This window comes from Mobula birostris, chromosome 13, assembly GCF_030028105.1.
Source record: "Mobula birostris isolate sMobBir1 chromosome 13, sMobBir1.hap1, whole genome shotgun sequence".
NCBI classification, from domain to species: domain Eukaryota; kingdom Metazoa; phylum Chordata; class Chondrichthyes; order Myliobatiformes; family Myliobatidae; genus Mobula; species Mobula birostris.
Window position 1 is genome coordinate 71,995,251 of NC_092382.1, and position 72,089 is coordinate 72,067,339.

The window sequence follows — 72,089 nt, forward strand, 5'->3', positions numbered from 1 at the left end:
ATAGGTATAGTCCAGGTAGCTGTGATAATCAATGGGTTTATATAAGGTATCAGTGGATATACAGCCTCCTGAGATGCAGGCAGATAGATCGAGAAAGGGGTTCAACGTGTCAGTAAATGGACTAAGTAAATTTGACCCCAGGTGCAGAAAACAGCACCAATGCAGCCATCAGTGCAGTGTCAGAGGAGTTGGGGAGCGATACCGGTGTAGGCTTGGAACATGGACTGTTCCACATTCCCGAAAGTGGGAAATGGGTAGGTCCAAGGTTCATTGTGCTTATTGCAAATGTTATTGTGTATCGGAGTGACATGACTTCAACACTTGTTTGGGCTTTGTTGAGATGTACCTGGAATATGGTGTAAAATCCCGCTCCCCACACTAACACGGGTTATACAGACCAAAGAACAAACTGCCGGAGGAGATCAGTGGGTCGGGCAGCATCTGTGGAGGGAAATGGACCGTCAACATTTCGGGCCGAGACCCTCCCTCTGGACTGAGAGTGGACGGGAAATAGTCAGAGAAAAGAGGTGAGGGGTGGGGATGGGGCAAGAGCTGGGGAGTGAGAGGTGGATCCAGGTGAGGGGGAGTTGGGAAGGTGGAAATAGTGACAGGGGTGGGAGGTGAGTGGTTGGGGCAACACGGGGCTGCAAATGATGGTGTCGACCCATTGTCTACTCTTGTGCCAAAATGAGGCCACCCTCGCAGTGGAGGTGCAGTTCCTTAACTTCTGGCTGGATGCCCTCAACTCATGGTATGAATATCGTTTTCTCCTTCCGGTGATCAAAACTTCCAGTCCCCACACTTGCCCAATTCACCAGTCTGACCATTTACTTCGTCCCACCTGCCTATTACTTCCCCCTGGATACTCTCCAACTTTTCTTCAGTCCTGAAGAAGGGTCACAACCAGAAATATCGGCTGCTTACTCTTTTCGGAAGATGCTCCTTGAACTGTTGAGTGCCTTCACTATTATGAGAGAATTATTTTCATAGAGGATTAACAAAGAGGTTAGAGGGTATATGTTATCTAGAGTACAATGAAGATTTACCAAACTAATCCCTAAAGTGTTGGGATCATCATATAAAAGAAAATCAAATGCGAAAACCCGTTCAAATGGAGAATCGAGGACTGACAGGCGAACGCACTGAAATACATAACATTATTAACCGGTGAATTGAGGGTGGACTGTCTGAGACTGAGATGAGGGGAACTGCCTCCACTCCGAGGGTGGTGAATATATGTAAATACCCACTACAGAGGGCGGTGAAGGCACAGTGAGGGACCTCACATAAAACAGAGGCCGGCATATATGTGGATACTGAAGGATCGAGGAAATGAGGATCGGACAGAAACACGTGGCTGAGATGGGAGAGCAGCCGTCATCTTGTTGATGGTTAGAGGGGCTGAACGGCCACCTCCTGCTGTTTCTCACTTGACGTTTCAGTGTTGCTGTCCAGTGAGGCCGGAGGAATGTGAATAGAAATTAGTGTTTGTTAACATAGAGTGATTTGAATAAAACCTGCACACCTCCGTTCTGGGTATAAATTCCATGTCAGGCAGGCATGGGGACTGAGCTCTTGACTCTATGTCCAGGGAGAATAGAAGGGGGAAGTATACAGAGCAAAGAGCTGAAATGTAGCTACTGTCAATATGAAATACTGTGGAAAATGCAGCATGTGGGTGGGACAGTACGTGAGGGGCGAGCAGCGGAGTCACCGGTTCAGGTGGAAGAACATGTACTCGTCACCTGATCCCGTTTCCCACTGTATTTTACTACAGATCTGCAGAATCTGCGGGGTTTTTTTCAATGTATGTGTAGTTTCATTTTCCGTCCATTCAGACAAGAAAGTGAGATCCAGATCTGTCACGTCCACTCATTGAAGCGCAACCAATGTTTCCCGATGTATGATCTTTTTTTTTAATGAGAGAATTAAGCTTTTTCCAATTATCTGGGCTTCTCAAAATTTTGTAAACTTCTGTTAAGCCTCCCCCTAGAAGTTCCAAAGCAGCAACCCAGGTTGTCTAACATTTTTACACAATTAAAATGGGCTATCGGTTTATCAGTTTTGTATTCTTTTTTTTATTTTTGCACTACGTACTTAATTTAAATATGCAATATATACATTTACTGCAATTCTTTTTTTTTCGATATTGTTATGTATTGCATTGTGGTGCTGCCAAAGAGTCATTTATATGCATTTATCAGAAAATGAAGTTTCTCTCCAGAATTTCCAAAGGAAGACCCTAACTGTCTAATATTTCCGCACAATTAAAATGGAGACTGTTTATTTTTGTCATGCTCCGAGGTTCACTGAAAGTCTTGCATTCGGTAAAATCCAGGCAGATCAATACATTACTACAGTATATTGAGGTGAAATCGGGATAATCAATAAAGTGTAACAAATCATTGTGGTTGCAGAGAAAGTGCAGTGCCGGTAAACATGTGGTGCAAGGTCACATCAAGGTACATTGTGAGGTCAGTAGTCCATCTCTTCACACTGGGAACATTCACTTCGCTTATAACAGCAGAATGGAAGCTGTCTGTGAACCTGGTGGTACGTTTCTGTATTTTTTTTTATGTTCGACCCGATGGGAGGGTGAGAAGTGAGAATGTCCAGATCTGTGGGGATCTTTCACTATGATGCCTGCTTTACTGAGGCAGCTGGCAGTACAGACAGAGGCCATGAAGGGGCGACTTGTATCTCTGATGTGTTCAGCTGAGTTCATGGCCAAAAATATCCATTTTAAATTCATCAGTCCACAGGACTTGTTTCCAAAATGCATCAGGCTGTTTAGATGTTCCCTTGCAAACTTCTGACGCCGAATTTTGGCCGCAATAATCAAAGATATGTTTGGAGAAAAAAGGGTGCAGAATTTCATGAAAAGTACACCTTTCCAACTGTTAATCACAGGGGTGGATCGACCATGCTTTGGGCTTGTGTTGCAGCCAGTGGCACGGAGAACATTTCATTGGTAGAGGGAAGAATGGAATCAATTAAATACTAGCAAATTCTGGAAGCAAATATTACACCGTCTGCAAAAAAAAAAGCTGACGATGAAAAGAGAATGGCTTCTACAACAGGATAATGATCCTAAACACACACTTCAAAATCCACAATTGATCACTCAAGAGGCGGAAGCTGAAGGTTTTGCCATGACCTAAATATCATAGAAAATCGGCTGATAAACTTCAAATGAGCAGTGCATGCAAGAGTGGCCCGAGAATCTCACAGAACTAGAAGCCTTTTGCAAGGAAGAATGGGCGAAAATCCCCTAAACAAGGATTGAAAGACTCTTAGCTGGCGACATAAAGTGCTTACAAGCTGTGATACTTGCTAAAGAGAGTATTACTATGTACTGATGATGCAGGGTGTCCAAACTTTTGCTTCGGGCCCTTTTCCTTTTCTGTTATTTTGTAACTGTAAGAGATGGAATTCGAAAAGTAATCTTCCTTAAAATATTAAAGAAATGTGTCATGTTTAATTTCATGCCTTTTGGAAATCAATTCATCTTTTACTCGCTTAGCAATTCACAGTAAAAAAAAATGACCAGGGTTACGCAAATGTTTTTATGCCACTGTATATCAACAAAGTTTCTTCAAACCATTGTCTTCATTGTGAAGTATTGCCTTACACCTTTTACCCCATTGAGTTTTTCAGGAACTGTGTTTTGTTAGCTAGAGCTACCAGAGGTTTAACTGAATCAAGACGAGGGGGGATAAAAGCAGTCATTACAATTTTAGTTCAACCGTTACAAAATGGCTGCTGTGTTAATCTTTGTCACAATGTAACTCGTAGCGTATGATGTTGAGTTTGGTATTTCCTTTTTCAGTTATCTTTTGGTGAGCCACTTCCTCCGTTTCCACAGTAACAACCGGCCAGAACTACAACTAGAGTTGCACAGCTTTATCGCTCTTTGGTCACCTCCCCTCAGCGTAGAGACAGTGGCCACAGGAACAAATGCAACAGAGAGATAGGGAAGAAAGGATACTGTGAGCATTGACTGTATGGAATGTCTTACGCCATGGGCGCAATGAACTGAAAACTAACAAATTGCTGGTTGTGGCGATGGTATTTACACAAATCTGTTGAACAGTTTTGGATGCCCCAAATATTTCTGCAGTTAGTTTATATCTGTGTATTAAATAAAGAGGACATTTTGCTGTTGCAGGAAATTTAAAGCAAGAAGAATGAAATATAGGAAACGCTCGGCAAGTCGGTTGCATGTTGAACAGCCCCAATTGCGAAACTGGGCCTTTCACCATTTCTCCTTTCACAGCTGTAGCTGAGTTCCAAACATTTTATATTTTATAACATTACATTCAAAACATTTTGTTCCTGCTACACTGAGGGAAACATGGCAGCAAACTGAGCTGGGTAAGATCCCATACAGCAGTAAGATTGTGATCAAATGTGCTCAGTTTCGCTGCTGGAGACAAGCTAAAGTGTATCTGCATCCTCTCCCAATCTACCACTGGTGAATCAGCCTGACCACCGACCCAGGCAGAGAGTTATTGGGTTCCAGTTCCATCTCAGGTTATGAATCGGAAATGGCAGGAACGCCACGGCAAATCACCGGCACCAAAGCGTCGCAGGGCTGTGGGTTATCATATTACGATGCAGCCTCTGAGAATATGGGCAGTACATGGGCTTCCGTCCAGGGTGGTTACTATACAGGGGGTGACGACTGAAGACAGACTTAGCGAATGGATGCTTGTGACGAGTTGGATGTGTGTGTCAGTATTGAGACCTCTGTAATTAATTACTTAGGATACTTATTTAATATATGGATATACATTGCATGGTCAGCAAGTTTAATATTAAATTCGGAAGTCTGCTTGAGATTGCAACAGATTACAATGATTTTTTTTAATATCTTGGTCAGATATGGAGACGGGCTGTGGAATGGCAAATGGTTTTCAACTTGGACAAGTGAGGGATGGTGCACTGTGGACAGTCAAACCATGGTGGGACTGCAATAGTGAATGGCGCGGCACCGGGTGTTGTGGAACAGAGCAACATGGGTTACAAGTGTAGGTTTCCTGAAAGTGGACATGAAAGTGCAAAGTTTGGAAAAGAAGTCTTTAATCATGCTGGCCTTCATCAGTTGTGGCACTGAGTTTTGTTTATTTACATTTATATTTTTGCACTACTTATCAGTTGTTTTCGATATTGTTGTTTATTGCACTATGTTGCTGCCGCAAAGGCAACACATTTCATGACATATGCCAGGGATATTGAATCTGATTGTGATATTGCCATGGGAGACCAAACCCATCAGTCATATGAGCCCGTTTAATTCGGAACTGCAGCATCTGCGGGTTTGTTTCTGAGGCCCCGCCCACCGCTCCAAGACGCGAGATCACATTGCGCATGCTCAATCCCGGGCTGGGCGGTGGTTTTCTTTCCGGGAGCCGGCGGACGGATCTCTGTTTGCGGGGCTAGTACATCAATTTTCCAGCGGTGAGTATTGAGGCCGGTCCCGAGCGGGGACGTCTGATGTGTGAGTCCCGTTCACATCTCTGGCGGGATCGATCAGGGTTGTTGGATTCACACACCGAGCCGCCTGAGATGAGCCACCGCTCAGCCCCTGGTGCCTTGGTTCTACAAGCGGGACGAGGCAGTGATGCCGAGACTACACCATCCGTTCAGTTGTAACTGGGGAACTTTACCTACATCACGTGGTCCGGTAGCGGATCCAAACTTCACCTGGATCGATGCCTGGGGTCCACAGTTATTTTACATCATTCTGAGACACAGAGCGGCCATTAGGCCTGCTGTATTTTTGTAGACAGAGAAGGTTAAACAGAGTAATTGGACTTTCGGGACACTAATCCCCGTCTACGTGTAGTTTAATCTTTAGTCCATTCAGGCGACGGTGAAATCCTGATCTGTCATGTCCTCTTGGGGGAATTTCGACTTTCTATCCCATGCTAGGATTTTCCACAATGCGTCCAGTGTTTCCCTATACATGACCCGATTATTATATTTATTTATTTATATGACTATGTTTCATCATATTTTTCATTTATATGGATTTCTTGAAAAATGAAGTTCTCCTCTAGATTTCCCAAAGGAAGTCCCCAGCTGTCTAATATTCCTGCTCAATTAAAATGGGGAAAATCTTTATTTTTGTCATATACCGAGGTTCAGTGAAAACCTTGTGTTCGGCATTATCCGTGCAGGTCAATACATTACTGCAGTACACTGCGGTGAAACAGGGCAAAAGAATAACAGAGTAACAACTCATTATGGTTACAGAGAAAGTGCAATGCATTTGGACATATGGTGCAAGGTCACATCGAGTTACATTGTGAGGTCAGGAGTCCATCTCATCAAATTGGGGAACATTCAGTTTGGTTAAGGATCTGTCCTTGAGCTTGCTGATATGTTTCTGTTTTATTTGATCTCCGACTCGATGGGAGGCGAGAATTGAAAATGTCCAAGGCTGTGGGGATGTTGGCTGTTTTACTGAGGCAGTGGTGAGTACAGACAAAGACCATGAAGGGGAGACTTGTTTCTCTGTTGTGTTCAGCTGTGTCACAGTTCTCTGCTGTTTTCTGTCCAGCATGTATCTCATCAGCTCAATGGTATACATATATCAGCAACGCTTCTTCTAACCGTCGTCTTGATTGTAAATCATTGTCTTCCACCTTTTACCTGGTCGAGTTTTCCAGGAGTCTTTTTTTTATGAGCTGGACCTACAGAGGTTTAACGGAATACAACAGGAGTCAGAGTAAAAGTAGCCATTACAATTTTAGTTTCCCCGTTATAAAATGGCTGCAGTGTTAATCTTTGTCACAATGTAACTCGTAGGGTATGATATTGAGTTTGTTATTTCCTTTTTCAGTTACCGTTGTTGAGCCACTTCCTCCGTTTCCACGGTAACAACTGGCCAGAATTGCAACATATGTTGCAGAATTTTAATCGCTCTTTGGTCACTGCCTCTGAGCATCGAGTCAGTGGCTCAGGAACAAATGCAACAGAATGATAGTGGGAGGAAAGGATGCTGTGAGCATTGGCTCTATGGTTGTGGCTATGGCATTTGCACCAATCTGTTGAACAGTTCGGCAGGGGGGCATTAGGTTCCAGTTCCACCTTAGTTTATGAATGGGAAATGGCAGGATCACCACGGCAAATCGCCGGCACCAAAGCATCGCAGGGTTGTGTGTTATTATATTGGGAAGGAGTCTGTCAGAATATGGAATGGGCTGTATAGGGGCATCCGTCCACTTGGTAACTATATAGGTGTTTATTGGAAACTTCTCAGTCTGCAGTGAATCTGCAGATCTGTGCGATTGTACATTAGTTGTGGGGAAATCACCGACTACATCACCCATATCACCCAGTGGGATGTCATATCTGTACAGCGGGATCGATGACAGGAAGAAGAGGGTGATGACTGAAGATAGATTTAGCGAATGGAGGCTTGTGACGAGTGGGATGTGAGTGTTAGTGTTGAGACCTCTGTAATCCATTATTCAGGGCATTTTCTTGAATATGAATGTGCATGACATGGTCAGCAAGTTTCATACTAAATTCGGGAGTCTGCTTGATATTGCAACAGGTTACAATGATTTTTAAGGAGATCTTGATCAGTTATAGAGATGGGATGTGGAATGGCAAATGGTTTTCAACTTGAACAAGTGACGGATGTTGCATTTTGGACAGTGTGACCATGGTGGGACTGAAGTAGTGAATGGCGCGACAACCTGGGAGTACAAGTGTACGGCTTTCTGAAAGTGGACGTGCAAGTGTAAAGTTTGGCAAAGAAGGCTTTAACCATGCTGACCTTCATCAGTTGTGGCATTGAGTTTTGGGTTATGGGCATTATATTGTAGTTGTATAAATTGTTGGTGAGGCTACAGCGAGTATCATATACAGTTTTGTTCACCCTGTTATAGGAAAGAGATTAACCAGCTGGAGAGCGTATTGAAGAGATTGGTGAAGATGCTGACTGGACTACAGGGCCGGGTGAAAGGGAGAGATTGACCAAGCTGGATCTTTATTCCACGGAGCACAGGACAATGAGTGTGACATTGTAGAAGTTTATAAAATCAGGAAGGAGCATAGATAATGTGGCTGGTCGTTGTGTATTCCCCAGGATTCAAGATTCAGGTTGTTTAATGTCACTCCAGTGTACAAATGAAAGGGAAAACAAAACACACCGGATCTGACGCAGGAACAAAGCACAAAAACACAGAAAGATAAAAACCACAATTATAAAAACACTCAATACATATGATAGCTTAAAGCATTGATCGCATGTCCATGAAATGATGATAGGCAGAGGGGTATCTGGACATAGGATGACTGACAGGCAATCTTAAAATAGTGGTGATGGGGGTGTGGAGGAGTGAGTTAGTGGGTGGAGGTGTTGATTTGCCTTACTGCTTGAGAAAATAACAATTTTTGGGTGTACTGGTCCTGGAGGTGATGCCATGTAGCCTCTTCGCTGATGGGAGTGGGAAAAAATAGTCCATGGGCAAGAGTGGGTGGGAACCTTCATGCCGTTGCCGACCCCTTTCCCTCATGCACTATACATAGAGATCTCTTTGCAGCCTCCCCAGAAAGTCGAGATGTTGGGGAGCGAGCTTTCCTGATTCTGTGAATTGTGTTCTGGGACCATGAGGTTTGAGATGCGCATGCCCAGGAGTTTGAAACTGCTTCCAGTTTCCACAGCTATGCTGCTAATGTAAAGATGTTTGCCAGTGGTGCAAGTTCTCCTGAAGTTGATAACAATCTCCTTTGTCTTGCTGACATTGAAGAAGAGGTTATTTGTATGGCACCAAGCCTTGAACTCTTTTCTCTTTATGCCATCTAATTGATATTAGTGTTGGACCTCTCCATTGTCGTGACAACGGCGAACTTGACCATGTGATTACCCGGGTATTTGGCCGTGCAGTCCTGTGTGAGCAGATTGTACAGCAATGGGCTCAGCACACAGTCTGTTTTGAGGATGATCTGGAGGGAGGAGCAGTTGTATATCCTGACTGTCTGAATCCGTTTTGGTTAGCAATTCCCACAGCCAGTTGCAAAGTGGTGTGTTTAGACGGAGAAGTAGGAATATGTTCACCAAGGTCTAGACATGTGTGCACGCTGCGGGTGTAGTTGGTCTGGCATGTTTTTGGTCCGGAAACCGTACAGTGGTAGCATCTTGACAGAGACCTTGCGTCAGCTGTTATTAGAGAAAGTGGCTGCTCACCTTGGGGTGTTGGGGGGGTGAGCTTTCGTGGCTGACTTATTCTGTGTGCCTGGAACTATTGTTTAAAACGTCGGGGGCGGGGGGAGGTCACTGGTACAGTCAACACCGTTTTTTTCCTAAAGTAGTCTTGAAGTCCAGTCAAATATGCCAAGGTTTGTTCCCCGGGGTCGGAGAGTCCAAACCGAAAGGGCACAGATACAAAAAAGCTGAGAGACCGAAGAGACCTGAGAAGTAATCTCAATACACAGAACTAGTGTGTATATGGAATGAGCTGTTCAGTGTCTGCATCGTTGGATATCTACCTCAGGTTCAGTATTCTCACCGTGTCTGGAAATATCCGCTCACTGTCGCCTATATGTGAAAACTCACTGTCGCCTGTATGTGAACAGTTGTATTTTAAAGAAACACTCAAGATGCTGGAGACCTGAAATGTTTGAAGCCATTCTGACACAGGTTGGAGTTGAAGCTTAACATTGTTCCTCTCTCCACAGATATTCTTTATGTGTTGAGTGTTTCTTGTATTTACAGTTTTTTTTTTAGAACATTACATTGGAATGATCCTGGGAAATGGACTTGTGTAGTAGGCTCAATTTAAATTTGTTCTATTACAGCACAGAAACCGGGATTTCGGCCCATCTAGTCTGTGCCATTCTTTGCCTTGATCCATCCACGTGCACCCAGACCATAGCCATCAATACCTCCCTCATCCATGTACCCATACAAACTACTCTTAAACGCTGCAAATGAACCTGCATTTATTGCTTCTGCTGGGAGCTGGTTCGCATTCACATCACCCTCTCGAGTGAAATAGTTCCCTCTCAGACTCCTCTTAAATATTTCAATTTTCACCATAAGTCCACGACCTCACCCAACCAGAGGGTCAAAAGCCATATGCATTCACCCTATTTATACCACCATATGATCATATAACTCCAGCATGGGTTACCAAACCTTTTTTTATGCCATGGACCATTACCATTAACCGAGCGATCCTAGGATCTTTCCTCATTCTCCTGCGCTCCAGGAATAAGCTTTCTAACCTGTTCAACCTACCCTGTAACACCGTCCCTTCAATACCAGCAATATCTGTGTCTGCCAGGGCTCCTGCATCCTCTACAGTAGGCTGCCACAAGGTCCAAGGGACACATTGTAAGGCCTTGGGGAATTGTCTATCCTAATTCACCTCAAGACGACAAGGTCCTGTTGTGTAATCCGTATACAATCCATGACTTGATTAACTTCCCACATTTCTATATTTGTCTCCCAAGTAAACATAGGCAGAGAGAATTCATTGAAAATCTCCCCCATCTCTTTCAGCTCCATGCCTAGATGAGCACACTGATCACCAGGAGATTTTTTGTGAAGGTTTGCAGAGAAGTAAGGAAGCCACAGGTTTTCTCAATAAATCATCCTGCCTCCAAATTGTCTATTATTCGTGGGAATGTGCTCATTACAGTTGTTGTTTACAAAAATTCTGGAATGAAAAATTGTATCTATGAGGATCATTTGGTGTCTCTGGACATGTTCTCGATAGAGGGATGGTGATTTCCGGATCAGGAAACTCAATGAAATCCTGAGCTCTGGATAGAGTGGATGAGGACAAAATGTTTTTAAAAGTAGGGGAGTCTCGGGTCTGAGATCACAATCTCAATCTATACAGTTGTATCTGGGGACCTTCCCTTCGATCCTGCTGTCCAGTAGCAGGATCTGAATTTCACCTGTATTAATGCCCGGGGTTGACCGTAGCTGCATGTCATTTGCAAACACAAGAATATGATGGAATGTTTAACCACTTAATTGAACAAAGAACGAAACGTCATGGTTATCACCACAATGCATTGTGCGATGTCTCTTATAAATATCCCAGAGTTGACATTTGGAACAGAGAGGCCGCACCCAAAAATGATCTTTGATTTTGGACCAGCTTCTGCTGGAAGTTCTGTAGAAAATGAACTACCAACAAATTTTCTTGATGTACTTCGAGGCAGGGTTGAAACAATCAGTGAAATTTTAAATTGATTGAGTGTTCGGTATTCATCTTTGTTATAAGGAAACTCAGAGCATGTGAGGTTGAGTCTGTTAATTATTTTTTTCATTTAGTTTTGCTGAGCCACTTCCTCCATCAGGGTAACAGCTCACCAGAGCTGCAAGAAGTGTTGAACATTTTTATCGCTCTCTGATCACTGCCCCTCAGCAGAGAGACTGACCTCCGGCGCGGCTGTGGATGTGAGGATATCTTGAGCATATGGAGTATATGATGTCTGCGTTGGAATGGAGAGATAACTAATAAATGTAGGGATTACATTCATACAACTCTGTTCCGAATGTCGCAAGCATCTTGCAATCAGTCAACAATTCTGCATCATGTACTGCATCTTTTTTTCTTGTACTGAAATTGCAATGTTTTATTTGCAATTTTATATCAAGACATTTTGTTCCTCTTACACCACGGGAAATACGATGGGCAATTGCGCTGCTCCAGATCCCACTCAACAGTAAGAAAATGAACGCATGTGCTCAATTTATCTTGTGGAGATAAGTTAAAATGTATCTCCCCACCCGCTGGTAACCTACGGCCCGGGATTCCTGGCTTATTAAGGTATCATCAGGTTCCAGATCTATTGTGGGATGGAGGGGAGTGTAAGTTTTGGAACTGGGAATAGCCGAGACACTCAAGAATTTAACCGACACTAGGAGTCCTGGCATGGGGACTCCAGCAATATAGAACTGGCAGTGGTTGGGCTCCAGCCCAGGTTTGTGCTTCGACAGATGGGGTAAATGTTTCTACTTGTGCAATGAAGCAGAAGTCTCTGGTCCGGTGGCTGGATATTGGTGGTAGTGAAATAACTGACTACACCTACCAGTGTGAGATATGGTGAAGATGTACTAGAGGGGCCGAGTGGCCTGCTCCTGTTTCTGTTCTCTGTGAGTTTAAAGATAAGACATAAACAGACATTGCTTGGGTCTGCAGGATGTCCCAGTGGGTGTTGTAAGGACCGGTGCTTGGAGCCCAGTTGTTTCCAAACTGTGGCAACAATTTTGTAAGTAATGCTGAGGATTGATAAGGCACTGGTGAGGCCTCACCTTGAGTATTGTGAACAGTTCTGGGCTTCTTATGTAAGAAAAGATTCGCTGACAATGGAGAGAGTTCAGAGAATGATCACAAGTATGAATCCGGGAATGAAAGGGTAATCATATAAACAAAGGTTAGTGGTTGTGCGTCTATGCTCGCTGAAAATTAAAGGGATGAGGGGGAAATCTCATTGAAACCTTTTGAATGTTGAAAGACCATTCTAGGTCAAGGGCAAAGTCTAGGACAAGAAGGCACAGCTTCAAGATAGAGGGGCGTCCATTCAAAAGAGAGATGCAGAGAAATTTCTTTATCCAGAGGGTGGTTAATTTTTGGAATATGGTACCACAAGCAGATGTGGAGGCCAAGTCTTTGTGTGTATTTATGACAGAGATTGATAGATTCCACATTGGACATGGCATCAGAGGTTACGGGAAGAAGACCTGGGAATGGGGCTGAGGAGGGAAAAAAGGATCAGCCATGATTAAATGTCAGAGAGGGCCCGATGGGCCAAATGGCCTATTTCTGCTCCTATATCTAATGGTCTTACCTTTGTTATTGTTATATACCAAAGTTCAGTGAAAATCTTGTATTGCAGATCATCTATTCAGATCAACACATTACAACTGTACATTGGGGTGATATAAGGTAACAGTGTAACTGGGCTTGGAGGTTAGTTGTTCTCAAAATGTGTCAACAATTTGTCTGAGGGACAAATTCAACATTTCCAAGTCATTGACAGAAAATGTATATTTATCTATTATAAATTATGTAAAATTTGTATTTCCAGATTATTAATGACACAGAATCGCATAATTTGTGTTCCGTGTGTTATCTGAATGTACTTGCCTGTGATGCTGTTGCAAGTCAGTGTTCCTCTGTACCTGTACCTTCCCATACTTGCGCAGTTGGTAGTAAGTTCAGCAGAATCTGTGAAATCTCAGTGAGATTTGATTCATGATGATCATCTTGGCATCTCGTAAGTAAAATGTTAAAAATATAGAACACAGAAATCTACAGTACCTATCTAAGAGTCTCTTAAAAGACCCTATTGTATCCGCCTCTACCACTGTCGCTGGCAGTGCATTCCATGCACTACCAATCTCTGTGTGAAAAAACTATCACTGACATCTCCTTTCTACCTACTTCCAAGCAGCTTAAAACTTTGCCCCCTATTTCGACCCTGGGCAAAAGCCTCTGGCTATCCGCACGACCAATGACTCTCATCTTATACAACTCATCAGGTCACCTCCTGTCCTCCGTCGGTCGAAGGAGAAAAGGCCAGGTTCACTCAACCTATTCTCATAAGACATGCTCCCCAATCGAGGCTGCATCCTGGTATATCTCCTCTGCACTCTCTCTATAGCACTCAATCCCATGGTGATGAATGCCAACACACTATAATAACAACGTCAACCTGTGCAGCAGCTTCCAGTGTTCTATCGACCCGGACCCCGAGATCTCTCTCATCCTCCACAATGTCAGGAGTCTTGCCATTAATATTATATTCTGACTTCAAATTTGACCTACCAAAATTAACCAATTCATATATATTTGGATTGAACTCCATATGCCACTTCTGCCTCCTACCGATGTCGCGCTGTAACCTCTGACAACTCTCCAGAATATTCACAACACCCCCATCTTTTGTGTCATCAGCAAACTTGCCAACGCACCCTTCTACTTCCTCAGCCACGTCATTTATAAAAATCACGAAGAGCAGGGGTCCCAGAACTGATCCCTCCGGAACACCCCAGGTCACCATCCTCCATGCAGTATACGAACCGTCTACAACCACCCTTTATCCTCTGTGGGCAAGCTAATTCTTGATCCAGAAAGCAATGTCTCCTTGGATCCCATTCATCATTACTTTCTGAATGAGCTTGACATGGGGAACTTTATCAAATGCCTTACTGAAATCCATATACACTATATCCACTGCTCTACCTTCATCAATGTGTTTTGTTGCATCCTCAAACAATTGTCAGGTTCGTAAGCCATGGCCTGCCCTTAACATAACCGTGCTGACCATCCCTTATCAGATTATGTTTCTTCAAATGCCCATGAATCCTGCCTCTCATGATCTTTTCCAACAACTTGCCTACTACTGAAGTAAGACTCATTGGTCTATAATTTCCTTGGTTATCTCCACTCCCTTTCTTGAACAAGGGAACAACATTCTGAACTTCCAAACATCCTATTGATGATGCAAGGATCATCGTGAGTGTCTTAGCAATCTCCTCTCTCGCTTCCCACAGTAAAAGTCTCGGCGACTTTTCTAACTTAATACCTTTCAAAAGACCCAGCACGTCCTCTTTCTTAACACTCAAGCGGTTCAGTCCTCTGTAAGCCATTCCCACAAGTGCCAAGATCCTTTCCACTGGTGAATACGGAAGCAAAATTTTTTAGATGATCGGCAGATTGAGAACCATCTGCTGAGAATATAGCCGTGTAATCTAACCAAATCAAGTTGCCGTTGCTGGCGGTCCCACCGATTTGTTATAGTTGCATGATGTCCCTCAGCTCCAATAATGATTGTTACGAATGTCGGTGATATGCATTCGATCCCTTATTAGCAATCAGCAAACATACAATCTTGAGGCTTTGAAACTGAAGTGTACCGAAGTGTAAGTTCTGCATATTTGAGTGGATAATAATGGAGGTATGACATCCGTCAGTACCCAGCTATGTACTGCACAGAACAACGCACAAATATGTACCTGATTCCCTTCGCGTTTACCACACCCCTGCTGATGCGACTTGTTATATAAAAAAAATCATAAATACGCCACACAGAATACAATGGAGATAGAGAACAGATACATGTCTCCTACACACAGGCTCAGCTCTGATAGAGTCTCCCACCTAAAATATTAATAGTCTGTCTATTTTTTTTTGAATAATACTAGCATTTTGTCATATTTATGTTAAAGATTGTTATTGTCATCTTGATTTTTTTGGATGTATGGCGGGTCTACATTGTAATTAACAGGGTGCCATGTAATTGTCTGATAATAGCCAGGTGATATGCTCAAAGTAATCTTGACCGCAGTTTAAGTGCTAATAACGGTTGTAAAGTCCGGCTGGAGATACTATGGTGGTTCAGGACAAGATGTCGTGACGCTGTGGGTGAATTTGCATTATTCAGGATGTCAGAGTGTTTCTATGTAGACTCAATCCATAATATTGCCATAGGTATCAATGCCAGGCGACGTTAAACTGAAAGGAGACGGTGAGAGTCAGGTGTGACTGAGAAATCTGTATAATTCAGTGACGAGAGGAATACATGTCCCATTGGTCAGCAGAAATGCTTCACCCCACACTGTTGTAACACTTGTCCATTACACACTATAGCGCCACCAATGGTAGGAGGACCAAATCAGTGGGTGCTGTCTGCTCAACCTGCCTTGCCATTCCATTGACACATCGCTCCCGGTCCAGAAAAACAAGATTGCTACCAAAAAGGGAACTGCCTGCAATATAGCCAGTAGATACCCTGGAGAATCTCGGCCCAGTGTACAATCCATGCATAGGGCAGGAATGGGTATTGCGTGACTGTGGAAGGATGGGCGCAGGTGGATCAGACCATATCAGGGCTTCAGTGGACAGGCCCATGATGTTTAGAAGTGTTTGCCTCAGTTGAAAATCAAGACAGTGTTCTCCTTTAAACCCCAATGAATGTTTGACCCTCCTGTTATTTTTATTTTTTTTTATTACAGAGCAGCAAAAACTTATCACACCCGTCCTAAAGATGGGTCAAGGTGCGAGCAGTGAAGAAGTTCCAGTGACGTCAACATCGGGAAAGGGCACGGGTATGTTGGTGAATTATTTTAATTTATGAATACTCTGCAGATTCTGCGTCTGGGTTTAATTCATATATTTGTGAAAACTGAGCAGAGAGATAAGAGAGAGTTAACATCTCTGGGGAAACACAGTCACACATGGAAGGAATACATGTACCGTCTGCTCCTGCTCCTCGAATAGATTGTGATGCACATGAACATAGCGAGTTATTCCAGAAGACAAGACATTCTGCAGATGCTGAAGGTTTTGGGCAACAAGAAGACACACAAAATATTGGTGAACTCAGCAGGTCAGGCAGCATCCATGGAGAGGAATAGCATATGACGTTTTGAATCAGGACCACAAGGAATAGAAAGTAATGTGGCAATAACTAGAATATCTGTTCCCTCATTTGCAGTCCGATGAAGGGCCTTGGCCCGAAACGATGATTGTTTATTCTCATCCATCGATCCTGCCCGACATGCTGAGTACCTCCAGCATTTTGTGAGATATCCCAGAGGTTTACTGAGGAAGCGGTTGACCAGGCAGGCAGACAGTAACCTAGAGCAAAGCGGTGCTGTTGGGCAGTACCAGGAGAGTGAGGGTGATGGGTTACTACATTGTCAGAAATAAGTAGAGTCCTTTCCAAACAGGGAGGTATATTCCCGGGGACACGAAAGAGCAGCCTTTCACAGATGGAACTATACCCCTGGCGCCCCCCCCCCCCCCCCACCTCCCGGCCCAAGCCCGATCCTTCCCCGACATCTATATAGATTAGATTAAGAGCACACTCAGTCCTCTTTTTATTGCCATTTAGAAATGCATACATGCATTAAGAAATGATACAATATTTCTCCAGAGTGATATCACAGAAAACAGGACAAACCAAAGACTAAGAACGACAGAACCACATAATTATAACATATAGTTACAGCAGTGCAAAGCAATACCATACTTTGATGAAGAACAAACCATGGACACGGTAAATAAAGTCTCAAAAGTCTCCGAGTCCCCGATAGCAGGCGGCAAAAGGGAGAAACTCCCTGCCATAAACCTCCAGGCACGGTCAACTTGCCGGTGACTTGGAAGCAGCCGACCACAGCCGACACTGAGTCCATCCGTCCGAACACTTCGAACTTCTGACCAGCCTCTCAGATGCAGCCTCGCGAGCGCACCCTCTGCCTAGCGCCTTCGACCTCTCCCGGGTCGCTGAAACACGCAAAGCCGAGGCTTTCGGGGCCTTTTGCTCCGGAGATTCCTCATACCACATAGTAGCAGCGGCCATGAAGCGGGCATTTCAGAAGGTTTCCAGATGTTCCTCCGTGCTTCACGTCTTTCTCCAAAAAATCAAAATTGTGCACGGTCCACTACTTGACAGATAGCAGACATCACCACCGAAGTGGCCGCGCGCGCTGCCGTCGAGCCACCCTCTGCTCCTCCTCCTATATATATTGGTCTGTGTTTGGCGATCTTTAGGTTGCAGAGAGAAAGTTACTAACCAACGCGGAGTCAGTAATTTCTTTAATGCTCCTCATTTTCCTTCACACGTCCGATCTCAGTGATTACCGAGCTCCTGGCAGGTTGGGACGATTTCCAGCTGCTGCAGTTGACGGACTTCTACCGGGACAGGCTGCAGCAGGCGATGGAAGGAGGGGTGCACGGAGTGAGCCTGGCGTTAACGGCCGAGAATCAGTTCAGCGGAGAGGAACATCGGGTGAGTGGGAGGGAGGATATTGTACATACAATCACAAACCTGTGAATCTGAACCAGTGATAGAAAGCGGTGAAAAAACCCTGCGAATGGTGGGAGCTGCTCGATGTTCAGAGTGAGTGAGAAGTAACAGATCTGTGGGCTTACAGTAGAAAACGTCGATTTTTACAGTAGGTAGGTCGCATCCGGAGTTTCTCCGATTAGCGGACGATTTCCCTCCACGCCTCTCTGAGGTAGTGGGGGAACCGCGTACGAGGCAAGTTACACAGTAGTTTGCCATTGCCTTCTGCCGGGTGAGTTTCCAAAGAGATCACCAGCTCGTAACCCAGCACGGATGGAAAGCGTGCAGGGGTGCCGGTTGGATTCGAACTCGGGACCTTTTATCCCGAAGTCCGACGCTGATGCCATTACGCCACCGGCATTATGACAGGAAATTTCAGTCTGGGAAGAATGTACAGCGTGACAACAGGATGTCAGTGAGAACTGGGACATCATCAGTGAATGCCACAGAAGCTCTATTGTGTTCTGTTCTGGGTGGAGATAATTCTGATACAATCCGTAACTGCAAACAGTGTGGATTGGGGAGTGCTACCATTCTGTAATGTGTAATCACTGAATAAACTTCCACTAGAAAAGACAAAGGAAAAGCATTGGGTGTCAAAGGAACACTCACAATGCGCTGGAGGAACTCAGCAGGTCAGTCAACATCAGTTGAAAATATTAGTCGATGTTTCGGGCCGAAATCCTTCGTCAGGACTGAAGGAAGAACTTTGGGGAGGGTTTGAAGAATGCTTCTAGTTGAAAAAAAACAGTAATTTTAAAGACAAAGGGATGGGGGAGGGGAAGCAGGGAGGTGATTGGCAGGAGAACAATGCGAAGTAGTAGAAGGAGGTGGAACTATGAGGGAGGGGATGTGTAATAGAGGTGGAGGAAGGGAGGGCGAGGGAATTACTGGAATTTGGAGAATTCTATGTTCATACCAAGGGGCTGGAGACTACCTAGACGGTTATGAGGTGCTGCTCCTCCAACCTGAGTTTAGTCTCTTCATGGCAGTAGAGGAGGCCATGTATGGGCATATCTGAATGGGAATGGGAAGCAGAGTCGAAGTGGGTGGCTACCGGGAGATCCTGTCTGTTGTGGCGGACGGAGTGGAGGTACTCGACGAAGCGGTCCCCCAATCTGCGTCGGGTTTCACCGATGTAGAGCAGGCCGCCCCGGGAGTACCGGATGCAATAGATGACCCCAACAGCTTCGTAAGTGAAGTGTTGCCTCGACTGGAAGGACTGCCTGGGGCCCTGAATGGTGGCAAGAGAGGAGGTGTAGGGATAGGTGTAGCACTTACGCTTACAGGGATAAGTGCCGAGTGGGAGATCCGTGGGTATGGACGTGCTGATAAGCGAGTCGCGGAGGGATCGATCCCTGCGGAAAGCGGAGAGGGGTGGAGAGGGAAAGATGTGCTCAGCTGTGGGGTCCTGTTGAAGGTGGCAGAAGTTGCGGAGGATAATGTGCTGGATCCAGAGGTAGCGAGGACAAGGGGAACTCTGTCCCTGTTGTGGTGTCGGGAAGATGGGGTGAGGGCCGAAGTGCGGGAAATGGAGGAGATGCGGGTGAGGGCATCAATCGGTAATCCGCTGTCATGCTGGCAGTGAAGGAATGAAGATGAATCACATCATCTTTTCTGCAACTTCTTTGAGACTACTCACTCTGTTATAAAATCCCTTCTGACTTCTTTCTTCCTCTGTGATCGTTATTTTCTAATTTCTGTTTTACACAGTCAAATACGGTAGGGAATTATTTATGCATTTGGAGCCACGTCAATGAAGCGGTCACAGACCAGCCAGGATCTCATTGACTGGTGGACCAGGTTCACGGTGAATGTCCCTTCGTGTGCTCTGCACTCAGAATGTACAGTCCATGTCCAGACAGGATCAGCACCCGTCCGGGTGACTGCTCAGTGTGATCCCGTTACAGAGCACATCATTTACTTCTCATTCTCTGTGTGAATCTGTCAGTCCCCAATATGTTCACTGTTATTCTTCACAGAAAATCTCTGATCTCGCTGACAAGGGAGAGCGGGCGGACAGTTCTAAACTCCTCCTGAGCATGGTGATGGAGAAAGGCTCCCGCGCCCGGAGGGTGATGTGGGAAACCTTCGTGAAAATGCGGATTGGTGTCCCAAAGTTGGACAGGATACTGAACGAAATACAGGAACGTGGTGAGATAATATCACAGATAAACTTATTTTTGGATTTAAGCACTATCCACTTCATAATTTTACACATTTCAATTCCTCAAATTGTTTAAATCCGAACAGGTTGTGTTCCGGTCCATCGACTCGTCCCCAAGATTCCCAGAGAGCTGAAAGGTAAGCATAGATCCAGCTGTTTCCACCAAATGTTAGTATTGTGTAGACACATATCGTTATTGAGCTACGGAGATTTGACCGGGTAAATGTTGGCTCCATAACACAATGCACATTAAGATGCATGGGAACTGTTTGTTGGAGGGAGAGTTTTCACAGGACAGTATGAAGAACAACTCAGAGAGCTGGGGAGATTTCTGAAAGGGATCACACCTCTTTGGGTCCTGGAACGACAGATACTTCCACCGGGGTCAGAATGGAGAAGAGGACGATCTGGAAGAGTGAAATTCTCCGAAATCTCTTCACTCCGAAAAGTGAAATCCTTCCAAGAAAGCCATCCAACCCTGGAACAGCCCTCATCCTGTATCACTTTTTCTAATTTCCTCAGATAGTAGAGGTCATTATTTTTTATTTTTAGAATCCGTAGTCCATTGTAGTTCTCGTCACGGAATAACAATGACAGCATTGATTTAATGAGAAATCAGGTAACACCTCAACTAGTCTGCTCAACCACAAAACAGCAAATGAATCCCACTCTGTTCACATCTCCACCCTCCTAGTGCAAACACTGCGACAGTTATCCGGTTTAATTTCCCACTCAATAATCCTGGGGAGTCCATCAGGAGGCAGTGTTATTGAGTCTGAGATGGGGGACAAGATCCTCAGCTCAGTCCACAGAAGCTGAAATTCATATGTGTTGGTGCTGTGTGATGGACACTGTGGTGGTAATTAGGACAGAGAAACTAAGAATGTGCGATTGCGGCAATTTGCCTGCTAACTTATTCTTCACTGTTCTTCATGTTGTTTGCCAAGGGAACAGGGATGATAGTGAAATTCCCACACCCATTTCTGAATAGGAAATATATTCTCTTCCTGATTATTGAAGAAAATCATTTCTACAATTGTCACATTCTCTAAAGTAACTATTTCAACAATCAATGTTTTCCTACGTTATCTATCTCACCCAAGTACATTGAATGGAGAGCCCACACTCTCCTAGCAGGGTCCTGACAGACCGTGAGACCCCATATGCTCTCAGCGGTGTCCTGAGCCTGTGAGACCCCACCCATCCGTGACAGGGTCCCGACACACTGTGAGACCCCACACAACCCTTACAGGGTCCTGACACACTGTAAAGCCCCACACACCCCTAGCAGGTTCCTGACACCCTGTGAGACCCCACACACTTCTGTCATGGTCCTGATACCCTGTGAGGCGCCACACATCTCTGGCAGTGCCCGACACACTGTGAGACCCCGCACACCCCCGACAGAGTCAATACACACTATAAGGCCCCACACACCCGTGACGTGGTCCTGACACACTGTGAGACCCCACACACCCCTGATAGGGTCACTAAACTCTGTAAGGCCCCACACACCCCTGGCAGGTTCCTGCCACCCTGTGAGGTCCTCACGCCCCTGCAGGTTCCTGACAAACCATGAGACCCCACACAACGCGACAGGGTCCTGACACACTGTGAGACCCCACAAATCCCTCACAGAGCCTTTGACACGTTGTGAGAATCCACACACCCGTGACAGGGTCCTGACACACTGTGAGACCCCACAAATCCCTGACAGAGCCGTTGACATACTGTGAGACCCTACACATCTCTGCGAGTGTCCTGACGTGCTGAGATCTTGCACACTCTTGACAGGCCCTTCGAACTCTGTGAAATCCTGGACACTCTTGACAGAGTCCTAACATACTTTCACACGTCCTTTCAAAAGTTTGTGTTCAGCTGTAGTGTAGCTGCAATGAACTGCTCCCACACTTCATCCAGACCCTGCCTTACATTGACATCTGCCTTTCCTTAATTCAGGACCTTAATACTCAGGGTATCTCCATCCCTTTCCATAACTGAGACAGATGGTCTTTATGTCCAGAATACTTTCCCACTGACACTCCAAACACTTGCCCAGCTACATTATCCCCTGCCTAGTGGGGTCGAAGGAAGATACAGATTAGACTAATAACTAAATAACTAATTACTAAATGTGTGCAAGATAGTTCTTTGCAGCAATACATAGATGCACCAACTAGAGAAGGGGCAGTGTTAGATTTTCCTGTTACGGAATGAGGTAGGGCAGGTGAGGGAGGTATGTGTTGGGGAGCACTTCAGGTCCAGTAATCACAATACCATTAGTTTCAATATAATTATGGAGAAGGATAGGACTGGACCCAGGGTTGAGATTTTTGATTGGATAAAGCTAACTTTGAGGAGATGCAGAAGGATTTAGAAGGAGTGGATTGGGACAATTTGTTTTATGGGAAAGATGTAATAGAGAAACGGAGGTCATTTAAAGATGAAATTTTGAGGGTACAGGATCTTTATGTTCCTGTTAGGTTGAAAGGAAAAGTTAAACGTTTGAGTAAGCCATCGTTTTCAATGGATATTGGAAGCTTTGTTCGAAAAAGAGAGGGATCTACAATAAATATAGGCTGCTTGGAGTAAATACGGTGCTGGGGGAATATAAAGAATGTAAAAAGAATCTTAAGAAAAAAAATAGAAAAGCTAAAAGAAGATATGAGGGTGCTTTGCCAAGTAAGGTGAAAATAAATCCCAAGGGTTTCTACCGTTATATTAACAGCAAAAGGATAGTGAGGAATAAAATTGGTCCCTTACAGAGTCAGAGTGGACGGCTGTGTGCGGAGCCAAAAGAGATGGGGGAGATTTTGAATAATTTCTTTTCTTCGGTATTCACTAAGGAGAAGGATATTGAATTCTGTAAGGTAAATGAAACAAGAAGGGTAGTTATGGAAAGTATGATGATTAAAGAAGAGAAAGTAATGGCGCTTTTAAGGAATATAAAAGTGCATGAGTCTCCGCGTCCGGACAGGATATTCCCTAGTACCTTGAGGGAAGTTAGTGCGGAAATAGCAGGGGCTTTGACAGAAATATTTCAAATATCATTAGAAACGGGAATGGTACCGGAGGATTCGCATATTGCTCATGTTGTTCCATTGTTTAAAAGGGGTTCTAAGAGTAAACCTAGCAATTATCGGCCTGTGAGTTTGACGTCAGTGGTGGGTAAATTGATGGAAAATATTCTTAGAGATAGTATATATAATTATGTGGATAGACAGAGTCTGATTCGGAGCAGTCAAAATGGGTTTGTGAGTGGAAGGTCATGTTTGACAAAACTTACTGAATTTTTTGATGAGGTTACTAGGAACGTTGACGAGGGTAAAGCGGTCATGTTGTCTATATGGACTTTAGTAAGGCCTTTGACAAAGTTCCACACGGAAGGTTAGTTAGGAAGGTTCAATCATTATGCATTAATATCGAAGTAGTAAAATGGATTCAGCAGTGGCTGGATGGGAGACGCCAGAGAGTAGTGGTGGATAACTGTGTATCAGATTGGAGGACGGTGTGTAGCGGTGTGCCTCAGGGATCTGTACTGGGTCCAATGTTGTTTGTCATATATATTAATGATCTGGATGGTGTGGTGGTAAGTTGGATTAGTAAGTATGCAGATGATACTAAGATAGGTGGAGTTGTGGATAATGAAGTAGGTTTTCAAAGCTTGCAGAGAGATTTAGGCCAGTTAGAAGAGTGGGCTGAAAGATGGCAGATGGAGTTTAATGCTGATAAATGTGAGGTGCTACATTTTGGTAGGACTAATCAAAATAGGACATACATGGTAAATGGTAGGGCATTGAAGAATGCAGTAGAACAAAGGGATCAAGGAATAATGGTGCATAGTTCCCTGAAGGTAGAATCTCATGTGGATAGGGTGGTGAAGAAAGCTTTTGGTATGCTGGCCTTTATAAATCAGAGCATTGAGTATAGGAGTTGGGATGTAATGTTGAAATTGTACAAGGCATTGGTGAGGCCAAATTTGGAGTATTGTGTACAGTTCTGGTCACCGAATTATCGGAAAGATGTCAGTAAAATTGAGAGAGTACAGAGGAGATTTACTAAAATGTTGCCTGGGTTTTATCTCCTAAGTTACAGAGAATGGTTGAACAAGTTATGTCTTTACTCTTTGGAGCGTAGAAGGTTGAGGGGGGACTTGATAGAGGTATTTAAAATTATGAAGGTGATAGATAGAGTTGACGTGGATAGGATGCAAAAGCAACAAGTTTGTTGTAGTAGGTAACTTTAACTTTCCCCTGTGTTGCTGATGACCTAACATTCTCTGTCCCGTGTTTCCTTACTGCAGGAATATTTTAGGAATTTCTGATAGTGGGATTTGTTCTGGGAATAAGGTATGTAATGTGTGAATTAGAGGAGAGGCCATACTGCACCTGGTATTTGGATGTAATGTCATAGTCCGGTCCGTGAATTCCGTCTTCCGGTTCACGTCCGGTCCATAGTTCCTTGCTCCGGGATTTCTGGTTCCACCCAGTTTCTGTTGTGGGCACATGTTTCTCGTTTTGGGACTCAGACCTAAATACCTGTGCTAACCAGGGATACCCGGCTGGACTGCTCTGTTCCCCTCCTTGTCTGCACCCCCACCCCCGCCTGACTCTCCGCCTGGATACCTCACCTGACTCTCTGCCTGCTCACCTAGCCTGGATACCCCGCCTGTACCGCTGAAGCCTTACCGCCGGAGCCTTACCGCCGGAGCAAGACTGGAGCCTTGTTAGGTCAAGATAAGGAGCTGTCTTTGGTTTTGTGGAATTGTGTCTCTGTGTCCACGCCCTCGCTAGAGAGTGAGGTGGGGGGGGGGGGGTCCGGCCGTTTGCCGCCACCTTGTGTTGGGATCCGTCTCTTCATGTTCAGTGTTCTTTGTCTGAGTCCCTGCCCTACGTCCTGTTCCCAAGGAGGGGTCCCGGCTCTGTGTTATGTGTGTGAGTCCCGGCCCCACGTCCTGTTCCCAACGAGGGGTCACGGCTCGGTGTTCATTGCTCCTGTCTCTTCTAGTCCAAGGCTCCATGCTCCTGAAGTCCCTCGTCCAGTCAATACCTAGTCCAGTCCTATCGGAGTCCTGTCCATGTGCCTTTAACTGTCCTTATGTCTCGCCCTACCCAGGAGTTCCACACCAAAGTCATGTCCAGTCCTATAGCCTCGTCTTGTCTTTGCCTAGTTCTGGAGTCCGAACCCGAGTCAAGTCCCAGGTTCTGGGTCATTGCCCAGTCTCTGGCTCGGAGTCCATATCCAAGCCTCGAAGTACTTTAGCCTCAAGACCAAGACCCCAGCCGGGAGACCTGAAGACCAAGACCCTAGCCGGCAGCCAAGCTCAAGATCCAAAACCCCAGATTCAAGACCCCAGCCAGCAGCCAAGCTCAAGATCCAGGACCCCAACCAACAGCCAAGCTCAAGATCCAAGATCCCAGACTCAACCCTCAAGCCTGTCTCCAAGCCTCTAGCCTCAAGAACCAGCCTCCAGACTGGAATGATGTTATGTCCATGCCTGCTTCTGGAGCCCAAGCCCGAGGCAAGACCCTGGTTCTGGGTCCTTCTCAAGTCTCTGGCTTGGGGTCCAAGCCCCAGTCTACGTTCTTGTCCCTGCTCCTTGTCTGTATCCTGTCACATCCCTAATCTAGTCAAGTCCTGTTTCTTGTACTTCAGTGTCTGTCTCGCATTTGGGTCCGTTCCCAGCGCCCCCATTGTGACATGTAAGCCTACAAGTTGCTTAGGTTTCAGTGGTGAAACCTTTGGGAACAGTGAACACGACTCCTCTTTATGAATAAGGAGAAGGCTGCAGCTTATAGAAACGTAGAAAACTTACAGCACAATTCGAGCCCTTTGGCCCACGATGCCGTGCCGAACATGTATTTATTTTTGAAATTACCTAGGGTTACCAACAGTCTTCCATTTTTTTTTTCTGAGCTCCATGTACCTATACAGGAGTCTCTTAAAAGGCCCTATCATATCCGCCTGCACCACCGTCACCGGCAGCGCATTACACGCATCCACCACTCTCTGCATAAAAAAAAACATCTCTGTATCTCCTCTGTACATACTTCCAAGCACCATAAAATTATATGCTCTTGTGTTAGTCATTTCATCCCTGGAAATAAAGCCTCTGACTATCCACACGATCAATGGCTGTCATCATCTTATACACCTTTATCAAGTCACCTCTCATCCTCCGTCACTCCGAGGAGAAAAGACCAAGTTCACTCCCCCTATTCTCATAAAACGTGCACTGCAATCCCGGCAACATCCTTGTAAATCTCCTCTGCTCCCTTTCCACAGTTTCCACATCCTTCCTGTAGTGAGACGACCAGAAATGAGCACAGTACTCCAAGTGGGGTCTGACCAGGGTGCTATATAGCTGCAAAATTACCCCTTGGCTTCTAAACTCAATCCCAGGGTTGATGAAGGCCAAAGCACCGAATGCCTTCTTAACCACAGGCTCAACCTGCGCAACCTGGTCCTATGGACTTGGACCCCAAGGTCCTTCTGATCCTCCACACTACAAAGAATTGGGTGTGCAGTATTGGGTGTGGGAAAGATAACTTGGGGGAAGGCAATTAAGTGGCAAAGGTTTAGATTGGCAGCAGCTCTTGTTGGACAAATCCCCAACTGGCATGATTATATTAGCTGAGCAGTATTTGGGTCCGGCGTTTTCCAAAAAAGGACTGAAGTCAACGACGGCGGTGCCTGTGGATCTTGAAGAGAGATGTTGTACATTTAGTCTGAAAGGGAGAGATGAGTTTCACGACACTGCAATGAGACACTGGATTGTGGAGAATGAAGAGGTGTGTCAAAGAATCCATCGAGATATAGATCAGCTGCAGATGTCGGTGGGCAAATATCAGCTGGAGTTTAATCCAGAGAAATGTGAGTTGCTGCAATTCAGAAGACCAAATGTATGGGGGAAGTATGGAGTAAATGTCACGATCCTGACATTATTCATGTTTGCAGGGATCTTGATGTCCATGTCCATAGATCTGGAGACAGGTAGGATGAGTTTATGGGGACATCATGCTGGCACCAATGTTGTGGGCCGAAGGTCCTATTCCTATGCTGTTCTATGCAGGTCCTGTGACAGCTGAAATCCTGTAACACCTGCTACCGAAATTCCTAGTCTCTACTCTCTTCTTTACCACCAGATTTGTAATCAACATGGTTTTCAAACTTGTATTTAAATTCATAGACCAGTAGCATCTCCCCTTTCTCCCCTTTCCACAGACGTTGTCTGACCTGTACTCACATCTACACTCCCGTCCTTCTACAGCTGTGCTGCAGAGGGCAGGCCAACATGCTGCGTAACTGTGGCAGACTGGAAGGCTCTACAACGGGTCATCAAAACTGCCCAACGCATCACCAGCACCCCCAGCCTACCTTCCATCAGGGACGTATATACAGAAAGGCTCCGGAAAAGAGCCAGCAGCTTCAGGAAGGATCCCACTAATCCTGCCTGTGGTCTGTTTGCCCCTCTCCCATGAGGGAGGAAGTGACGTAGCATCCACAGCAGGAGCACCAGACTCAAAACCAGTTACTTTCCTCAAGCAGTAAGACTGATCAACACCTCCAATCACTAAGCCACCCCTCCACAACTAACAACCCCTACCCCACCACTAGCACGGTTTTAAAATTTTCAGTCAGAACCACCTGAGGTCAGAGTGACTCCTGTACCGTATATATTTATATTTTTGTGTTTTTCATTGCATTCTTTATCTGAGTTTTTTTTGTGCTACATCAGATCCGGAATAACAATTATTTCCTTCTCCTTTACACGTATCTATCTTGAATCTTAAATTTGTTAAGTATTTGCAACAAACACTTGTTAAGAGACATGAGACTGCAGATCTGCCGTCTCAAATCATTTTCCTGAGGAACTCAGTGAGCTGAGCAGCATCTGTGGTAATGGGGGTGGGGTGGAATTGTCTGCGTTTTGCGTCAAAATGCTAACTGCCTCAACCTCCTGAACAAGACATTGACATTTTCTCTCCCAACCATCCACCCACAGTGCATGTACTGATCAACAAAGCTACTTCTTTGTATTTTGAATCAGTGACGGTGAGAGGGGAGGCGGGAAGCTGTGATTTCCCGACCCGTTCCTTTGACAGAATGCCCACTACCCTAATGAGAGCTCTGGAAGTAGTGGGAGTTGGAAATACTCACCTTCACATCACAGTTAATTTGAAATGTGATAATCAAGTGTTTATCAAATCAGCGCCTCACTGTCTCGTTCAGGGTCTGTTAATTGTATTTGTTTTACTGTTCATTTATTGATCAATCCAATTAATGCAATGGTTTTGAGCTAACTCTTGTGTACTTAAATACTGAGTTCTGAGTTGAGACATCTAACAGATTGATCACTGTCTGTTCCCATGGAAGACCTTCAACAGAAACACAAGGAGACTCTGCGGGCACAGACTGAAACACTGAGAGTGAACACGATCCTGATGAGGGAGAAGGAGAAGGTTTTCCAGCTGGTTGATCGATATGCTGAGCTCACGGTCATTTCTACGATTCGAGATCGGACACTGGTGGAACATGAGCTGCTGACAAGAGGCAGAGGCCACGAGGAGTGGAGACAGAAACATCTCCGCAGAAAGCTGGAAAAAATCCGGACGGATCAGATGTTTCAGAGCAGCTTTGCCCAAAGTAAATCCAAATCTGGAAGTTCGGCAGCAGTGGCCGGAGTCCAAGGGATTGGGAAAACAACAATGGTCCAAAAGATTCTTCATGACTGGGCCACGGGGAAAATATACCAACAATTCCAGTTTGTCTTCAGTTTCAAATTCCGGGATTTAAACTCCATTAACTGTAGAATAAACTTGAGGGAACTGATTCTGGATCAGTATCCTTACTTTGGGAATATTCTGAGAGACGTCTGGAAGATCCCAGAGGGATTGTTGTTTATATTCGATGGTTTGGATGAATTCAAACACAAAATTGATTTTGCTGACAGTCGGAGAGATACAGAACCCAAGCACCAGTGCCCAGATCCCGAGTGGTGGTGTGAAGTGTCGGATATTGTGTACAGTTTAATCCAGCACAAGCTGCTCCCAGGGTGTTCAGTGCTGGTGACCACCCGCCCCACTGCGTTACATTTATTGGAAAAAGCAGAGATCAGTGTCTGGGCTGAAATCCTGGGATTTGTTGGTGATGAACGGAAGAAATATTTCATTAGGCATTTTGAAGATCAGGCAGTGGCGGCAGCTGTTTTCAAACACGTGGAGGAGAACGAGATCCTGTACACCATGAGCTACAACCCCTCCTACTGCTGGATCCTCGCTCTGGCACTGGGCCCCTTCTTCACCCAAAGAGTCAGAGACCCGCAGCGAGTTCCCAAGACCATAACCCAATTATATTCCTACTATATTTACAACATCCTGAAAAACCACGGCCGTGAGATTGAGAACCCCCGTGATGTGTTACTCAGGGTTGGTCAGATGGCCTTCAGAGGACTATCCGAGAGGAAGGTTGTGTTTACGGATGGAGATTTGATCAACTACGGTCTGCAGCCTTCCCAGTTCCTGTCCGGGTTCCTGATGGAGATATTGGAAAGAGAGGTTTCTGCCCGGTGTGTAGTGTACACATTCCCACACCTCACCATCCAGGAGTTTGTAGCTGCAGTCGCACAATTCCTGAATCCACATCCCGGGGATATCGTGAAATTCCTCACTGAAACCCATAGAACGAGAAGTGGTCAGTTTGAGTTATTTCTCCGTTTTGTTGCTGGTCTCTCCTCCCCAATGACAGCTCGGGGCCTGGAGGAGTTTCTGGGTCCATTTCCTCATGAAACAACCTGCAGGGTGATTGACTGGGTGATGGAGGAGGTTAAACACCAGAGTGGAAACGTGTGCAGTGCAGCTGATAAAAAGAGCCTCTTGAACACATTGCACTACCTGTTTGAGTCACAGAATCGTTGGCTGGCTCAGGCCACACTGGGATCTGTGAAAACACTTTCATTCAGTGGAATGCCACTGACCCCGATTGACCTCGCAGTCCTGTCTCATGTCATCGGAACCTGTGATACAATAAAACACCTCGACTTACAGGACTGCAACATTCAGCGTGAAGGAATCCAGCGGCTCGGACCCGGGCTGCACAAGTACCAGCTGTTGAGGTAATTTGATTTATCTCTCACTCTGAACTCTGAACCTGTCCAATTGTGTTGTTTCAATGTACAGGGATTGGGTAAAACTGTAGTAAATTAGATTGTGAAGAATTATGACAAATAACAGGGGGTCGCTCAGTAAGTCTCCAAGCTCAGAAGTGTTTTGTGCTTCCTTGTGAAGGAATGTTGGGGACTTCATCAGATCAGTGAACAGCAACCATTGGTTTAATGGTAGCAAATCACACAAATGACCATGTTTCTCGCTGCCTGCGACACGTCCATTGACAATGTTCATTCTCACTGTTACTGACACCCAGACCGACACTGACTGCAACAGGTTGGTCTGAAATTCACACCCCCTTCCCGGTGAGGGACAGCAGACTGTCAGCACACTGTCTCAGTGAAAGCAAAGAAATGCCATTGTGAGATTGCCCTCCCCTGCCCTTCCCTGTGTGTAACTATCACCTCAGTTCACCTGTGTGAGTTTGCTCACTACCAGATACCCACATGCAGGGGACACATCTCCTCTCACAGTTTGAGGCAATAGTTCAGGCACACCCCTCAAAAGCAATCTATTTCTGCATCCCCTCATCCAGTGGGATTACCTTTCCCCATCGGTATCCTCCTGTGGGACTCTCAACCCATCCTCCTGTTGGATCTCTCTTCCCCAAACCCCTTCCTCCTGTGGGATTTCTCATCCACATCCATCATCCACCTCTGGGATCTCTCTTCCCCATTCCCTTTCCTCCTATGGGATACCTTGTCCCTATCCCCCTTCCTTCTGTGGGATCTCTCTTCCCCAACCCACTTCCTGCTGTGGGACCTCTCATCCACTTTTCCCTTCCTCCTGTGGGATCTCCCTTCCCCATTCCCTTTTCTCCTGTGGGATTTCTCATCCCCACCCCCTTCCTCCCGTAGGATATCTCCTCTGCATCCACCTTCCTCCTGACAGATCTCTCTTCCCCATCCCCTTTCCTCCTGTGGGATCTCCCTTCCCCATTCACCATTCTCCTGTGGGATCTCTTTTCCCCATCCCCTTTCCTCCTGTGGTGTCATACTTCTCCATCCCCCTTCCTTCTGTGGGATCTCTCTTCCCCATCCAACTTTCTCCTGTTGGGTATATTTTCCTCATCACCCTTCCCCCTTCATGCTCTGGGACCTCTCTTCACCATCCCCCTTCCTCCTCCGGTATCTCCCTTCACAAACCCACACAGTCAGTTGGGATCTCTCATCCCCGTCCCCCTTCGTCCAGTCGGATCTCTCTTCTCCATCCCCCCTTTCTCCTGTGCGATCTTTCATCCATATCCCTTTTCCTCCTGTGGGATCTCTCTTCCCCATCATCCTTCCTCCTGTAGGATCTCCCTTCTTAATTCCTCTTCTTCCTGTGAGATCTCTCTAACACGTCGCCCTTCCTCCTGTTCGGATCTCTATTTGCCATCCCACTTCCACCTGAGAGACCACTTTTCCCCATTTCCTTCCCCATCCTTCTTCTTCCTGTCTGATCCCACATACCTATCTCCCTTCCTCCTGTGGGATCTCTCATCCCCATCCCCCTTCCTCCTGTGGGATCTCTCTTCCTCATCCCCCTCCTCCCGTGGGATCTCTCATCCCCACGTCCTTCCTCCTGTGGGATTTCTCATTCCCATTCCCTTCCTCCAGTGGAGACTGTCTTACCATCCCTGTTTATCCTGTGGGATCTCTCTTCACCATTCCTCTTAGTCCTGAGGGATTTCTCTGCACAATCCCCCTTTTTCCAGGAAGAGCTCTCTTCCTCATCCACCTTCTTCCTGTGGGATATCTCTTCCCCATCACCCTTCCTCCTGTGGGATCTCTCTTTCCCATCCCCCTTTCTCCTGTGGGATTTCTCATTCCCATTCCCTACCTCCTGTGGAAGCTCTCCTACCAATCCACCTTCCTCTCGTGGGATCTCTACCTCATCCCCTTTGCTCCTGTGGTATCTCTCATCCACATCCCCCTTCCTACAATGGGATCTCCCTTCCCCATTTCTCTTCCTCCTGGCGATTTCTCTTCCCCATCCTCCATCTTAATTTGCGACCTCTCTTCCACATCCCAATTTCTGCTGTGCGATCTTTCTTCCCCATCCTACTTCCTCCTGTGGGATCTCTGTTCCCCATCACCCGTCCTCCTGTGGAATCTTTCTTCCACCATCTCCTATCGACACTTTCCCATTCAGAAATCTTCCAACTGTGGGACTTTCTCCAGTCCTTCAATCCTGCCCCTTTCGATCCTCTCACATCAGGAACACTTTTCTAAACGTCGGGGAATAAAACAGAATATATGGAGTTTACGGGATCACACCGACAGACTAAATTACCTACGTTCGGTGAATACCCCGGAGCTGGGCAGTGAGGGACATTGACAGTGATGGGAACTCCGATCAGTGATTTACTGAAGGGTTTAGTGTTTCCTGAGATATCAGAGTGAGAAAAATTTCCTCAGACCAACCGTTTGAATCACTCTGTTCATCAATTTGTCTGTTTGTGTTTAGACTTCGGCTGAATAAACTGGGAGATTCAGGAGTGAAACTGGTGTCTGCGGCTCTGAGGAACCCGGACTGTAAAATACAGAAACTGGGGTAAGTATCAGACTATGGGGGATTGTGCTTAAAGTCACTGAGCGTCTGACACTGAACATTAATGTGATCAGTAATTGTGTTACTGATAAACGCTGAGGATTTGTACTGTCTCCTGTCTCTGTATGTCCTTCACCCTCACGCTCTCTCATCTCCAGGCTGAACCACGTCGGTCTCACAGATTCTGGTGCCGAGGATCTCGCGTCCGCTCTCAGTGCAAACCCATCGCTGACAGAGCTGATCCTAAATGGTAATAAACTGGGAGATTCAGGAGTGAAACTGGTGTCTGCGGCTCTGAGGAACCCGGAGTGTAAAATACAGGAACTGTGGTAAGTACCAGACTCTGGGAGATTGTGTTTACAGTCACTATGTGTCTGACACTGAATATTAATGTAATCAGTGATTATGTTACTGATCAACACTGGAGATTTGTACCATCTCCTGCTTCTCTGTGTACTTCACCCTCACTCTCTCTCATCTCCAGGCTGGGGCGTGTCGGTCTCACAGATTCTGGAGCCGAGGATCTCGCCTCCGCTCTCCGTACAAACAGATCACTGACGGAGCTCTACCTGAGTGGTAATAAACTAGGAGATTCAGGAGTGAAACTGGTGTCTGCGGCTCTGAGGAACCGGGAGTGTAAAATACAGAAACTCTGGTAAGTACCAGACTGTGGGAGATTCTGTTTAAAGTCACTGAGTGTCTGACACTGAATATTAATGTGATCAGTAATTGTGTTACTGATAAACATTGAGGATTTGTACCATCTGCTGTCTCTCTGTGTCCTTCACCCTCACTCTCTCTCATCCAGGTTGGCGAGGGTCGGTCTCACAGTTTCTGGTGTCGAGGATCTCGTCTCCGCTCTCAGTACAAACCGGTCACTGACGGAGCTGGACCTGGGATGGAACTCGCTCACAGATCGATCTGTCCCCGCTCTCCGCCTCCTCATACTGATCCTCCCGAGTCTGGAGTGCATCGAGTGAGTGTTTCGGTTAATGTTCAATGTGATAAAATATCAGTGGATCCATGGGTTTTCCGCGGATATTTGTCTGTGAGTATCAGAACCATAGAAACTACAGCACAGGACCAGGCCTTTTGGCCCTTCTTGGCTGTGCCGAACAATTTTTTTGCCAAGTCTCACTGACCTGCATCCGGATCATATCCCTCCATACACCTCTCATCCGCGTACCTGTCGAAGTTTGTCTTAAATTTTAAAAGTGAGCCCGCATTTACCACTTGATCTGGCAGCTCATTCCACACTCCCACCACTCTCTGTGTGAAGAAGCCCCCACTAATGTTCCTATTAATCTTTCCCCCTTCACCTTTAACCCATGTCCTCTGTTTTTTTTTTCGCCCCTAGCCTCAGTGGAAAAATTCTGCTTGCATTCACTCTATCTATACCCGTCATATTTTTAAATACCTCTATCAAATCTCCCCTCATTCTTCTACGTTCCAGGGAATAAAGTGCTAACCCATTCAACCTTTCTCTGTAACTGAGTTTCTCAAGTCCTGGCAACATCCTCGTAAACCTTCTCTGCACTTTTTCAATGTTTTAATATACTTCCTGTAATTTGGTGGCCAAAACTGCACACAATACTATAGATTAGGCCTCACCAATGCCTTATACAACCTCACTATAACATTCCAAAGCTTGTACTTGTAGCCCCCTGGTAAGCCTCAGGCTCGCTCAACGCGCTTTTGTCTAGGGGAAGCAGCCTTCGGCCCCGCCAGACTGGGTAATCAATGAAGTTTGTGTGATGTACCCCACCCTGCCAATTAAATGATCAAATGATTTCACTTTATCGATATTAATGGAACTATGTAATTAATAGATATAAAATATAGAAAGGAAAGTAAAAGGCGCCAAACTTATCAAAGTTCAACCACTTCATGCACAAGAGTTGGAGCTCAAGTAACAGGCTCCTGTTTCCAGCATTCGATCCCCTCCGACCTCCTTGACCTGTCGCCTGGGACAAACTACGGTGGTCGACCAGACGCTCCAGATGAGTCTGTCTTCGTCTCCTCTCCTCGCCGAAGACCCTGAACATCGGATTCCCACTCGGAGTCCGTTCTGTCGGCCAGTTTACAGCATCGCGTCCACTCTCTCTGGTCCCCATCGCACCTTCTGCACCAAAGCCCACGCATTACAATAGCTTACAGACACACAAGAAAGAATAACATCTACTCTAATTGGTTAGCAAATAAATATAACTCTTTTTTATAACCCAAACAAGCTGATGGAGTGAGAACTTCCTCAGCGGTTAACATATCAAAGAAACGCCTTACATATTCAATACTTTGAATAATAAAGACCAACGTACCAAAAGCTCTCTTTACGACCCTATCTTCCTGTGATGCACTTATAGGGATTTTGTTTTTTATCTGTATTCCCAGATCACTCTGTTCTGCTGCACTCCTCTGTGCCCTACCATTTACCCTGTATGTTCTACATTGGTTTATCCTTCCAAAGTGTAATACCTCACGTTTGTCTGTATTAAACTCCATCTGCCATTTTTCAGCCCATTTTCCAGCTGGTCCAAATCCCTCTGCAAGCTTTGGAAACCTTCTTCACTGTGCACTACACCTCCAATGTTTGTATCATCAGCAAATTTGCTGATCTAATTTACCACATCAACATCCAGATCATTGATATAGATGACATAATAACAATGGACACAGCACTGATCCCTGTGGCACACCACTAGTCACAGGCCTCCACTCTGAGAAGCAATTCTCTACTACCACTCTTTGACTATTTTCATAGAGCCAATGTATAATCCAATTTACTGCCTCTCCATGTATCCCAAACGACTGATTCTTCCTAACTAACCTGCCATGCAGGACCTTGTCAAAGGCCGAACTGAAGTCCATGAAGACAACATCCACTGCCTTCCCTTCATCCACATTCCTGGTAACCTCCTTGAAAAACTCCAATAGATTGGTTAAACATGACTTACCAAGCACAAAGTTGACTCTCCCTAGTAAGCCCCTGTCTATCCAAATGCTTGTAGATCCTATCTCTTCGTACTCCTTCCAATAATTTACCTACTACTGACGTCAAACTTAGCGGCCTATAAAACTTACCTGGGACAAGCTGTAGTAGCTGGATCCCCGGCACAGATCACTTTTAGATCCTTTTTTTTAAACAATGGAACAACATGAGCTATCCTCCAATCCTCCAGTACCTCACCCGTAGATCCCGACATCTTAAATACATCTGCCAGGGCCCCTGCAATTTCAACACTAGTCTCCTTCAAGGTCTGAGGGAATACTCTATCACGTCCTGGGGATTGATCTACACTGATTTGTCTCCAGATAACAAGCACCCCCTCCTCTTCAATCTGTATAGTTTCCACAACCTCACTACTTGTTTGCCTTATTTCCATAGACTCCATGCCAGTTTTATTAGTAAATACAGATGCAAAAAAAAAAAAACATTGAAGAACTCCCTCATTTCTTCTGGTTCCATACATAGCCGACCACTCTGATTTTCAAGAGAACCAATTTTATCCCTTACAATCCTTTAGCTCTTAATATACCTGTAGAAGCTCTTTGAATTATCGTTCACCTCGACTGCCAAAGAAACCTCATGTCTTCTGTTAGCCCTCCTGATTTCTTTCTTAAGTTTTTTTTGCACTTTTTATACCCCTTAAGCACCTTATTTGTTCCCTGTTTCCCATACATGTCATACATCTCTCTCTTCTTTTTTATCAGAGTTCCAATATCCCTTGAGAAATAAGGTTCCTTATTCTTATACACTTTGCCTTTAATCCTGACAGGAACATACAAACTCTGCACTCTCAAAATTTCTCCTTTGAAGGCCTCCTACTTGCCAATCACGTCCTTGCCAGAGAACAACCTGTCCCAAACCACGCTCTTTAATACTTTCTCATTTCTTCAAATTTGGACGTTTCCAAGTTTAGAACCTCAGCCCGAGGACCAGATCTATTTTTATCCATGAACATGTTCAAACTAATGGTGTTATGATCACTGGAACCAAAGTGTTCCCCTACACACAATTCCGTCACCTGCCCTAACTCGTTTCCTAATAGGAGATCTAATATTGCATCCTCTCCAGTTGGTACCTCTATAAGTTGATTTAGAAAATTTTCCTGAACACATTTTACAAACTCTAACCCGTCTGGACCTTAAACATTATTTGAGTCCCAACTAATATGTGGAAAATTAAAATAGGGATCAAGCCACGCCCCCAGCAGTCTGCCTTCCCCACAATACTCTTTGCATTGAAATAGACACACCTCAGATGATGTTTACCACCACACACAACCCTTCTATTTGTGACTTTGCATGGACTTCTACCATCATTTATTTTCACCCCACTCCACTACCTGCGCTGACACTCTGGCTCCCATCCTCCTGCAAATCTACTTTAAACCCTCCCCAAAAGTATTTACAAACCTTCCTGCACGTATATTGGTCCCCTTGTAGTTCAGGTGTACAGGTCCCACCTCCCCAGAAGAGGTCGCAGTGATCCTGAAATCTGAAACCCTGCCCCATACACCAGTTCCTCAGCCACTTGCTCATCTTCCAGAGCATCCTATTCTTACCCTCACTGGCGTGTGGCACAGGTGGCAATCCTGAGATTACTACCCTCAAGGTCCTGCTTTTCAACTTCCTACCAAGCTCTCTATACTCACTCTGCAAGACCTCCTCACTCTTCCTTGCTATGTCATTGGTACCGATATGCACCACAACATCTGACTGATCACACTCCCACTTCAGAATGTCATGCAAGCGATCAGAGACATCCTTGACCCTGTCACCCGGGAGGCAACAAACCATCCGGGAGTCTCTGCCACGACCACAGAACCTCCTATCTCTACCTCTAAATATCGAGTCCCCTGTCACTAACGCTCTCCTCTCTTTCCACCCTCCCTTCTGCACTGCAGAACCAGACTCAGTGCCGGAAATCGAGCTCCCGCAGCTTGTCCCAGGTAAGTCATTACCCCCAACAGTATCCAATGCGGTATACGTGTTGTTCAGGGGAATGGCCACAGGGCAACCCTGCTGTGCCTGCTCTCTCCTCTTCCCTCGCCTGAAAGTGACCCAATTCCCTGTGCGCTGCTCATTTGGTGTAACTACCTCCCTGTAGCTACTATCTATAATCTCCTCATGCTCCCGAATGATCCGCAGGTCCTCCAGCTCCTGCTCCAGTTCCCTGACGCGGTTTGTTAGGAGCTGCAGCTGGATGCACTTCTTGCAGGTGTCGTTGTCAGGGACACCGGGGGTCTCCCTGACTTCCCACATCCTGCAAGAGGAGCATTCCAACATCCTGCCTGGCATTCTCCCTACCTTCAACAAACAAAACAAAACTTACCGGAACCGACCCTCGCCTCTGCCTGTTGAGCCAAAGCCGTCCGACTTTGCTCCCTCTCACTCCGCTGACCGCTCTCAACTTTGCCCGCTGTGTTATATGGTGGCATTTGTTGCTCTCCATCACGCCCCTGCGCAGTCTAACGTCTTTTTTCCCGAGCAGTGTAAAAACAATGGCTACTCTTCGAGATTCCTTTACACCTTCACTCTCAGCCTTTTGTTTCTGGTGTTGTTGAAACATTAACCCCAGTCCCCCATTACTGCCATTGTTGTGTAATCTGTTTATTTCATCTTTATTCTTCCATTTTTTTCAGTCTGACCGTGAATCGGTTCAGTCGGACCGGGGAGAAGGAATTGAGATCTCTGCATGAAATCAGACCCAGACTGAGAGTGGATCTGTAAACATCTGAATGTGTGAACATCCTCGCCGCGGGATGGGAACATTTTGGCCGATTTCCCGCGCTCCACTTTGACTCCTCCAACCCCTTTAACTTCTCCTTCCCCTATAACTCCTCCCTCCCCTGTAACTTATCCCTCCCTTTTAACTCCTCCCTCCCTTTTAACTCCTCCCTCCCCTTTAACTTCTCCCTCCCCTTTAACTTCTCCCTCCACTTTAACTCCCGCCCTCCCCTTCAACTCCCGACCTTACCTATAATGGTCGCGCACCAGTGTAATTCTCAACGGTTCTAACGGAACTGGCTCCAGTCTCGCTCTCTGTAACGTACAGAGCGGTCCCGCAGTGATATATTTCCACCTCCTGTCCAGCGGCGCAGCTTCCGCTGGATGTGCGGTTTTGAGACTCCCACACGTAGGACCCCGGGTCATTACACAGTCAAGAAGAGTCTGGGGGCCGGAGCTCTGTCTGGGACAGCGGTGTCCCGGGGTGGGATTATCCCGCGAGAGAATCGTTTTGCCCCCTTTGCTGAGGACGGTGTATTCGACAGTCTGGCCGATATAAGCATGTTAAAAGAGAAAAATACCTCGGCAGTGACCCTGGATCTGCAGCATTCTCGGACACAGCCCTGAAGTGTGATCTTATGATCATCGGTTCCCCGATGCAGAGTGACGGTGAGAAACGGGACTGATTATTCAAACTGTCACTCGTTGTCGCCGGTTAGTTAATTGTGTGTGACTGTGAGTGATTCGGGAGCAACTTATTTATTATCACACGTCAGCAGCTCAAACATTGTTTAATTTATATTTGTCATGATGAAATCAATAAATCGCTGTAACTTCCGGTCCTTGTGTCGAACTTGAGTTTTATTTGAGGTTTCTGCTGCCCCCGGCACCCTGTGCACTGTAACAGTGGGTCGGAGCTCCTCACACTGACACAGTAGCGTCTCAGCTCCAGGCTGAGGGAGGTCGGACTGGCAGAATCTGGGTGCCCAGGATCTCATCTCCACCCAACCCCCTTTCTGGCTAACTGACCCTCCCCTGACACCACACAGACAGTTAAAATCGATGTGATTCCACCCCGCAAACTGTTAATATCAGACGTAAGTCCACTGAGGTCCCGAGTATGAGAGGGATGGGGGACGGAATACCGGAGTTAAACACGGAGTGAAACTCCCTCCACACCGTCCCATCACACACTACCGGGGTCAAACACAGAGTGAAGGTCCCTCCACACCGTCCCATCGCACACTCCCGGGATCAGGCGCAGAGTGAAGCTCCTTCCACACCGTCCCATCACACACTCTCGGGGTCAGACACACAGGCACCCCCCCCCCCCCACACACACACACACACACACACAGGAGATGAAGCTCTGTGGAGACAGAGAGAAGTAGTGGAACGGCGGGGAGGAATACAGTGTGCACGGAGGGTGGCGGGGGCACACACTGGCAGGGGAGTACAGGTGAATATTAGAACCCTAGCGATGAATAGTCACATCTGTTTTCTAGGTTCGAGAAGTAGCCCAGGATGAAATCGAAGATGAGGATAATTTTGCAAAAACGGAACGCCGTCCCTTCCAGTCCGCTCACACGGGCCGCGCTGTCAATCAAACGCCGCCCTTTGCCATTCATCCCCACCATCCGCATTTCTAACGGTCACACCCCTTCCCATTCACCCCACCGTCTGCCTTCCAGTTCATTTCCAACAGGACTGGCCGCGACGCCTGAATTCCGTGTTTGGCAGAACTCAGGGCTGCCTTTACAGAATTCGACGAGAGCGCCGATGGGTTTATTTGTGGCACGGAAAGAGGAGGGTCGTGAGGACATTTAAGAGTTTGTAAAACTGACGATACTCAGGAACTGAAAATGGTTTCCCGGGAGAAAGTGATGGGCTGATTGACAATGGGTGGAATTAAGATAGCCGCGGTCATCTTGTTTCTCATGGCCGACAGGGAGGGAGTGATGCACTGACAAGAGAGTGGAAATGACAGGTAGAGTTAAAATGACCGACAGGGTGGGGATGGCGCACTGATTAAAATTTACCACGGGGTTGGGGAGTTATGTGCTGATTAAAAATAGGATTCTGGATTAAAGCCAAAATATAAAATTATTACCAGGGAAGGAGTGACATAACATTGTCACCAGGGAGGCAGTGACGCACTGAGAGAAAGGGGAGGGCAGGAATAGAGTAACTCACTGACATGTCAGAGGGAGTGGCGGCCCGACCTGAAATAGTCCCCGATTCCTTTGTTACAATGGCCGGCAGGGAGAGAGTGACAGACAGACTTCAAAGGGCCTACAGGGAGGGAGAGACGCACCGGGTAAAGTGGTCGAAATGGTGACAGTGGCGCATTGAGAAGAGGGAGGGGGTAATGGGTCGATGTAAAATGATCGATTGGGAGAGAGTGACGCTCCGACATAAAATGGCCGGTACTTCGCCTAAACTGTCTGACGGGACAATTTAGGGTTAGTGATATCTTGTTTAAAGTGAGCGCCGGGAAGGGAGGGAGTGAGACGCCGATTGAAAACGGCCGTCACCATCGTTAATGTTGTTGAGAAAAAGGGGGAGATGTGGTGAGTGAAGGAGACCCCGTTCGGCCGGGTTGAAACGGGACCAAGGAGGGAGCGACGCCTTGGTTAAAGTGAGCGGCAGAGAAGGAGTGAAGGACACGTTGACCTCAAATGGCCGACGCTTCACTGGAAATGTCTGCTGGGGAGGGAGTGACGGCTTTGGTAGAAGTGAGTACAAGAGAGGGAGGGACGCGCTGATTGAAGATGGGCGAATGCTTGGTAAATGTGGCCGCCAGGGATGGAGTGAGACCTTGACTTGCAATGGCCACTGTCGCACATAGAATCTATGGCGAAGGAACATGCGGTGCCCATGGATACAATCCGGGGATAGAGTATGTGATTGATTGTAATAACAGTGTTTTAATTTGTGTTTTATATAGTATTGGATATTGTGTATATGATTCAATTCGAATAATGTTGTTATTGAATGAATTAATGTATATATCTCAGATATTCACATGGAAGAGGGGTGAGAGGTTTGGGAGGAAGAAGAGAGATGGGACGAGGAGTGGACTGATGAGACGGTGAGCGTGGCGAAGTCAATGACTCAATAAGGGACGAAAAGGGGAGGGTCGAATGTCCCTGTTATAAACTAGAGGCCGACATGGATGAAGTAAAGACGGAGTCAGGAGGAGTGAAACGACAGTGGTGGAAGGAAACTGATGGGACGGGGAGGGAGGGGAAGTGATGAAACGGGGAGGGAGGAGAAATAATGGAAAGGGGAGGGTGGGGAAGGGAAGTGACGGGACGGAGAGGGAGAGGAAGTGACGGGACGGGGAAGGAGGGGAATGATGGGTCGGGGAGGGAGGGGAAGTGATGGGAGTGGGAGGTAGGGGAAGTGATGGAAAGGGGAGGGAGGGTAAGTGTAGGACGGGGATGAAGGGGAACTGATGGGACGGGGAGGAAGGGGAACTGAGAGGACGGAGAGGGAGGGGAAGTGATAGGACGTGGAGATAGGGTAAGTGATGGGACGTGGAGGGAGTTGAAGTGATGGGACAGGGAGGTAGGGGAAGTGATGGAAAAGGGAGGAAGGGGAATGTAGGACGGGGAGGGAGCGGAAGTGATGGGACGTGGAGGGAGGAGAAATGATGAAACGGGGAGGGAGGAGAAGTGATGGAAAAGGGAGGGTGTGGGAGGGATGGGACAGGGAAGGATGGGAAATGATGAGACTGGGACGGAGCGGGAGTGATGGGACGGGGAGGGAGGAGAAGTGATGGAACGGGGAGGGAGGAGAAATAATGGAAAGGGGATGGTGGGGAAGGGATGGGATAGGAAAGGAAGGGAAGTGACGGGACGGTGAGGGAGGGGAAGTGATGGGATAGGGAAGAAGGGGAAGTGATGGGACGGGGAGGTGGTGATGTAATGGGACGAGAGCGAGGGGGACTGACCTAGCTTCCTCAACAGTGGAGGATAGGTGGGTGGTAACATCTCCTTCGCATATTAGATGGAGGGCAAGATAAAGGGAAAAGGGGGAGCGAGGGGCCGGGACTCGGACAGGACTGATGGGACGGAGAGTTGAGTGTCGCAACGGAGGGACAGGGAACCAACTCACTCAACGATGGAGAGAAGGATGGGGCGAGGGAGCGAAATTTCCTATCAGAAAATGTTCACCACCCAGGATGTGGTGGGTGGCCGGAGAAGGGGAAAGGGCATAGAGAAGGGAGGGTGTCATGAGTGATAAGGTGAGTATGCGAAAATTGGCATCGCAAAATGGCAGCCACCCAGCATAATGTGCACACAACATCGAGGTGGCGGGGAGAGGAAAGCGAGGGGTGGGATGGAAGAGGTTTGCGAATGATGGGATGGGAAATGGGGTGAGTGTAGGGGAGTGACACATTTAGTGGTGGAGCAAGTGGGGACAGGGTCACACACTGGCACAATATGGCTGTCGGCAAGAAGGTTAAATGGAGAGTTGGAAGAGCGGGGGCGACAGTGAGGGAACGGACAGGAGGGAAGGGGAGCTGAGATTGAACAAACAGAGAGGGAAGCGAGTGGACGGTGAGGAAAAGGGTGCGACTCATTCGGCGAAGCTGCAAGAGCGGTCGTCCGTGGTGTCCAGCACAAAATCGCCACCAGCAGGGTGAGAATGGCGGTGATAGAGGGGAGAGCGGAGTGTTCCAGGCGTGGCGGGATGCCGAGGATGAGAGAGAGTCTTGACTGGGGCCCGTCAAAGGCAGGAGTGGGCGCGGGATTGCTGGAGAAGATTGAAGGCCAGCTCTGGTGGTTCGGACTGGTTAGCGTGGATCACCACCATTCTCTGCGGGGTGGGACGGAGGGCGGAGGGAAGTGGTAGGGATCAGATTGAGGAGGGGAGGGAAGAAAGAGAAGGTGAGGAGAGGAGACGAGATGAGTAAAACCATCATCATCTCTGCGTCATTCATTACCCACTCCTCAACCTCTTTCCCAGACCGCTGTCTATCGCCTCTTTTCTCTCCATCTCTTTCCCCATCTCTCTCTTCCCAACTCTCTCTCCACCCTGTTTTCCTTTCTCCCCCTGTCCTTCATCTCTCTCTCTACCTTTCGCGCTCTCTTGCTCCCTCCAGTCTCTTTCCACCCTCTTTCACTTACCCCCTCTCTCCCATCTCTCCTACTTATGTCCCATCCTTCGCTGTCCACACCCCCGTGCACAGGGGGATCCTGCTCACCACCAGGTGCTCTGCAGTGCAGTACTCGATATTCCTGGAGTTGATGCTGACCGTGAGACCAGCAAAATCACCGTCATCCTGCTCACAAACCTCTACGAAGGGAGGAGGAGGGAGGTGAGGAAGACATAATTTGGCGGAGAGATATAAGAGGAGGAGAGAGCCAGACGGAATGAGCGGAGTAGAGAATGAGAGAGAGAAATGGGGTTAGAGTGAGAGCTGAGACACATGGACGGGAGAAAAGTGAGAAACAGATGAGAAGGGAGAGAGCGAGGGGTAATGATAGATGGCCGGGGGAAATGAGGGACACAGTTGGGAGTGGGAGAGAGAGGGGAATGGGAGTGTGGGGTAGGCAGAGGTGGGAGACAGAGACAGGGAGGAAGAGAAGGGGGCATGGGTGAGGAAGAGAGCGGGAGGGTGGAAGAGAGATGGGCGTAGAGAAGGGGGAAAGAGTAGAGGTGGGAGAGAATAGTCGTTAGAGGGAAGAGGCGTGAAAGACAGATTGGGGAGAGAGAGGTGAGACAGAGATGGAAGAGTAAGAGTGGTGGAACATTGGCTGGAGAAATAGTTGGGGTGGGGCGAAACGTGACAGGCATGAAGGGGGACGTCGGAGAGAGGGGGGAGAATGGTGGAACACCGACAGGGGAGAGAGAGGGGAGAGACAAAGGTGAGAGGCTGAGAGAAGTGAGAGACAGAGAAGGGTGAGGGGGGAGAGGTGGTGTGAGACGGAGAGGGTTAGGGGGTGAAAGGGGGAGAGAGGGTTGAGAGGGGAGAGGCGTGAGAGGGGAAGAGACGAAGAAGGCAAATGGGAGGTGAAAGACGGAGAACAGAGGGGAGGAGAGGTAAGAGATAGAGAAGGGAGAGTGTGTGGGAGAGAAGTGGAAATTTTAGAGTGTGAGAGAAGGGGGTGAGTTCCGTGGGGGGGGGGGGTGAGAGGGTGAGAGACGAAGGCGGCAGATATAGTGAGAGGGAGAGTTGGCCGGTAAGAAAGAGGAGCGGGGGCATTTGGGGTGAAAGGTGTAGGTAGAGTCGGTAGCTGCGGAAGAAGAGCATTGGGAGGAGAGAGGGACAGTGTAAGTGAGGGAAATGCGTTTAGAGGAGGGGTGAATGGAGAGAAATCTGTATTAACTCTGTCTTAGAACTTTAGCCTTCGATTAACGGAACGCACCTAATTTTGGTATGTGGTTCCCTGAAAGTGGGGTCACAGGCAGACGGGGCTTTGAAAGTGGCGTTTGGCATGCCAGCCTTCGTCAGTCAGGGCACCGCGTACAGAAGACAGGATCTCACGTCGCTCAGAGATTCTTCAGTGAGATCGCGGAAAGCTGGAAGGCAGGATGAATCTCCCAAAGCATGCTTGAAACATTTTACCGTGTGAGAAAGATATGTTGCACGATCATTGCTGCTATCGGTGTTCCCCGTAAGAGCATAGGCGAACTAAGGTTTGTAGTTTTGTGTGTGCAGCCTCTGGACTCGTTCAGTTACCGACAGCCTTGTGATGCCGATGTATCAGCGATATTGGAACAAAGTCAACCGGCAGTTGTAGCCGATGTAGAATGTGGATCGGAGAGCGATTCATTTTTCTGAATTCATCGCTCGCAATGCAAAGTCGCTATCAAAGTAAACGTCGATAATGCAGCGCGCTCGTCACGTTTAAAGGCTGCTTGTTTTTATTCCATATCAACAGAGCAACATGCTTTCAATTCAAACTTCAAAGTATTATACTGTGTTTACTAGAAATTACTGCAAATGTGAAGGGGACGCGGGACCGAATCGCCTTTGAGTTACCGGGGAGAGTTGTCGCCATCACTTGTAAGTTAGACTCACAACCACCAGGGAGTCAAAGGAGGGTCTCTGTGCGTTTCAGTGTACCTGTATATGTTTCCGAGCACTGTTAATCGTGAAGTGAAGCGGGAGATAAGAACCAACTCAGTGGTGTCCTTTTGAGAACAGACGGTTAAGGCTGATGCGATACTCCGCTCTGGATCAATAAGCATCGAAGCATTTAGAATCATGTTGCTGTAATTTGGAGCCGTCACTAAAGCAGCAGATGTTTTGAAATACCTGTATTATTGTTTGATGATGTAAGCATTAACGTGCAAAATACTTTGTCTCGTACCCCGTGACGGGTTAAACCAGCGGTCCCCAACCACAGGGCCGCAGAGCATGTGCTACGGAAACGATGTGATTTGGCGATATGAGTCAGCTGCACTTTTCCTCATTCCCTGTCACGGCCACTGTTGAGCCATTACGCATGCGAGGTCATTACCCGCGCATCATCCATGTCAGCGCGGGAGGGAGATCAACTCCTCGAGCTTGCAAATGACGGCGGGCTGAAAAGTCTGTTTGACATAACATCTCTGCCGACATTCCGGATCGAAGCCAAGGCTAACTATCCTGCGATAGCCACGGAAGCACTGAAAACATTGCTTCCATTTCCAACATATCTCTGCAATGAATGCAACGAAAACAGAACTGTGGAATAGACTGGGCATAAGGAACCTCCTTCGAGTATCGCTGTATCCCGTCACCCCTCGATGGCATCGTCTTGTTGCAGGAAAACAAGCCCAGGGCTCCCACTAATTCAGCGATATTGGTGTGTTGCAATGATTTTCTATGTTCATACGAGGAAAATATGTGCTGTGTGTTTAATATCCAAACGTTACTTAAAATGTTATGATGCTATTGAATTATAAGTGACCTATATAACCATATAACAATTACAGCACGGAAACAGGCCATCTTGGCCCTTCTAGTCCGTGCCGAACGCTACTCTCACCTAGTCCCACCGACCTGCACTCAGCCCGTAACCGTCCATTCCTTTCATGTCCATATACCTATCCAATTTTTCTTTAAATGATAATACCGAACCTGCCTCTACCACTTCTACTGGAAGTTCATTCAACACTTCAAGCTCCCCTGTCCTCCGCTGATAATTGACTTCTCACTATGTTCATGCGAGGAATATATGCGCTGTGTGTTTAATATAAAATTCGTTAGATAAACTCTTTTAGAAATTGAGTGTATTAGCTATTTAGCACCTATATTCCGGTCGTGATTAACACCCCCCCATCCCCCGAACAGAATCGCCAAAAACAATTTGCAGAAAAGAAAAATGGGCAGGTAACATGCATGCGCACTGGTGCCCGCGCAAGGCTTCATGGTCATTGTAGTCTTCGGCTGGGTAAACAACGTATTTGACTAACAACACACATCAAAGTTGCTGGTGAACGCAGCAGGCCAGACAGCATCTCTAGGAAGAGGTACAGCTGACGCTTCGGGCCGAGACCCTTCGTCAGGACTCTACTTTTGTCCGTTGGCAACCCTACTCTCCTCCCCCGCTCCCCGCCGGTCAGCCGGTCCGCAAGAATATTGTCAATATTAAACCTGTCCGCAGTACAAAAAAGTTTGGAGACCCCTGGGTTAAACAACCAGCAGAAATGGAAGACACCTTGAAGTCTGGTATTGCTATTAACTAATGGTATTTATTAGTAACTACGCAATATAGTAATATAAAATCAGATATATCGAACAGGTTAGCAATGATATATATATATATATATATATATGTGTGTGTGTGTGTGTGTGTGTGTGTGTGTGTGTGTGTGTGTAAAAATATAAACACCAAGCTTCTTCAAGCCTAGGGGTAACTGGATACAGTCTTACGGTAATGGTAAGGTTCAATTCAGTTCATGGTATTGAGTTGAGTAATGATGGGGAGAGAGAAGTGTTCTGGTTGTTCGAGTAAGCTGATGCCATCCATTCTTCCCGTTGTCCTCCGAAATCCTTAAGAAGTCACCGAATATGACCACAAAAAGGGGACCGTTTTCTGTGGTGGAGTTATCAACCCAGGCGAGGGCTGGGCACACTAATAACTTCCCACCGGTGACACCTTTTCCACATTGCGTGAGCCACTGATCGATTCTCCTGATCGATCCTCCAAAAACCCACCTTTCTGTGGGCACAGCAAAGCTCATCCAGTGTCCAAAGCCATGTGTCTGTCTAACAACCAGCTGACCTTGTGTTTATCTCACTATGCTGAACACCAGCTGTCCATCAAGTAGCTCCTCGCTTCTCTCTCTGGAGGAACTCAGAAGCTGGCAGTGTCCTTGCAGAAACCCCAAACAAACTGTGAGCAGTCTTCGCCCCTCTCTCTCTTAATAACAAGATGTTTGTGTTGGACAGCTCTCTCTCTCTTTTTAAAGGTACAGTCCATAACGGATGATTAAGGATCCAGTCATATCTCCCTCCTTTAAGGAAAAATTTTGATGAAGCAAAATTTTTAGTTTAACTGTAGATTGCAGATTTGAAACAATACATATATAATTGCCACATAACAGATCAAAACGTGTACTATTTCTAACTTAAGATCTGGATAAACAATCAGCTATAATGTTGTTAGTACCTTTCACATGTTTGAATTTTCGCTCATATTCTTGCAGGATTAGTAACCAGGTTAGTAACCTTCTGTTCTTATCCTTCATCTTAGTTCAAAAAGAAACAATGGATTGTGGTCCGTATAAACCACAAGTGGGTTCTGGGCAGGACAAACATAGACTTCAACATGTTGTGAAGCCAGGATAAGTGATAGCAACACACATAAAAGTTGCTGGTGAACGCAGCAGGCCAGGCAGCATCTCTATGAAGAGGTGCAGTCGACGTTTCAGGCCGAGACCCTTCGTCAGGACTAACTGAAGGAAGAGTGAGTAAGGGATTTGAAAGTTGGAGGGGGTGGAGATCGAAAATGATAGGAGAAGACAGGAGGGGGAGGGATGGAGCCAAGAGCTGGACAGGTGATTGGCAAAAGGGATACGAGAGGATCATGGGACAGGAGGTCCGGGAAGAAAGACAAGGGGGGGGGACCCAGAGGATGGGCAAGGGATATATTCAGAGGGACAGAGGGAGAAAAAGGAGAGTGAGAGAAAGAATGTGTGCATAAAAATAAGTAACAGATGGGGTATGAGGGGGAGGTGGGGCATTAGCGGAAGTTAGAGAAGTCGATGTTCATGCCATGAGGTTGGAGGCTACCCAGACGGAATATAAGGTGTTGTTCCTCCAACCTGAGTGTGGCTTCATCTTTACAGTAGAGGAGGCCGTGGATAGACATGTCAGAATGGGAATGGGATGTGGAATTAAAATGTGTGGCCACTGGGAGATCCTGCTTTCTCTGGCGGACAGAGCATAGGTGTTCAGCAAAGCGGTCTCCCAGTCTGTGTCGGGTCTCGCCAATATATAAAAGACCACATCGGGAGCTGCGTCGGGTCTCGCAACTCCTTTTCCACAGTAAAGTAATTTTCTTGGTGTACATTAAATTTATTTGAGAAATAAGCTACTGGGTGTTCAATGTCATCCACACCCTTCTGTAACAGTACTGCCCCAGCAGCTTCGTCACTAGCGTCAGTCGCTTTAGAGAATGGTTTTGAAAAATCAGATGCTTTGAGTACAGGATGATAAAACAGGATGATTTACAGGCGTTCAAATTCCTCCTGGCAAAGGTCACTCCACAGAAATCTTTCACTCTTCCCTTGGAGTTTCGTTAAGGGGAGAGAGTTGTCTGCGAAGTTCTTACAAAACGTACGATAATACCCAACCATATCCAAAAACTTTCTTAAAGCTTTCTTGCCCGTTGGAACGGAAACCTCAGCAATAGCTTGAACCTTGGTCTATGCAGGACCCAGCTGGCCCTGGCCTACTACAGAGCCCAGTTATGTAACTGTGGCATGTACAAATTCACTCTTATTGAGGTTCACGGTAAGATTGGCCCTGGAAAGTGTGTCAAGTAGTTTTTCTACCGCTGCAATATGCTCTCCCCACGTGTCATTCCAGACCACTAAATCATCAATATAAGCCCCTGTGTTTTCTGAACCCTGAATTACTGAATTCATCATCTTTTGAAATGTCCCTCGAGCATTTATCTTTCCAAAGGGTAAAACATTGTATTCATGCAGTCCAGACGGCGTCACAAATGTAGATATTTCTCGAACCCTCCCTGTTAAAGGAACACCTCAGTATCTTTTAACAGGTCAATCTCTGTAAGGTATTTAGCCTTTCCCGCTTTATCAATACAGTCATCCACTCTCTTTCCTTGTTTCTTTTTTCTTGTTTCCAATTTTATTGTTCAACCATTTTACTTTTCTCAAAGTTCACTCTGTAAAGATGCTGTTCCTAAATTCATTCTTTGATCGTCTCGGCTGAGCTTACAATGACGCCATGCACTGCAGCTGTGCACTGTTTTGTAATGTCAGGGAATACATCTTTATACTTGCTAATGAAGTCTTTCAATTGGTTTTGCGGTGCAGTCTCCAACTGATGGACCTTGTCAGTAATGTTTCTTTTTTTTTCAAAATAAAGGAATTCTCGTCTTGTGGATACTATATTCAACTTGTGAAAATTATCTGGTATCTGATTACCAGCATTAACGACTCCATTTTTTTTCATAACAGTATTCACAGGTGCTATCCTGTCAAACTGGTGTTCCACTTTAATTTGAACGTTTTGAAAATTCTGCTTTGCAAGGCCACAAGCCTTGTTAAGGCTTTTTCGAAATTTCAAAACATAATCCAGCACACTGACACATCTTTTCGAATGAATGCACAGTTCTCTGAGTAGTTCAAAGGTGCTTTGGGCCAGTGACCGAAAATAAGCTCAAACAGATTAAACCTCAATGTTTCTTGAATTGAGTCTCCAACAGCAAATAAGAGTAGGGGAACCCCCACATTTCAGTTTTTCCCATTTTGCACACAATATGTTTCAATAATGGTCTTATGAGTGGATTGTAACTGTTCCAAGGCTTCCTTGGACTCTGGGTGATATGCAGATGACACAATGTGCTTAGCTCCCAGTTCTCGAACAATCCCCTGGAATGCTCTGAAAGTAAAGATACTACCTTGGTCAGATTGAATTTCTTTGGGCAGACCTACCAGTGTGAAAAAAATTGATGAGTGCTCGTACCACAGTATTGGTCTGGATGTTTCCGAGAGGCAAGGCTTCAGGGAACCTAGATGGAGCACATCTAATTGTTAACAAGTACTGACGACCAGCTGCAGTCTTTGGCAATAGGCCAACACAATCCACTATGACCTTAGAAAAAAGGTTAACCAAAAGCAGGTTTCCTTTTAAGTGGTGCTACCTGAATAACCTGATTAGGTTTCCCCACAACCTGGTAGATATGGCAGGTCTTGCAAAAATTCACAATATCCTTTCTAAAATGAGGCCAGTAGAATTCCTTCATAATTTCGTTCACTATCTTTCTCACTCCAAAATGTCCCTGTAAAGGCACACTTTGAGCCATGTTTAAAATTTTAGCCCTGAAAGCTTTCGGTGCACAATAGCCCAATATACACTTGCAGACACAGTGGCTTCCACTTCCTCTTCCTGTGTGGGTGATTAGCAGCAGCTTTGCTCGTTAGCTGAACTGCTGGATAAACATCACCTTGAATAGGTGTCAACCTCCCCGCAATGTTTACTGAACTCAGCACTTTCACCAGACTTACAGAAACCATGTGTATATTATGAAAGACCCCAAACATTCCATTATTTTATTGCTAAAAACTTTATCTAGTACTGTCTCCGTAGTAATCCCTACAAATGGCTTCTCCAAACCAAAACAATCCTGTTTCTCCACATAACAATCGTGAAAAGCAACTTCATAACCTTGAAGGTGTTTACATCCAAATGTTAAAGCAAAATTCAACAGTGTAGCACATAATTCTTTAGCAGGCCATTGTCCTGCAACCAGGGTCAAAGGTCCCGAAACCAAACCAACTTTCACAAGTACCTTATTTCAAATCCAGTCACAACACTTTCCTCCACATATTTGGTAATATTTACCTCTCCTATTTTCATCTCATCACTAACTTTCAGAACTCTGTCTAACACAAGTGACTGAGAATCCTTAATTTCCACTGGTACCAAGGTTAACCCCTTATTCATTGAACCAAGACCATCTGAAACAAAAGGACTACATCCTTGTCAACCGAGTCAGACATCTCAGACGTTAACTGAGCTTCAACACAAGGTTCAGTACCCTTTAAATCCACAGGGGCTTCAACAACCTGAACGGAGGCAATCGGGACAGCTACCTCATCCTGGGCTAGTCCCAGTTCTAAATTCTAGGCTACCCTGAACTTCCCAGCTACTCTCTGGGACACTCTCATCTGGAGTAAACTCAACATCGTGGGTTAAAACAAACTCGTCTGTTGTCTTAGCAGAGCCTCGGAAGGTGGCGGTATCCTCTGCATCTAGGTATGCCTTTACATCATCTGGAACACAATTTTTAAATTCTTCAATCAACATAAGCTCTTTCGAGCTGTAAAAATCAGCAGGGTCTAACACTAAACCTCCCAGCTACCACATCTCCCACTCGAACTGTCTCTGTTTTTCTACCTCCTCAGCCTCGAACCGTTTTAATTGAAATTCCTGTTCCATTTTTTAATTTTTCCAACTGAAGCTGAAGCTCAGCCTCAGTAAGTTTACATTCTGCGAACATTTTCAACACATCCTCAGTAAATTGCTTCATCGAAAGACAATATTCAACTATGTTTCATTGAATTTCTACCTTAATCATACCCTTCTTTACCGTCTTAAGTTCCAGTTCTGGAACACTTTTACATAACTCATCCTTTCTAGCTCTCTTCAAAACAACAGGGTCTGCTCCTGCCAGAAAATCCTGAACATCCATGTCTGCTGTTTTTTCACAGAACACAAACCGAAAGTGATTTTCCCCAACCTATCCCAAAAAGCCCACACACAACTTTTGGAATGGCTCCTACCAATTTGTTCATATCCCGAACGCAGGCCCAAATTTTGTCACGTACCCCCTAAAGTAAAGTTCAGTTCAGTTCGTGGTATTGAGTTGAGTAGTGATGGAGAGAGAGAGGTGTTGTGGTTGTTCGACTAAGCCGATGCTGTCGATTCTTCCTGTGGTCCTCCGAAACCATTTAGAAGTCACCGAATGTGACCACAACAAGGGGACCGTTTTCTGTGGTGGAGTTATCAGCCAAGGCGAGGGTTGGGCACACTAATAATTTCCCACTGGTCCCACCTTTTCCACACTGCGAGAGTCACTGATCGCTTCTCCTGATCGATCCTCCAAAAAACCCACCTTTCTGTGGGCACATCACAGCTCATTCAGTGTCCAAAATCTTGTGTCTGTCTGCCTACCAACTGACCTTCTGTTTACCTCACTATGCTGAACACCAGCTGTCCATCAAGTAGATCCTCCCTTCTCTCTCTGTAGGAACTCAGAAGCTGGCAGTGTCCTTGCAGAAATTCCAAACAAACTGTGCGCAGTCTTCGCCTCTCTCGCTCTTACTAACAAGGCGTTGGTGCTGTACAGCTCTCTCTCTCTCTCTTTAAAGGCACAGCCCTTAAGGGATGATTCAAGTTCCGGTCACGACTTAAAATCATCAGCGTGATAGGCAGAATCCTTAGAAAATGAAATTGGAATTTTCTGATCGGATTCCTTGATATAATGTGAAAGACACCCGAACAAGGATAGTCGCAGAATTTAAAAGGCGCGAACTTAAGCGGGGCTCCTGTGGCGGGGGGTGGGGGTGGGGTTGATAAACGGGTGTCTCGGAGAAGGGGGAGGCATGCGAACGGTGTAAATGAGTTTGCTTTGAACTGTGAAAATGGACCGACGCAGAGCGGAGCTTCGCTGTCCTATGACAGTACCAGAACACAGGTGACAGGAACGGGGCAATCACCATCTCTGAGAAAGTGGCCGAATTATCCCGGTTTTACACGTCAGTCCAAAACCTGATGCTTCAAGAGTTATATAGTTTCTCCAAACGCCTCGACGTTCAGTTGAAGAGCCCTCCTTCCCAAACACTGATGCTCTCCCCACACCGAGTACCGCACCATTTCACCCAGCATGCATTCGTTTAACCTCCCGCTTTACTCTTTTTAAACCTCCAGAAATAGGTTGCCTGCAAAGTTTGCTTGTTATCAATTTCCAACTTATTTCTGCTCTGAGACTCAAGCAGCGGCAACACAGTAATTCACCTTTTTTTTTCTGTTCCCCCAGTGAATTTAGTGGCGATTGCGATTCTGTCCCGGGGATAAGTTCGGCATTTCCACGTTCACCGCTCGCTACCTGGTGGCCATTGCAGCAGGGGGTTTACTAACCATCATCTTTTGGGTCATATTGTGGCGGATAACTTATTATTATTTCCCCGGGACATTCCTGGACATCACCCCCAAATGCAGTGCGATCTCTGCCCTGGGATTTGCAGCCAGGGAAAGTTATGTTTGGCTCACTGTCACTGTTACGTTTGATCAGCTTGTCACCATCTGTTGCTAGAAGCGTAAATAAAAGTAATCATCCCGGTTTAAACTAATCGAAGAAGACCGGCTGGTCGTTCTTTCCATGGTGATGTTCTCCTCTGAACTACAGTGATCTTCTCCACACACAATCGTTCAAGTTTCTTCCTCAGCTCATTTCATCTACATTTGCTCATTCACAGCCTGGAAGCCGAGATTCCAGTCTTACCCATCCATCAACCAAATATCTCTAGCGTTATCATTTGCAACCACCTGCACATATCAGGGAATTCAATTGGCACACTGTCTCAGTGATGAAGAAAATGCCTTCAGTACTTTTAAAAAGTATCTACTGCTTTCTTAACGTATACGACGAATAAAGCCTTCTCGCGCTTCAATCGGGGTACAGGTATAGATTATAACCGACGTTTCAATCATAACCGCTACCATCTTCTTCAAGAATAATGCTTGGATATGTCTTGCCAGGTGATACTTTTACCTCTCTAGTCGGCCCTGCTGATTGATTACACCTCATCCAATCAGGTTTCCGCTCTCATAACATCTTTACAGTCAAATTCCTGTTCCGACTTCGTCTTTGTTGAAATACCTTTCCACTTGTTTTATTTCAACGGCTTCCTTTATCAGACCATCCCAAAAGCCATTGTCGCGACAGAGTAGTTTTGCACTGTCGAAGTCAATTCTATGGCCATTGGAAATGCTATGTTCTGCTACCGCCGATTTCTCTCGGTAACCCAAACGGATAAAGCTTCTGTGCTCCTTGATGTGGGGTTCCACTGTGCCGACATACTCTGCTCCGCAACCACTCCGTACGGAATCCTACACAATCCTGCTGACTTGAGTCCCAAATCACCTTTGACCCGCAGATGCTGTGCCTTGAGTTTCCTTGCGGGTGTGTGGATGGTATTAATCCGGTATTTCTTCAGGAGCCTGGCGATCATTCCTGAAACCGTGGAAATATCGGGAAGGCAGGCGGTAGCGATGAGTTCCTCTCGTTGTTCGGTTTCCTTGGTTTTCTGTCACTCTTTTTAATGGTCCGATTAATTTTAATCACCCAGTAACCATTCTGTGGGAACGTCGTGCTTCAACGTCGTATCTCCTCGGGGAAACACCCCGAGTCTGAAATAGTAGAAAGGACCGCTCTACGTTTGGATGCGTGATGATGGCTGTTATTGTTGAGGGCTGGAGCAGAAAAAAGCTGACAGGAGAGGGGAGTGGATCAGAGGAGAACGGAAAAAAAGGCGGCACCAGAGAGAGATGACAGGTAAGCGGGGTGAAGGGTAAGAATCCAGAGTGGGGAAATGAAGAAGAGGGAAAGCGGAGTGAAAAATATCAGAAGTTAGACAAATCCATTTCATATCATAAGACTGGAGGTTACCTAGGCGGAACATAAGGTGTTAGTCCCCCAGCCTGAGAGTCACCCCGTCGTGGCAGAAAGGGCTGTCACGGACCGACATGGCTGACCGGGAATGGGGATTGGAAATGAAATGAATGGCCGCTGGGAAATATCGCTTTTGGTAATGGAGCTGAGGAGATCTACGAAGCATGAATTAATTTAAGAATGTGCTTCGGCCAGAAATGTCGACAGATTATTCACTCCAATGATGCTGCCTAATCTGTTGAGTTCCTCCAGCATTTTGTATGTATTGTCATTAATTTGATTAACGGATTGCATGCGTTCAGAATCTTCTTAAGCCTGGATGCGATATTAGTTTAAGTCTCTTCACGATATTTCACGAACGTACAGGCAACGCATTCTTTATTTTATATTTCTCTTGCAAGACCGATAGCCGAGGCAATTCCCAGAGTAACACAGAGCAGTCCAACGACAGTACAGCTTTGGCCTATGTTGACAAAGGCTACAGAGTCCAGAAATGGACAAGATCAATAATAACAATCATGAAACCGAGAGTTAAGCCTGAAACTGTTTCACAACAACATTTACTGACTTCTCGAATCGTCATTTCTTTGTCTTTGAGATTTTGCAATTTCCCGTCAAGCTCTCCATACCTCATCACAAGTGGGATTTTACTTGAATTGCATCATGTTCATTTTTACTCCAAGTGTTGGGGGAGACGTCAGCTTTGTGTAGTAGTGAATATTCAGTGCGCTGGTGTGAGTATAAATGAATGACCGTGGGGATTCATCAGCTCAGAGTTTCTTCAGCGAGATCGCGAGCCTCTGGGCGACAGGCTGCATATCACACAGCATGCTTGAAACATTTTACCGTGTGAGAAAGATATGGTACATGATCATTGCCGTTATTGGTGTTCCTGGTAAGACCGGAGGCGAAGTTAGTTTTGTAATTCTGTGTGTGCGGTCTTTGGACTCGTTCTGTTACCGACAGTGTTGTAATGCCGGTGTCAAGATTGTGTTCGCGGTTTCCTTACAGTTTAATCAGTGGCCTGGATTGGAAGTAAATTTGAATTTGAAACAGATAGAGAATGGAAGTTCGGGGACATGGATACATTTTACGGATTCATGGCAGGCAGTTTCGATTTGTCAAAGCAAAGCCATTGTGAAACTAAATTTTGCGCTTGTCACCTTCGCAGGATATATGGTGTTAGGCCGTATCAATAGCGGAACAGATTTTAAATGCACATTTAAAAGTATCAAGCTCTGTTTTAGGAAATTGATACAAGTTTGAAGGGAATGTGGGAAGCGAAATCCTGGTGAGATTGACGGAGAAAGGTAGACGTCACTTCCGTGTGAGACTCTGAACCATCGGGAGTTTTGAAAATACAAAGAAGGGACTGTGTGTGTTTTAGTGTACCAGGTTTTCCACGCCACTTTGGCCATGAAGTAAAGAGGGAGTTAAGAGCCAACACAGCGGTGCCCTTTAGTGGTCAGACGGGGTAAGGTACATGCGATACTCCGCTCTGGAAAAATCAGCGCTGAAGCAATTAGAATAATGCTGCAGTAATTTGGAGCAACCCCTAAAAGAGAGAGATGTTTTGTAGTAATTTATTTGGCTTTCCTTTGGAAATTGGATGGTTTAAGCGCTAACGTGCACAATACATGAAACGATCAGCAGGTCAGGCAGAATCTTTAAACGGGAAATTGAGAGCTTTCTGATCGGATGCTTTGACATAGTGTGAAGGAACCTCGGACAACAGTAGTGCACCCTGTGGAGTGGGGTGACAAATGGGCAGCCGAGGAGGGGTCGAAGTCTTACAGCGGGGGAAATAAATTTGATTTGAAATTTGAAATTTGCAACTGACAGAAGCGGAGGGGGAGGGCCTTCGTGGTACAGACAGAGTGCCAGAACATAGGTGACGGGAACGCGGCAATCACCATCGCTGAGGAAGTTGCGGAAATAACCTGGCTTTACACATCTGTCGAAAACCTGATGGCGGGAGATTTATATTGATGTCTTCAAAGCGCCCTCGGCGATTAGTTGACAATTCCTCCTTCCCAAACACTGTTCTTCTTCCACTAAAGAGTACCGTGCCTTTTCACCCAGCATAGCCGCGTTTGCGACATCTGCACCTCCCGCTTTACACCTTTTAAACCTCCCGAAATGAGTTGTCTGCAAAGATTGACTAATCTCTATGTCCAGCTTATATCTGTCCTGAAACCCACGGAAAAACGAGACAGTAATACCCTTGTTCTTTTTGTTGTTTCCCAGTGAATTTAGTCGCGATTCTGATCCTGTCCCGGGGAACGTGCGGCCTCTCCACCTGCACCACTCGCTACCTGGTGGCCATGGCAACGCCGGATCTCCTAACCATCATTTTTGCGGTCATATTTTGGCGAGTCAGTTATTATTACTTCCCCGGAACTTTCCTGGACATCACCCCCGTGTGCAGTGTGATCTCCGCCCTCGGACAAGCAGCCACAGACTGTTCGGTCTGGTTCACTGTCACTTTTACGTTTGATCGGTTTGTCGCCATTTGTTGTCAGAAGCGGAAAACGAAATATTGCACCGGGAAAATTGCAGCTGTGGTTCTGACAACAACCGGCGTTCTGCTCTGTTTTATTAATGTGCCCTTCGTCTTTAAATATCGTCCTGTGAAAGTGATTGTCAATATACCCTGGGACTGTATTCCAAAGCCCGGCTCCTTTAAGGATCCTGGATGGGTGGGCTACAGATGGTTTTCTGAAGTTGTAATGCCATTTCTTCCTTTCGTGTTAATACTACTGCTGAACGCTCTGACAGTCAGACACATTTTAGTGACTAGTCGTGTCCGTAAGGGGCTGAGGGGTCAGAGCAAGGTGGAGAACCGCAGTGACCCGGAGATGGAAAGCAGGAGGAGGTCTGTGATCTTACTTCTCACCATCTCCAGAAGCTTCGTCATCCTGTGGTCGGTGAGTGTTGCCGAATTCCTTTATTACACCATCGCCGGACTGGATCAGAATAATTACAACGATTCGGAATACATCCTTCAACACACCGGATACATACTGGTGATATTAAGTTGCTGCACAAACACGTTTATTTATGGGGTAACTCAGTCCAAGTTCAGACAGCAATTCATCAGCGCAGCGAAATATCCGCTCACGTCAATTATTCAACTAATTACTAAGCAAAATATTAAGTTCTACTCAGAGGCGGGTCGCAGCGTTTTTCGTCTTGACACTCAGAATCGGCTGTCTTAGGGCAACGTGGTAGTGCCGAGAATAAAACTGGTTTAGAGCCCATGAGCGACATAGCACGGGAACAGACCCTTCGGCTCCCGCAGCCAGCGTATCCCACCTCCCACCTAAAATTAAACTCGTCTTACCTTTTTAAAAAATATTTTTCACCACATTCCCGCTCTCTTCACAGCCCCACCCCTTTGGATAATGAGAGAGCGGGTCTGGATCAGAGGACATTGAAGACCAAATCGGCTGAAATGCAGTCCATTCGTTACTTCAGTCGTTTGCATAAGGATGAAATGAAAACAAGAAAATGAACGGCCTACACGAATTTACACTAAACCTTGTACTTGCTCTTTGCATTATGTAAACCTGGTATGGAGAATTTTTTTACACAGCAGATCTCGTGCATTCTGCTTATAATTGTGTAAATTTCTACGTAAGAACCCAATGCCTACTCTGCTTCGAGGAAAGAATGTCATCTCACTTCCTGAGTTTTAATGAATTTCCAGCCGAATAAACTGCACGTTGAATCTCCACTGCACTCACTCCAGTACAATCGCATGTTTAGTATGATTCTTTTTCTCAGGTACTGCTGGTAAAACTTCAGATATCAACAGAGATAAGCACACTCATTTCTCAATTGTTATAAACTTTCCGACTGTTCTAGTGGTCTTTAGTATAGTCGCTTTTGGGAGATTTACATAAATATTTCCTGGTAGGCCTACATGTTTAATGCTATCGTGTAGTGTCTTTGGGATGATACCAGTTGTAGATATTACCATTGGGTCAATGTTTACCCCCTTCGTGTACCATAGACTTCCAATTTCCTCTTTCAGGTCAGTATATTTCTGACATTTTCACTTATTGATTTCTGTAAATTATGTGTTATTTGGAATGGCTACATCAATAAAGTACGTTGTTCTTGCTTGTTTATCCTGTGATATTATACCCGGTCGGATATCATGGATCTGTCGTCATGCATTTGTAGGACTCTCTCTAAAACTGTATCAGGACTATATTTGTAGAAATATATAGCACCTTTCATGAGTTTGTACAGTATTTAAATCAACATTTTGGGGAATGATTCTTGCCACTAGATGGTGCTTATGTCACTAATAAGATTGCATAACTTCTGCTTTCTCTCGGCATGTTGTATCTTTATGGTTTTGAATTTGTTGACCTTTCATTGTGTACTTTTGATATTTTTCGTGCACCACCGGATCTGGGCTGCCCAAGGAGCCACTCTTTTTCCAGGAAGATGTCTCCAACTTCCAGTGTGGCGTCGGATGCTTTCTTTTCGACGCCCAGTCTGCTCAGATCGTGAGGATGTCTTCCATGGAGGGTCATGTCCATCTATGGTGACAATATCTTCATATTTCTGGACTGAGCTTTTATTTAAGTTTCGTGTTGTGTACCTCTTACCCAGAATGTCACATTCGCGCATCGAGTGTTGAATCCTGTTTTCGTTGATAACAACAGGATTACAAGATTGAATGTTGGTATGACAGAGGGAATGGAAATCTGCCAACACCCTGTCTGAATGTGTGCAGCTCCCTCACCTTCCTCCCTCCTCTTTCCACAGTGACGCTCACGTTCTCCATCTTCCCTTTCCATCTTCTCACTCCTCAGCACACCCTCCTCTCTCAATCTCACTCCCCCATCTTCTTCTGCACTACGAGCCTCCTTTCCCCTCCCACTCTAATACTATCCGTACCTCCCTCTCTAAATTCTTTTCTCCCATCCCATTCATTCGAGAAAGCACCCCGTCCCTTTCAATGTGCGATGGTGAGAGAGAGTGAAATTGAGAGTGAGTGAGAGAGGGAGAGGGAGAGAGAGAGAGAGAGAGAGATTAAAGGGCATGGGAGAGATGCTGGAATGAGAGATACTGTGGCGAGAGAGGTAGTGAGGGGTAAAAATGTAGACTGTGGAATGAGATGGAGCTGGGAAGGTAGGAACACGTGGGAGATATAGACTTGAGAGAGTGGCAGGGAGATTGGAGGGTGAGAAAGACGGGGTAGAGAGGGTCGAGGGAGACCTACAGAGACAGTGGGAGACGAGATACTGCAGGGAGAGAGTGAAGCATGGGCAGAGAAAGAGAGAGGGGAGAGAGAGGCAGAGAGGAATGTGTGGGCCAGAGAGAGAAGGAGGGATTAAGAGGGGTGAGAGAGGGAGAGACTGGAGAAAGAATGATACTGGGAGGTACAGAATCTGGGAGAGTGAGATTGGAGTGCTGAGGAGAGAGACTGGAGGAGGTAGGAGAGAGATGGGTAGAGGGAATGGTGGCAAAGAAAGAGGCCGAAAGGGTCGAGTAAGTCCAGAGGCAGTGAGGCAGCGACAGTCGAAAGATCTGAGGTGGTGAGAGAAATTTGAGATAGGGAGACAGAACGGAGTTAGGATGGAGATTGGTAGAGATCCAGAAGGGAGCGACTGAGATAAAGAGAGAGACTCGGATGGTGGGAGAGAGGGGGGTAGAGAGAAAGCCGAGCGGAAGAGAGACTGCAGACAGAGATGCTGGGGGCCTAGAGACTGACTGGGGGTGAAGAAGACTTGGGGAGAGAGTCTTTTACGGGAGCGTGACGGGGGTAGAGAGAGAGAGACTCGTGGGGGCGAGAGACCGGAGTTGGGGAGTGAATCGGAGTGAGTGACTAGGGGAGAGAGTGTTTTAGAGACTGGTGGGCGTGTTGCGCGGGGAAAGATGGGGGATACAGAGAGTCGGGAGATAAAAAAGACTGGATAAGGAAATAGACTAGGATTTGAGAGAGCGTCTGGGATAAGGTGGACGTAGTGAGTTAGAGAATAGGCTGTACCCACATAACAACGAGCTGCTAGAGAGCCTTCATTCTCGTGGGGAATTCTGGGATTGCAGAGCATCCATCCTAAAATCCTTCTCAAATATTCAAGTCTTACCTCCTCGTTGACCTCTCCCATACCTCCTCTCAAACCCCACTCGTTCCCACATCGATTCCGCGATAGCCCTTTCTCCAACCAGTCTTCGCGACTACCAATCGGCCTTCCCCACTGTGTGCACTCCTCCCTCCCTCCCCGTCGCCATGTAAAAATGGAAGGATGTGCACCTTGTGCAGGCAGAAGGAAGTGGTGTCTTTATCCATGAAATTGCCAGTTCGGTTAGTTCAGAACAATGCAGTGAGCATAAGGGCCGACTGTACTTTTCCATGTCGGTGAGACCACAGCTGGAGTTCGGTGCACATCTCTGGTCGCTTGTCTCAGGAAGACGTGATTAATCTAGAAAGGCGCAGAAATGATTCACGGATTTGGTTGCCGGGAACGGAGGACTCGAGTCAAAAGGAGACTGTAGAGTGACTGTGCAGTGATCCCAACACTGAGGGCGATGCGACATGGATTCTCCCCTCCGCCACCACAGGCCCTACTCTCAGATTCAATTGTAGGTGACGTTAATGGTGGCAAATGGCACAAATGATCCATAATGGAAGCAGTGTGACGTAATTCACAAACACCGTCATTGAGTTGTAGTGTTCGCTTTAAGAGGTGGTGCGTGACATAATCACGAGAATGTAAGGGGATTCCGCTTTTGGTTTCCTCGTAATGGAAGTAAAGGTCCCTAGTGTTTATTAAGCACCTAACACGAACGGGGCACATTGTATTCGCAAGATCTTACGAACTCACAGTAAATGTGCTCTGATCCCAGAACTTATACCTGCCCCTCCAGCCCCACAATCGTTTTGTTCCCATTAAGAGGTGGTGCCTGACATAATGACGAGAGGGTAAGGGGATCGCTATTGTTTTTCGCGTAATTCAACTGAAGGCTTGAAACTTTTATTGAGCATATAAAACGACTCGGGCTCGTTTTATTCACAAAATCCTACAAACTGAGAGTAAAATGTACACTGGTCCCAGTAATGGGACCCGCCACTGCAGCCAACGGAAATGCATGTGAATTGCCTCCACTCCCTCAACTCCAGCCACACAGTGACTGTGGGTAGAACTTAACAACAGGATGGGTCACACTAGAGGGACTATATTATAGAGTTCAGTCGACAGCGGGAAATTGACCTGTCTCCGTCCAGCTTACCCGAACCTCTGGTCATTTCAATCGTCTCCATTTGCCGGCATCTCAGTCTCCGAAGCTCCATGAAATAATAACACAGCCTGGACAATCCCTCACTACAACACAGGCCCCCTAGTCACGGAAACCTCCTCCTAAACCTTTTCTACACTCCATCCAGTTTAACTACATTCCGCTCATTCTCTCTCTCTCTCTCTCTCTCTCTCTCTCTCTCTCTCTCTCTCTCTCTCTCTCTCTCTCTCTCTCTCTCTCTCTCACACACACACACACACACACACACACACACACACACACAATATCTCTCTTGTTCTTACAATCTCACTAACCCCATGCGTACCCCGCTATCGTTCCATCACCTCATTCAGCCACTCTCTCCCGTCTCCCCTCACAACCGCGTCCCTGACTACATCTCTCTCGATCCCCTCTCCTGCTGTTCTTAGTGTCAACAATCCTAATGTCGCGGCGCTGCCGGTCGATGGGACAATCCTCCCGGGAATAACACCTGGGATAAGGTGGTGAATGTGGTTTGTGCTCAGGTCGCGGCTTTATTAATGAACTGAACACAGAGGTGATCGGATATTTCACCGCGCTGATCACCTGCTCCCTGAACTTCGACTGAGTCACCGCGTAAATAAATGTGTTCGTGCAGCAGCTGAAATTCCTCAGCAAAACCCCGACAAAGTGAAAGATCTATTCAGGATCATTGAAATCGAATCCTTTTCCTGTGATCTCGTAATACATGAAATTTACAACCAGTGTCAGCCACAGGAGGATGAAACTGCCGGAGAGTGTGAAGTGTGAAACCACAGACCTCCTTTTGCTCTCCATCTCCGGGTCACTGCGGTTCTCGCCTTTTCTCTGACCCCTCAGCCCCTTACGGACCCGACTGGCCACTAAAATGTGCCGGACTGTCAGAGCGTTGAGCAGCAGAATCACAACGAAAGGAATGAGCGGACCTAAAACCGTATCGAGCCAGTCATATCCTACCCACCTCTCACCACGTATAGTCCATGAGTTCACCGAACCACGGTACATTGTCGATTATCTCTCTGGGTTCCCAGAGGAAGAAGCGCGGAACGTTTTTCAGATAGGACTGAACGCCGGTTGTTGTCAGAACCACAGCCGCAGTTTTCCTGGTGCAATATATTGTTTTCAGCTTCTGGCAGCAAATGTTGATAAACCGATCAAAGGTGAAAGCGACGGTGAACCAGACAGAACAGTATGTGACTGTGAACCTCAGGACCTGGATAACCCTGCACACAGGGGTAATGCTCAGAAAAGTCCACGGAAAGTATTTATATATGATTCGATATAAAATGACCTCGCTGACAACGGTCAGTAGATCGGCCGTTGCCATGGCCACCAGGTAGCGAGTGGTGCAGGTAGAGAGGCCGCACTTTCCCCGGGACAGGATCACAATCGCCACGAATTTCACTGCGGGAAGAAAGAAGAGAACGGGCATTGGGTAGTGTTGAACACCTTCCCCGGGATTGGGCACGGGATCTGGATTCTGCCAAAGATCAGGAGTGCGAGAGGAGGTGAACGGCTGCTCATCTAATATAATCCACAGGTCACCTTGTCTCTGACTTGCCTTCCCCGTTGTGGAGATAAGACGATGTGTGAGCAATCGTCATGAACAGCACCAATCTGAACTAATCTTGATTCCAGTCCCTGATGCGGCCGGTTTCACTGATTTAACCGTGACTGACCATGTCTCCGAAATTGCATCTGACGGGGCCGAAGAGAGATCCAGGGGGAAACAAAACACACAAAATGCCGGAGAACCTCAGCAGCTCAAGCAGCGATCATGGAATTGAACTAGCAACCGAGCAGATCTCAGAGCGAAAGCAGGAACAACTTAATGATCAGATGCGGAGTGACTCCATTAATGGGTCAGTTCCACATCGCAGTTCAATTCGATAATACACGTCAAGGACGCTCCTGCACGGAAATGGATTTGAGTGTTATTTTATTCCAAGTCAATTTAATAACGAGACGCATTATACTTAAACACATAAAACGCAGATGTATATGGCGACCCAATGACGGATGCCCGATGCGGAGATTAATGGACATTTGAACTTTAGGACCATGTGCTTTGCTTTACATGTGTTTTTTCACCAATATTAAAAACAAAGTCCAAGGAGATCTTAACACCAGCCGCATTTCTTCTCTAAACTTAGTCTGGGTCGCTGTATAAATGCAGGCGTTCGTGCAGGAACTCAGATACATGAGTATGTAGCCGGCTTCAGCTGCCACATAGGCAGAATCGTTGTAATCGCCGTCGTAATGCGCGGTTCCTGCGAGTCGGGTGGTCAGAAAGCTCACAGCAATCGTCAGCCACAACAGAATGAAACTGCCGGACACACTAAAGAGTAAAATGACGGATTTCCGGCGGCTTAACATTTCCGGATCCTTCTGTGTTTGACTGCTGTGACCGCGCAGTCCACGGCGCACTTTACTGGCTAATAAAATGCGCCTCACTGTCAGACAGTTAAACAGGGTTATCAGAACAAAAGGTAATACAACCGTTAAAATACTCTGCAGAAAGGAGAATGCGACTCCCACAAGAGACGTCATGAACCACGAGCTCGCCTGACAGCCCCATTGAATACCGTTAACTATACGCACAGGTTTAAACTCAAATAGATATGGGACATTCTGTAAATGCACCAGGAACGCCACGGTTATAATGCCGGCAACAGCTGTCCTCACTGTGCAATATTTCGCTTTAAGCTTCTGGCAACAGATCGCTACAAACCGATCGACTGTGAACAGAACAGTGTACCAGACCGAGGTTTGCAGGCTGGTCGAATTGAAGTACACGACGGTCTTACAGGCCGATGTGTAGGGCAGGAAGGAGATTGGAAACTGGTACATGACAATATGGTACCCAATTACACAGAACATCATCACCAGGAGATCTGCCATTGCCATGGCAATCATGTAGAGCGATATACATTTGGAAAGGCCGCAATTCCCTCGGAAAAGGACCACCATTGCCAATAGGTTCGCTAGGGAAAGAGTCACAAATGGTGAGTTACAAACATGGCGAGGAGAAGTGTTCTCGAAGTCCAATGTGAAATACTATTCCGAAAGTGATCGGCAAAGTTACCGGGGAATATGTTCCAAGAGAGAATAAAAACTCCTCATTCAATGAACTAAAGCGGTTTGCAGCTGAACTGCGCATTTGCTTGTGGTTAAGTTGCTGGTGACGTGCTCTCGATGTCACCTTGGCGATGTAACCGAGAGGGGGCAGCACTGCTGCTCTTTCCCCATCACAACCCAGAAAAATAGGGGAGATCACCATCTTCTCCATACCTCCCTTGCGCCCTACAATCCCTACCCGTGGGACCATCACTTCATTGGCTCTTACCCTCGAAGCCCCGTTCAGACACCAGCCGGAGGGAATGAGAGCCGTGAGAGAGCTGAACACAGTAGCTGTAGGAGGATCGGCTGATGTGCAGCCGACAGATTTCACTCAACGGAACTCTATGTATTATTGAGCCGCTACTGGCCCGGAGTAACTGGGGTCGTGCCCGCTGTCTGTCATCAACCCCAGGGTGAAACGGATGCAATCGTTCCCTCCGTTTAGTCAATGAATGAGCGCAGAGCCTGGTGAACAGAATCGGACTTCACTGACTCGTCCAGTGTCGCTTGTACACAATCCAGCTTAAACTCGAATAGTTTCAGCAACGTCTATCAATAAATAAGCTCTTCCACTTCGATATATTCGCCATTTTTGATCACATTCATTATCATCTTAAAGGTGCGATAGGGAGAAATTGTTTCACATCCCCAGCTGGACACCCCCTTCTTGTGCTAGCTATATTTACTATAATTCCCAACTGGTAAGGGTAAGACATAAAGGTTTGATCGAAAATCCACAAAGGCGGGAGGGAAGGAGAGGGAAAGAGCGAGTGAGCGAGAAAGAGAGAGCGAGGGAGAGAGAGGGAGGGACGACGAGGGAGAGAAAGAGGACGGAGAGGGAAAGAGGAAAGTGTGTGTGTGTGTATGAGAGAGAGAGAGAGAGAGAGAGAGAGAGAGAGAGGGAGAAAGGGAGAGACAGAGAAAGAGAGAGACAGTCAGAGAGAGAGAGACAGGAAAAAAGAGAGAGACACAGAGAGACGGAGAGACAGAACGAGAGAGAGTGAGAGAGAGAGAGAGAGAGAGAGAGAGAGAGAGAGAGAGAGAGGTGGGGGGGGGGAGTCAGCTAAGGCGGTAGTTCGTAAAATCCACAACGTTTCCACAATTCGTACTGTTATACTGCTCCTTCTCCAAAAGTTAGGTCACAAAATGTATTTCCATTAGCAACAATCCGCGGTATCAAGTTCACGCTGACAATGGTCAACAGCGGAAAGCATTCATCTTTCTGAATTTCAGCAACATCGTGTACGATGAACTTTGGGGGCGGGGAGGGTGGGGCGGCAGTGAACTTTATCCCGCATCAGCGCATGGAGCGGAGACGATCCGTTCAGCAGCAATAGTCTGCCGAGTCTCGGCGCTGAGTTGGTTTCGCCGATAAACGACATCTAGTGTTAATAGAAGACCGTCCGGAACTTTTCTGACTCAGGATGTGTCGACTTACCCGGAACACCGAAAGTTGCGAGAATAGGGTAAAATACAATCCTTACTTGCCGGATTGTCGGTAGAGACATTTTCGGGTATTGTACAAAATGTACCGCACTCCTTTCACGAAGCGCCGCTCGCCTGCGTTCTGATTTCGCTGCCCTTTTATGTAGTAATCTATACCCCGGTTGAAAAAAAAACAACAACAGCAACAAAGTTTGCACAACAACTCGAGTTAGTTACAGTCAGTTAACAAACAAGGTGCCGTTTCTATTTCTGTGTTCTCTCGGGGAATACTTAAAGCTCAGTCCATAACACCGTCTAGTCAAATAGACAATCAGAAAGTTACTAAAGGCGTTCCGCTCATTCCGGATTGAAATGCCTGTCATGACCTATCACCTACTTCTATTGTTGCCTTCACATTCATTTTATTTGATATTCGTTGTAAGATATCTCGCTCCATATCTCACAAAGCCAATGTTAGCTTTGAGTTATCTCACGATTTATCCTGAAACCAATCCCACATCGTATGAACTTTACAGCGGGCTTGCACAGTCTGCGTTATTTGCCCAATGTAATTGTAGACCACACGAATTTCATCAACTTATTCCAACTTTGTCCATACTTCATCAGTCACACTGAACTCAGCAACACATTGTGCAGGCGTGATTGACAAGGGCAGCACGAAACGTATTGAAGTAACCTCTGATTTTTGACATTGAAGGTCAAAGATCTCTATAATAATCTCTGTGACAAATATCAGCAATCCCTAATGGGCATCGGCTTTTCTGGCTCCGAATAAGGTCTCAATAAATGGCGGCGCATATTATGGATCATCACTGGCTCCTCATTTCCATCATCAGAATCGGAACCAGCATCACGTTTACTATCTCCAGTAAATGTCGTGAAATGTGTGTGCAGTGCAACACGTCCACGTGGAGCTCGTTAATGAATGCTTTGCTTCAGTATTCACCAGTGCAGAGCTTCCCAGCAGAGTTGATGCCGGGGACCAGCACTATTAACCCAGTACTCCGTAGACCACAGAGTAGGAATCCCAGAGGGAACTTGATGAACGAGGGGGCAGCCTCATATGCTGGAATATGTCAAGGTTTCGAAGGAAGATTCCCTGGAGATTTTGAAGAGTATGAAGATAGATAAGACACCGAGACCGAACGGAGCATAGCACATACTACTACTGGGTGCGTGGAAAGAGATTGTCTCGGCTTTGCTAATGACATGTGAGTCCTCATTGGCTACATGAATAGGTGTGAAGGATTAGATGGTTGGAGGTTCTGACAAATATAATTATTTTGTTCAAGAAAGGTAACAGGAATAACCCTTGAAAGGATAAATCAACGACTCCTACTTAAGTGATGGGCAAAATGGTGGCGAGTTCCTGGAGATACGACAAGTCTTGGCACATCAACCTGTAACTGCAACGTGGACATCCTCACTCATCGTACCCAGACGGTGAAACTAAGCAGGTGCGCATCAAATCCCGAAACCCTGAGCACAGGTCCCTTACAGTGGTGTGTACTGAGCCCAGTTCTCTACTCTCCCTCCGCCTATGACTGCACTCCTGTTCACGCTACAGACTCAATCATCATAGTCTCAGAGGACACAACAGTGACTGGACTAATCACAAAGTCTAATGAATCTAAAGTTAGAGAGGATGAACTTCAGCCTTCCACTCAACATCAAGAAGAAAATAGAAATGACAGTCGACTTCAAAAATGCCAGAAGTCTCGAACAAGCCCCATTGTTTCTAACCAGTGACGTAATGGAGAGCGTCATCAGGTGCAAGGTTTTGGTGATGAATATCACCGAGCAGCTCTCTTGGTCCATCATGAAAACCTCGCTGGTGGCGAAAGCACAACAGTGACTATACTGTATGAGATGATTAGGGAGAGCTAATCTGTCTCAAACACAGCAGGTCAACATTGTATGTGCTATACTCTAGAAGCAGAGAGACAGATTGCAATCCGCTCAAACGGTCGATTAGGACTGCTCAGAACATCACTGGGACTCAACTACCGGACTCGGAGATAATCTTCAACTCCAGATGCCTACGGCAACATTAAAGACCCATCCAATTTCTGACATTGTCTGTTTAATATCCTGCCATCTGGTAGGAGATAGGGAATCATCTTCTCCATGACAGTAGACTGAAATAACTTCTTCCTGAGGGCCATTGCATTTATCTGTTTTTGCCCAGTATGCGGGAGGAAAGTAATTTCGTTGTCTTCAGCAATGACAAAAAAGTTCCATTTTATTCCATTCATTTGCAGAAGCACAATCTGATTAAAGATATTCCACAGGACTTTCAGAAGAGCAGAACATGTGTCACGAACCTAAGTGAATTCCCTGAGGAATTGGAAAGAAATATTAATTAAAAAACGAGGACTGGAGGTTGTGAAAATTCATTATAGTATGGTATTTTCGCCCATTCAGTCAGCTCATTCAAGAAGGCAGGAGGCATGAGTTCCAGGGAAAATTACCTATGTGGATTCAGAGTTGGTTTCGCAGAAAACAAAGGCTGCGGTGGCCTTCAGGAGATGGGGGAATGAGTGCAAGGGTCAATAGATGATTTGGCAGCTCTGTAAAACCCTGCTGAATCCGCATTTGCTGTCTTCTGTCCCGTTCTGGTCGTCACATTGTAGGAAGGATGTTGAAGCGTTAGAGACGGAGCAGAGGAGATTTACCGTGATTATGAAGAGAGGTTGTGCGAGTTAAGAATTTGCTTTAGGAGGACAGGATGTGAGCTGTGACGTCAGAAAGGCGTAGAAGATGATGAGAGGCAATGGTCGATTGCACAGCACGAGAAACTTCATATTTCCCAGGCAGAAATGGCAAAAACATGGAGGCATAACCTTATGGAGTTGGGCGGAAAGTATTGTCGTGATGGCAGAGGCTTTTCTTTTACACAGTGAGTGGTGTGTACGTACAACCCTCTGTAACTGGTGACGTAGCGTCATATACGTTAGAGACGTCCATTGACTCTCAGATCGGCACGTAGATGAATGGAAAGATAAGGGCTATGTTGTAATAAAGGGTCAGATTGATCTTGGAATAGACTAAAACGTGGGCAGAAACGAGTGCCTACGATACCGTATTTCTGTATGCATTATGCGCTCATGTGTTGCTGAAACGCTCAGGGTGTGACTTGTGACCAGGTACCTCCTTACTGAAGACAGTAAAGCAAAGTGTTCTGCACCTTGAGGGTCCTTAATGATGGATGCCGTCTTGTACAGGCATTGCTTTTTGAATATGGTGAGGAGCCTGATGCCATTACTGGATATGACAACTTTACAACACTTCGTGGCTTTTCCCGATCTTCTGCATTAGCACCTCCACACCTGACGGTGATGCAACAGCCTGCACACTGTCCATGGTGGACCTCTATAAACTTTCTGGAGACTTTTGAGACATGATAAATCTTCTCAAAATTTCCTGTAATTGCATTAAATCTTCTTTCCCAATTCATCATCTACAGAGTTCTGGACCCACGGGAAATCGAAGCTGCTCGTCCTTTCCTCTGCTGACCCGTCAATGAAGACGTACCTGTTTACAGTTCAAATTTCAAAGTGTATTCATTATCACTGTACATTTTTTCAACATTTAGATTCGTCTCCTTACAAATAACCACACAACAAAGAAAGCCAATAGCACGGGTTAAGAAAGAAAATCGTCAAACATTCGATGTGCAGGGAATAAACAAACAGACCAATGCTGCAAAAGATAAACTTAAGCAAATAACATTCAGAACTGAAGTTCAGGAAAGTAAGTGCCCCCCGACAGACAGGAAGCCAGACATTGCACCAATCGATTCAAGAACATATCCCTTCTCCAGTCCATTGTCCAAACTGGTCCTTCGATGAAAACGTCCAGACATCACGTCGGTCCTCGCTTTCGGACTTGTGCCCTGCTGCTTCGATACGCTCTCGGGTCTGGCCTCACCGCCTCTATTCTGCTCCTTCCGAACTTTCCAATTCGGCCCCACTTTAAAATCGATCTAATCTCGGATCTGTCTTCGGTCTCGGGCACGGGGCCGAGCTCTGCCTCGCCTCCGCTCGCCTCTGCTCTGCCACATCGAATCGGCTCAGTCCGCTCCAGCGATGGCTGTACATTGGCTCGTTCTCGGATCTCCGACCCGGACCCCGACGGCTTGATTCGGCCTTCACGGCAGCAGCGTCCAGCGCTTTCGAGTTTTCATTTCACACTGCAAAAATGCCAGTTCATACAGGCGGTTTAAAAGCTCAACTCCGAATGGTAAGTTAGAGGCTTTTGTTTGCAGCGATCGTTTACCAGAATAAATTTATTAATAACGTAGTTTGTTGTTTTCTTTGTTTTTTATCGCCACCGGTAAGTGGTAACTGAGCTGCACCAGCACCATCTCAAACCGGAAGCTTCTCCGCCTCTTCCCACTTCTTCTTCCTGGAGACCACAATCAATTCAATAGTTTCGGTGATGTTGGGTGCTGTTGTGACATCACTCAACCTGCGGATCTACCTCACTCCTATACCGTTCCTCGTCACCTTCTGAGATCCTGCCTATAACAGTTGTGTTATCAGTAAAATCATAGATGATGTCTGAGCTGTGCTTATGCCACTGTTACAATTGAAGAACGTTTACCGTGTCATCTGCAGCCGAATAGGCCTGGTGTACTCGTAGTCACCCGGACACAATGAACACGATCACACGGACAGAATTAGTAGGCCAAACCTAACGGCATAATCGACCAATCCCGTGATGTCACATGACACACCAATAAAGAGTCGCCCGATGGATCGGACGTCTTTCCGCCCCCTTTTTTTTAGGTGAAGCCAACTGGATAATATTCCTCCTGTTTTCTGCTCCGTTCTGATAGGCATAATCCAGAAACCACAGGCTCGATTGATAGTCTGGATTCAGTGCTGTCATCTGGGTATTCTCTTCGACAAGTTCCAGCGTTAACCCGGCTTGTTCACTAGCCCGTTGTGGAACGAC

At 46.3% G+C, this 72,089-nt stretch overlaps 2 protein-coding genes across 3 annotated transcripts; both read left to right on the top strand.

Annotated features, from left to right (window-relative positions):
* Positions 1 to 5,377: 5,377 nt before the first annotated feature.
* On the top strand, positions 5,378 to 39,259 carry LOC140206972 (NACHT, LRR and PYD domains-containing protein 12-like). Of its 2 annotated transcripts, XM_072275281.1 has the most exons (12): positions 5,378 to 5,460; positions 15,992 to 16,084; positions 17,615 to 17,769; positions 19,809 to 19,980; positions 20,080 to 20,130; positions 28,370 to 30,107; positions 32,608 to 32,694; positions 32,850 to 33,020; positions 33,176 to 33,346; positions 33,500 to 33,667; positions 37,599 to 37,643; positions 38,337 to 39,259. In XM_072275281.1, exons 2-12 carry the CDS (start codon positions 16,024 to 16,026, stop codon positions 38,422 to 38,424), a joined length of 2,907 nt encoding a protein of 968 aa, XP_072131382.1. In that variant the 5' UTR covers positions 5,378 to 5,460; positions 15,992 to 16,023; the 3' UTR covers positions 38,425 to 39,259. The 2 variants fall into 2 exon arrangements, with proteins under 2 accessions (XP_072131382.1, XP_072131383.1); XM_072275282.1 differs by lacking the exon at positions 37,599 to 37,643.
* Positions 39,260 to 55,985: 16,726 nt separating this feature from the next.
* Positions 55,986 to 59,395, top strand: LOC140207680 (probable G-protein coupled receptor 139). Its single transcript, XM_072276240.1, has 2 exons — positions 55,986 to 56,184; positions 57,537 to 59,395. The coding sequence occupies exons 1-2, from the start codon at positions 56,034 to 56,036 to the stop codon at positions 58,505 to 58,507; spliced, it is 1,122 nt and encodes a 373-aa protein (XP_072132341.1). The 5' UTR covers positions 55,986 to 56,033; the 3' UTR covers positions 58,508 to 59,395.
* The last annotated feature ends 12,694 nt before the right edge of the window (positions 59,396 to 72,089 follow it).

Coding starts and splice junctions, on each gene's coding strand:
- LOC140207680 (XM_072276240.1), top strand. CDS start 56,034: ATGAATGACCGTGGGGATTCATCAGCTCAGAGTTTCTTCAGCGAGATC. Junction 56,185..57,536: donor TGCCGTTATTGGTGTTCCTG/GTAAGACCGGAG, acceptor GTTGTTTCCCAG/TGAATTTAGTCGCGATTCTG.
- LOC140206972 (XM_072275281.1), top strand. CDS start 16,024: ATGGGTCAAGGTGCGAGCAGTGAAGAAGTTCCAGTGACGTCAACATCG. Junction 19,981..20,079: donor GAACGAAATACAGGAACGTG/GTGAGATAATAT, acceptor AAATCCGAACAG/GTTGTGTTCCGGTCCATCGA. Junction 30,108..32,607: donor CACAAGTACCAGCTGTTGAG/GTAATTTGATTT, acceptor GTTTGTGTTTAG/ACTTCGGCTGAATAAACTGG.